This window comes from Sinohyriopsis cumingii, chromosome 4 (genome assembly GCF_028554795.1).
Source record: "Sinohyriopsis cumingii isolate HCF-2022 chromosome 4, ASM2855479v2, whole genome shotgun sequence".
Taxonomy (NCBI): Eukaryota; Metazoa; Mollusca; class Bivalvia; order Unionida; family Unionidae; genus Sinohyriopsis; species Sinohyriopsis cumingii.
This window is the reverse complement of record NC_142964.1, coordinates 128,218,656-128,279,603: the sequence shown is the minus strand read 5'-3', so window position 1 is coordinate 128,279,603 and position 60,948 is coordinate 128,218,656. Positions and strand designations below refer to the sequence as shown.

The 60,948-nt window shown below is 36.2% G+C and overlaps 1 protein-coding gene across 2 annotated transcripts; it reads left to right on the top strand.

The window, feature by feature from the left end:
• Positions 1-4,007: 4,007 nt before the first annotated feature.
• Positions 4,008-36,252, top strand: LOC149802079 (m7GpppN-mRNA hydrolase-like). Of its 2 annotated transcripts, XM_089956475.1 has the most exons (10): positions 4,008-4,145; positions 9,656-9,807; positions 10,076-10,203; positions 15,175-15,273; positions 17,927-18,079; positions 19,371-19,483; positions 24,661-24,976; positions 32,323-32,383; positions 34,762-34,896; positions 34,954-36,252. In XM_089956475.1, exons 1-9 carry the CDS (start codon positions 4,060-4,062, stop codon positions 34,890-34,892), a joined length of 1,239 nt encoding a protein of 412 aa, XP_089812601.1. In that variant the 5' UTR covers positions 4,008-4,059; the 3' UTR covers positions 34,893-34,896; positions 34,954-36,252. The 2 variants fall into 2 exon arrangements, with proteins under 2 accessions (XP_089812601.1, XP_089812600.1); XM_089956474.1 differs by having other exon boundaries at positions 34,762-36,252.
• The last annotated feature ends 24,696 nt before the right edge of the window (positions 36,253-60,948 follow it).

Below are 60,948 nucleotides of genomic sequence, written 5' to 3'. Positions count from 1 at the left end.
AAGAGATCGTCTTCTTTGGCTTGACATTGTCGCTTGAGTGCGGTGAGCAAAGAATCCCACATCTCGGTGATAAACCCTTCTGCTTTCTCCAATGGTACGTCGGCCTTGAAATCTTTAAACTTCACCGTGTAGGTGTAAGCCGTGGTTCTAAATTTTCTAGAGGAGCGCTTTTCCGTCTCTCGAATGGAATAGCATTTTTCAGGGTTGACTAAGGGTGGTGAACTTGGTTTAGAGGTTTCAAATTCTGGTTCACTCATGTCCTCTTCACAATCACTGGCATGAATTTGTGCCAAGATTTGAGCCCTGGTACGAGGCGATAAATCACGTTTCTGCCTCTTACTTTCTTCTTCTTCTTTCTTCTCGAATGAATAGGATCGTTTCATCTTGAGTGTAAAACGTCAAATGACTCAAATTTAAACACGATAGACTAATTTATAGTCATGGCAGACCAGCGTATATAAAAGGGTGTGTGTCTTGTCGTTTCACTATTCATTTCACTCTCAAGCCGAGCACAAGGATGGAAGAGACTAACCAAATCGAACGTTTCGTCAGAGCTTTGCGAGGGGTCATTAGAAAATTCTCTTCAGACCAGCCCACGGACGACTCTCCTTCCTTTCGAGATAAAAGTCAAGATACTTGCTATATCTGTCAGAAGAAAGGGCATTGGTCTTCAGAGTGTCCAGACCGTCAAAGAAGAACAAAAACAGGGGCTAAAAAAGACAAAAGTCAAGATACCTGTTATTATTGTAAAGAAAAAGGACATTGGTCTCCAGATTGCCCAAAAAAGAAACAAGAGGAGTCAGAAGAAAAAAGGAATTCTTCAGAAGAAGAGAGGGATTCTTCGGAAGAAGAGAGGGATTTTTCAGAGGAAGAAAGCAGACAGGTGAAGAAAAAGAAACAGGAGAAGAAAAGAAGAAGGGAAGAAAGTGAGGAGGAAGAAGAGGAAAAGAGTGTGACGGTGAAGAAATTGAAAAAACAGAGAGACTAAATAAGGAGACAGAAGAAGTCAATGAACTTTTAATTAAAGTGTTGTGTTGTGAATTGTGAATTGGATTGTAAGAATGGATAAAAGAATAAATTAATGATATAAGGTAAGTGTCTGAGTTATGATTTTAAAATAAGAACGTACACTCACGCACTCATACACAGACACGTACTATAGGGGTAAATTTTTTTTTTTTTTTTTTTTTTTTTTTTTTTGAGTTATTGGCAAATTGAAATTGTATTTTTTTTCGAGAAATGTGGGTGGCCCTGAAAAGGGCCTTTTTTATTTTGGTGTAAGGGGTGAGTTTAAGCAATCAACTTTAACTGCCTTAAGCCTTTGCCACGGCCAAGGCCTACTTCTGGACTGCGTAATGTTGATGATGATGATGATTGGGTTGAAATCACTAAGGGTGGTACGATAGGCTTAGTCACAGGGTTAACGTGTTTAGCTCGGGAAGGTCGTATTCTCTTCGGTCGTAATAAAGAAGTCTGATACATTTGTTTCAGACTTCTTAACTCCGCTGAAATGTCCAACAGTACCGTGACGGTTTGATTTTCACCCTCTTGTTTCTTTGCTGCAACTTCTTCTTGCTGTTGCTGCTGTTGTTTTTTTCTTACCTCTTCTTCTTGCTGCTGTTGCTGTAGGAGAAAAGCTTGTTCCGCTTCCTTTTGTCGTTGTATAAATTTCTCCAATTCTTCTTTCTGTCTCTGTCTAAAATTCTCCACTTGCGGTAATGAAGAAGGTAACGAAGGTTCCGGAACAAATTCTTGCGAGGAGAGAAAATCCACAAAATCCCAATTCACCTCTTCTGAAAGTAAGTCCGGGTTCCCTTGGGCAGTCTCCCCTGCTAGTGCACCCCGATGGATCGTTTTCTGAGTTTCCGTCATGTTGAATCACTGTCGCATAGATTGACTGCACACAAGCGCTAACGAATCTATATAGACCACGTGACGTCACAGACTGTTCTCTTCGGATTGGATGCGAGCTGACTGAATTTTGTAACGCGTGTTCGGATTGGTGAACGAACTCAATCCGTTTCAATCCTACCTCTACCTATAAATAAGCGCAGTTCACTGCATTGATTCACCTGTTCTCGTCGCTTCAAGATGTGGACCACAGTTGAGTCATCCACCCTTGTGTCTTCCATGATGTTTAGGACGGACATGCTCATGTATGTCCGATCCAAGTGGACCGTTGTCCACAGGACAAACACCAGTCTGTGGATACGTAGGATCTACGTTGAAAGACAAGGATGCCTGAAAAGAGTGCTGATTTACGGACCAACAGTGAGACGCAGCCTAAGAACAAGAAGAAGACCAATGCGGTGCCCTTTATGTTAATGAATACATTAACATAAACCCAAAGGCTCTTTTCAGGGCCAGCCATATTTCTCGAAAAGAGAATGACTTTTCAATTGCCTACCCTTTTTTCAATTTTTAAAAAAAAAAAAAAAAAAGAAATCCCATGTTCAATTCCCCTTGTCCCTAGACAAGCCCAAACTCCATTCCCCATGTTAAATTCCCATTGTCCCTAGACAAGCCCAAACTCTGTGTTAAATTCCCTTTGTCCCTAAAGTGACCCAGCGTTTTTCTCCATGTTAAATTTCCATTGTCCCCAGAGTGACCCAGGGGGGTCTGTAATGCTAATTCCCATTGTCCCTAGGGTGCCCCACTTTACTACTCATGGCTATTTTGGTTATATTACAGCATACAGTACCAAGGCCAGACACCAGCGTAACCGGATTATGATATAGCAGTGCTCTGTTGGGGTGGTTTGTCAATATGAAGCAAGGATTTGTTTAAGTTACAATAAATTCCAATGCATTTTTATATCCAAGTTTGCGGGGACCGGTCATGGTGCCTTTGAATTTCTTCACTCCAAAGTCAAGACTGTATATACAGTTTTTATCAGACAAAAATGTTGCCACCAAAAATATCTCCAGATGGAATATTTTGTCGCTAAATAGGAAATAAAATTGCAATTTGTAGACACATAAATATTGCATGCGACCTCGAAATCAAGACACGTCGAGACTTGGACAAAATGCCGCGTGCAAATTTGGATAATTATTTTTTGGGTTAAACAGAAAACTGATAAAGATTTTAATGAGATTCAGAATTCTGCTAAAATTGCTAAAACTGATAGTTCGGATGGGACAGCAGCCAAGTGTAAGAAAGTGCGTGATGCCTGACTTATTGTTTGGAATAAAAACTTTCCTTAGATTGACAAAATTTATTCTGACTGACAAACAAGAGCTATGTGCCAGTGGTGTAAAGAATGTGGAAAATTAAACTCAATGGCAACTACTGGTTCTACTAATCTGCAAAGTTCCATATATTCTAGGCATGAGACATCTCGAGACCACCTACTTGTTAGGTAGTCATACATTTATTGAACTGCACACTGACAGAAGCCTGTACAACTCTACTTCAAGAGTACAGAGATTTCCAGACTCTGCAGTCCTAGCTGTGATTGTGTTCGTGTCACCAGTGACATACATGACATGCAAGAGAGGCTTCAGTGTGCAGAACAAAATCAAGACTAAATGAAGGTCCAGATTAAAACATGTGTCCTTAACACAAATGATGCGAGTTAAAGAAGAACCTAGTGTGGAGGAATACAATCCAAAACCACGCGTCAGAAAATTTTGTGAAATGTGACAGAGACAAAAGTTCCTTATATTGAAATAAAGAATATGATATTTGTACATGATATCAATTTTAATACATATTTTTTTTAGAATAATAAGTGATTACAAATAAATAAAACTGACAAAGTTCTATCTGTTTATTCCAGGCATATTAATGGACATTTAGCCACTTCAACTTGTTTCTTGGAGGGGACTGCAACTTTGCTGGTGGAACTCCGACTTTTACCAAGTTAGAAGTCCTGGACTCTTAGTTTTCAAATCCTAACGAGACCTCTGCGACTGCTGAAAGACCGTAAAATTTTGCTTCGTGTTTGCATACTTCCGGATCTGTTATCATGCTGTCTATTGGTCTGTTATTTGGTGTGAAAACTATTACTTCCGTTACAGGTGAGCGCGAACAGGACAACTTAACAACAGAAGAAAAATGGACACACAAAACCAAAACCTTATCACTGCGGCTTGTACGCCACATTTTCAAATTCCTGATTATGTGCTTGACGACCTTTGCAGGTATTAGTTTATAATAATGATTTTATTGTTGAAAGACAGCCCTTTATGGAAGACATCGACTTTGATATTTATGTTTTGGGGGCCTAAGTCTTTCTTAGCACTAGCTGGACATGGGTAGCAACAGGGGATGATTTTTTTCAGAATCTTAGAATGAATACAAATGGAATGTTTTCAGCATCTAAAAATATGATCAACTTCATGATATCTTCTCAGATAAATGTATAGGAAGCATTCAAACACGTGCACCGTCCACCATTTTTAATATTTTTTTTGGTCGCCTTTTGCAAATTCTCGACTCGGTTATTTAAAGATGACATTTGCGTATTTTTTACACTTGGTTATATATAAATGTTGGGTGAACATTCAGCCATAAGAATAAATAGACTTTTCATATGTTCCAGGTACTTAGGAAGCCATTCTTTGCTTTTTTATCGAGGCCACACACCCCAACATATTTGTATGAGATATTCTATTCTTGTGTCATACACATGTTGAAATTATATGTTACTCTTAAAATTTAATGTTTTATGCATAATTTGTGTGTGCAGAATTAAAACTTGAACAAATCTTTATGATACTGTTTCAAATAAATTCACAGCATGCATCAAAACATGCATCGTCACCATTCTGATATTGGTCTTTGGTCACTTTTTGCAAAATCTTGACATCATTGTTATTTCAGGCTAAAATTTATATATTTCTTACATATGGTAATATAGAAATTTTTTTGGACATTCAGTTGTAATAATAAATTTACTTTTGCATTGTTTCCATTACTTTTTCATTGTTTCGGTTAGTTCTGAAGTCTTTTTGCACCTTGTTTAAGTGCAGTCCCCCAATCATTTTTTCATAAAATACTATAATGATGAGTCATACACAAGTTAAAATTATATCTTACTCTTAAAATAGTGCATAATCGTTACAATATTCTTGCATAGCTGCCAACCTTCCAGGCTCACAATTAATGAAAATAGGGATAAAAAGTTGTGAATTTGGACATGAATTAGTCAAAAATACCATGACAATAACTCCATCCACTCTGACCACTGACCGTCAGTACTATACTATATCAAGTTCGCAATATAAAACTAAAACACTACATATATGCAGAAATATTTATTTATCAAGACTTGAACTTCCTCAACTGCTTAATCATAAATATGTTTTCTAAACAGTTCAGACTTCTTAACTGCTGGTTGATCTTGGTGACTAAAATTGCTGACAAATTTTCTGCAGCTAAGGAGGCCCTAAATCTGTCTTTTTTTTCCTCACTAGAGAAAATACTCTTTCACTGTCACTGTTGCCATGAGGAATGCACATGAGCTGCAGCACTTTTGGTTCTATAACAGGAAAATTTGAAAGCAATTTTTGAGTCCGGGAACATTTGTCAGAACAAATGTTTGGCATGGTCTCCAGCTGATAAAGGTAGATTTCGTTCGACAAGAAAACTCACAAATAATGCTTCAGCAGATCAAGAGCTGAAATATGCGAATTCTTAATTTTCCCAACTTCTACATGTTTTTTTGCAACCGACGTGCTTCCTCGCATCATCTCTGCGATGGCACACTGGGTGCAAAAATCATGATGAATATCAGTGTTTAATGGCAGATTGCACGGCCAGTTTTTGATATATTCCAAATTAAACTTCACTTTTTGAGTAATAGATTTTTTCCTTGGTGGTGAAGACATTTTCAAGATCTTACATGGGATGCTGAATGGTGACTCAAATCAGTGTTGGTGACGCATGCACGAAGCAAAATTCCAGTTAGGCCCCAGTTTCTCTCAAAAGCATTTGTAAAACTACTCTTATACATATATATTTAAATAGGTTAAAATGCTTGCTACTGGGCCAACTGTACTTATCGGCTGTAGATCTACTAATATCGCGACCAGCAGTACCAGACCGTTTCGGCAACTGCGAATATCACGAGTAGCACTTAATGGGAAATCTGTTATTTTATTAAAGATTTAAAATAATTGATGATTGGAGAATTCGTGATTTTTTGGCTTGCAGCGTGAATCGCTGAAAAAGTCATGAAGTTCACGCCACATTCGAGAAGGTTGTCAGCTATGTTCTTGTATGTATATATGTTGTTCTGGAATCACAATTTGGTAAACAATTGCCACTTTAGAATTAAATTATGATAAGTTTTTTTGGTAAATTTTCATATCTATATAATTAATGACAAAAGATTCAACAAACAGAAAAATAACTTACATTGAATACTTCCAGTTTTATAAAGGATGTCAGTCACACAAAATTCTTGAGAATTTCTTCATTTTGAGAATATGTAAATATTGATCGCAGACACCCTCTAGCATTGTCCCCGGCTGGTTAGCTATGCTTAAAGTATTTTAACTTTTTTGATTTAATTACACATATGACCTCCCCATACACCCAAATGCATTATGCTAGGAAATAACAAAAGGTTGAAAATAAAAAAATAGCATGAAGTAAAAATGTCAGACATTTGGAGGTAAGTTCTGTTGTCTGCAAGGTAGAATTTGCAAACATCAAAATTCAAAACTGTTTTATATAGTATTTTAAAGTATAGTATTAGCACATGCTCAGATCTGTTTGTAACACCCACCCAACCCTATTTTAAAAAGTAAAAGCATCAAGAATATAAACAAATGCATAAAACTTAGTCCTTGGTTTATAGTTTCTAATGTGATTGTCGCTAAGGGGTCCCCAACAGTGCCAAATTACTGTCCTTTCAATGCAACCAGGCTTGCGAATGTAACAAGCAAACAGACTGCTCGCTCTCCATTTCTGGTTTCTAGAGTATATTTCAGTAAAAACTTGTCTTTGCCCAATATTTGCAGTGTCAAGTTTTAATATTTTTAAAAGAAATTGAGAAAAACAAATAAGAATAACTCTTGTTTACATGTGTTCCAAGAGATGTAAATCTAACATTTATGGAATTATTGAGAACTACATCAATCAAACACTTATAATTCTTTTTTGAATATAATATAATTAAAGTACCTTAAATTACCATACATTCAAAAATGTAATCAACGATAGAATGACATCCAAGCAAAATAAATACTTGATGGAATAAAATTCTGGTTCACATATACGTTTTATTAATGAGAAGATTGTTTCAAAGTTTGTAGTTAACTTGTAATTCATGAATAGTCACTCGTGGATTTCCTCACAGCTGAGAAGTTTCACTGTTAATTGTAATGAAATAATGGTATCATTATTGTGCTAATAGAACAATACAAAAAAGAGACTTTGAAGGATGTTTCATAAACTAAATGTTTTAACATAAAAATGAATAACTTTGATAGATAAAGAACTTTTACTGATAATTATTCCCAGTATGATTTTAAAACGAGTATTCAGCCATTAACCCGTTACCTCATGCAAGTGTCTTTGGATGCCTCTACTCCATTCACATGGAAGTGCCTTTTGACGCCTCTACAAGATTCGCATGGAAGCGCCTTTTGACGCCTGCTGTAAACATCAGCCATTTTGAGCTGTTTTCGTAGTGTCACGTTCGGGGAAAACCTCTTATTAGATACTACATTCATTTCTGCAAATGACAATTATGTCAGATCACGTGGTTGCTATTTATGCACTGGTCGATATCTGCTATTTAAAGTAATGGGTTGTAATCTCTACTCTCCAAAATGGCGGTCGCGGATTTCATTCAGTACGTACAAAGTTTTCACAATTAGAATCACAACCATGAAAGATTCAATAACTTAGGTAAAGGCTCTGATATTGATGTAGGCAGTAATTAGTTTTTATAAATTATCAAATTCAGATGACTTTGTGATGTAGACACACACGAAAACCTTGTAAATTTTAAGTATGGGAAATGGCAGCTACGGTTGGTCATGTGGCCTCACTGACATGATGGTGAACAAGTTCTCTCTCGATTTTAAAGCACATAAAAAATTCTTCCGTGAAAAATAATTACACAGCTATAACAATCGGACTTTACTCTTAAATTTTTCAACATATAGGTGTGTACCAAAAATGTAAAATGGTTAAAATTGCTGTTAAACGTAACATACACTACATTGCTACAGTTCACAGGCAGGCTTATGCGTATGCTGTTGACTAGGTAACAGGTGTTCTGTTTATAGCGTGCTGCACTATGCTTTATGAGGTAAAGGGTTAAACAGACCATTTTGCTCCCCCCCCCCCCACGCTGTTTTCTCATTGTCCATCGAGGATGGCATCGTTTCATGTTGTTATTGAGTTCCCTCGATATCTGTTGCCCTCGCTCATAGTGTGATCTATGTTTTTGGACCCTGTTGTGTATAGGTTATTGAGGAAAGAGGTATATTGTGTATCAAATTCACTTACTGTTTTTTTTTATATTATTCAAACAAGTACAAGTCAGTATCCATGTGCACAGTGATATATACACTGTATTGTTCTGGTAATTTGATTTTAGTTCAGCTAGTTCGTTTTGTTTTGTTGTGGTGAATCTATAGTCTGTTAATTTGTTTTTATAAGTCTATAGGTTGTCCTTAATGATAACAGTTATGAAAGGAGCAGCCCAGATGTTTTTCCTCTTAACACATTAACCCCTAGCAATGACATTACGGGGCAGGAGGTAGTAGCTTACTGTTGAGCGCTGTAGTGTCATGGTCATGCATGATACACTAAAGTGGGTGGTATTATAGAAAGGTAGACAGATGTAGCTCTACAATGATACCAAATAATCTGGAATATCTAGTTGCACTACAAAATACAGATAGAAAAACCTCATATTTTGGACCTGACTTTTTTTAACCCAGAATTCACCCGTGGTCGGAGTCCAATTTTGTGTCTGGATTTAAGACTTTTTGGTCTCAGATCTGTTGCAAACTGGTATGAACTGCAAACAGACAGATGAGCCTTTGCAAAAAGTAGGATAAGATGGGCATTTGGAATAAAGAGTGGTCTCCATACACAAATAATGGCTCCGTTTAGCTAAAAAAAAAAGAGAAAAAAAAGTCCAACTTTTACCCTTCTGCTCATGTGTGAGTCAAATAGCCAACGTAAAACAATGTTTCTAACACAACTAGGCAGTATGTTATTGAAAGATGACCGGGGATTTGGTGTTTTTGAGTCTATTCGGAAATAGCTTTCAAAATGTGTTTCCTACTCGATTTTCAGGCAAAAATGACAAAAAGCTCCAGGGGTTAATGTGTTAAGCTGGTGATCAGACCTATTAAAATTATATATTTGGTGATTGAAAAGTTATGAAACTGATATATGGTGTGCTGAATTTTGTCCAGAAAGTTTACTTACATTTGCAGTATAACATTTTCTACCCTGACATACTACATCCACAATGTTGGCAGTATATCTTCCATTTTGGATTACAAGACTGATGAAAAGGTTCCAGTAATTAAGTGAAATTGTGCCATAGAGTTCAGCACCAATCATGAATAAACTAGTGTTTGTATTTTTAAAGGTAGAAACGTTATCTTTTTCATGTCTAGTCAAAGTTTCATATATTTCTTTGCCTTGGCACCAATTAAGTTCCTTTTATCCATTTCAGTCGATTTGTCATCAACATACCAGAAGAAGAAAGACTAGATTTGATACGTATCTTCTTCCAAATAGAACTAGCCCATTGGTTCTACCTAGATTTTTACTGTGCGGAGAGTCCAGAATTGAAAACCTGTGGGATCAAAGATTTCTCAGGACAAAATATCCTTTTTGCATTGTGCGCTGTATTTAGACAGAAATTTCTTACATCGGGTGGAGGTAGTTGTTAGGGATGTCTCTTGCTTTATAGACAATTTTTTAGTGAGAAGGTGATTTTGTTTCAAGTTGCAATATCAGCATATTTTTATTTTAAAAAAAGGTTGCTTATTTTCTTCACCACTTGTAATTTTATCAAATAGACTAATAATCATATCACTTAATAACAACAGTATTACATGACAGATTTTTATCATTTTCTTGACTTCTGTACTCTTCAAACACTGTCCGTCTTTGAGTGGGCATGCTCAAGAGGTGGAAAAGATTATGGGGAACTGGAAGTCATACAAAATGAGTGTACCCACATATGGTGCCATCATGCTGGACCCAGACATGAAATATGTAAGTACATTCTATAAGCGATTTAATTGATTTATGCACTTGTATGTGCATTTAAACTTCATGGATTTTGTATTTTAAAAGTCTTTATACTCAGATATTTGTGTGAGGTGGTCCTTTCATCGGAGGACAGTGAAGATACTGGAGGAGACCATTATTGTGAGTTTGGCAACTGCATATGTAAAGTAAAATTTTATACAATTGTGAAATTGACTGCATGTTTGCATTCACTGAAGGAAGCATATGCATGTATCAATTGTCCATCTATCATGTCACATCCATCACAGACTGCGTTTCTTACCAAATAGATTTTGAGGCATTTCATGGTTGGTATGAGGCTTTGTATAAAGTAGAATTAGCTCGCATTTAACGTTCACTGACATAATTTGATTCAGTATTGGCCCCTGCTTAAACATTAACAATGCATATATAACCAAATGTTATTAATTTGCACCATATTGCCTTGGGCACTCATGCCATTTGAACATATTTCTGGGTTTTTGCTTTTCTTTTTTCAAAAAGGTTTTAAGATTCTGGTGTAAGCAAAGTGCAGAAGTTACTAGCTTAGTAAAGATGGTAAGAGAATTTCTTACATGTGGTACCATCATTAATAACACTATATACTAGAAGAACCTGTTGTCCAGCTGTATGTTTGCACAAATGTATTATTGTTTAGTTGACTTGAATATTCAATATGTCCATCCAACAACATCTTGAAAATATTGTTATGGGGGGGGGCCCGAGTGGTCTAAAGCGCTCTCCGTTATGGATCACTGCCATCTCATCACTGTCTGCGTGGGTTCGAGTCTAGGATTCGGCCAATGTGGGTATGTGAGAAAGCTTGCCAGTAGCTTCTCGTGGGTCGGTGGTTTTTCCTTCACCATTAATACTGGCTGCCATGCATAGCCTATTGTGTGCTGAAAAATGGCACTAAACCCAACAACAACAACAACAACATCGTTATTGAGACTCGCCTAGAATGGATGGTGGAGATTTTGCTAAAAGATGTCTTATGATTATCTGATTGGTCCTTAATGAAAATGGAGTTGACCAGTCATCCAGAATTGCCGCCATAATGAAATTTTTGTTATTGCTACTATGGAAGAATGAGATGTCAACTTGACATAGTATATTTGTCAGAAAACGTTTATGTCTAGCTGGTCAAAAATGAAAGTGGCGCTGATCTGGCCTCCAATATGGCCACTATTATTGTCATCTTGAAATCTTACTTTTGCTGCTTATTAATGAATGGCCATATAAACATGAGGTTGGTGAAAATGAACATGATGTGTATCTGGCATCCATTAACGTCATGGTGGTAGCCATCTTGAATTTTTTTAAAATCACTACTTCCAACACACACCCCATATCACGTCAGCATGGTATTTTTACATGAAGACTATCTACTTGGTCCTAGTGAAAGTTGTACCAGTCTGATTACACTATGACTATCATAGTGGCCATTGTGAAAATCTTGTAATGCTACTTCTTAATGGATGGGCATATCGACATGGGTTTTTCACCAAAAGACTGATACTACCTAGGTGGTTCTAAATGAAAATAGTGTCTATCTCATATCCAATATTGCTGCTATGATGACCCTCTTCAAAATCTCATCATTATTTCTCCTGAAAGATTGGTCATATTTTCAAGATGTATTAACCAGAAGACTTCTAATAAAGTCTAGTTGGTCCTAAATGGTGCTGATCTTGGTTCCATCGCAAAAGACAGTTTGAAATTCTTGTTATTGCTCAAGAACACCAGAACTGGTTTCAGCACTAAGCAGTTTTGAAAAAAATAGGCTATAATGGAAATTCTTTGGGCCAGTACATCCAGCAGTCAGTTGAGGGGCTTTTGTTCAGTTCCCATATTTGTCCACTTTAATGAATATTATCAGTGAGTAATGCTTGGTTGGGGAGCAAAACTCTTCTTACATATAAGGACATACATAAATTTACAACAGGATGGACAAGTCTGCTAAAATGTATCCACATATAGATCTTTACTAAATATCCATTCATGTTTCAGATGAAAATGATAAACCATGCACATTTGATAATAATACATTATGGGAACATTGTTTCTATTTAACCCGTTTAGTGTGGGAGCCATATATTTATGGTCAACTGTTGCCTAGCTCTATGTGCGGATGACATATTCTTTTATGGTACAGGACTGTGACATCTATGGATGTCCAATCTAGTCCAATCATTAATCATGTGCTAATAATAGGCACAGAGATAGCACATGTAATAGAGAAGATCACAACTTTTCATTATTGTAACAGAATAACATTGAAACTTACCAAAACAAACTTATTTGCCCAGGAAAGTTTGTTGTCAACCGTGGATGTTGATGTAAACAATATGGTGGCTGTTAAGTAGTTGCAGTCTCTCAGCTGCCTCATAGCCAGTTGCCTCTTTTTACCTTATGTATAGGATAGTCCAAATTAGAATAAAGTTTGTTAGGGCTTTGTGTGAAAGTGTAGATGTATAAATAGCAATACACAATTTTCCAAATTTGAGAATTAATTTTCTGCAGGAATAGAACTATGCTAGCTTGGAAGGTACAAACTGTTCATTTTTTGGGGGGGATCAGGTTTTTGACTCCGAGGTATTCCTTCAATGCCTATCATTTAAAAAAAAAAGCATAATCAATACTCTGCTTCTATCCCTTTCTCTCTCTCTCTCAATAATCATTTTGAAAAGGAAATGGACAAGAGAATGAGACCTACTTCTTAAATAACCCACTCTTACGACTGCAGTGTGAAATGTATGTGACTTTGGAATCTAATAATCAAGAACTTCATTCAATATGTGAACTTTTGACCTGGTGGAAATCTTTTTTTTTTCTCATCAGTTTGTTTTGTTTCATTTTAACAGATAGTTACTGAGGTAGGCAGATGAATATGTAAAACTTGATATTTTGTGATTTATTTTCCTCAAACGTTTGACAACATAGAAGTTATAATATACCAAGATTGTTGCTGAGAAGTCTAGTTTATTTCAATTATTTTTGGCAGGTTGCAATTAATAGTTATCATTGAAAACTCTTGCACTATAATTCATAATCAGTGAGAAATAATTATGTTAATTTTCGGTTATAATGACTTTGAGGCCTCACAAATTTACAGCTCTACTCAAAACTGACAACCAATGTCACTATCATATATATGTACTAGACAGATGAGCTCCTGATCCAGCCAGTGTTGCAAACTAACATCTCATTGTTCATACTGTTGTTAATTTCTGGCTCACTTTGCAGTAAAGATCAAAGAGCTCACATGACTTGATAGCACTGACATTTTTCAGCTGATGTTTTGTTACTGTATATAACCGAAAAAATAGTACACTATATTGTGTCGAGGGAAGACCCAAACTAATGGCTGTGCCAATATTGTTCTACCTGTTATAACATTAAAATCATTCATATGTAGAATATTGCCGAATTAAATATGTGTATTTGGTAGGCCATTGACAGTTGTACTTAAACTATCTGAACATTAGAAGATGTATAAAAAAAAAATGATTTTTAAACAACTTGAATTGTAAAAAAGGTTTTTCTAAAACTATATGTGCTATCATGTATTAAAGAACTCATTAATCATTAAAGCTCTAATGTATCTCATAGTATTGGTATGCATTCAGTTGTGCATCTTTATAGATAGTAAACAAAACTTAAGACATACACAATGTTTAGTAATGAAGCAGGCAAAAATAAAAGTTTATGTAGTACGAATCTAAAAATAGCCCAGAAAGTTGTTCTCTTCACCATAAAACATGACCAATATAATTGTTCTACATTATAACAATTAGTATTTTACATCCATAATTAAAACAGCTTGGTAACAATGACTTCTTTGAAAATGAATGCTGTATTTAGCTGGATAAAATAATCTGCAAACAGTATTATTTTAAAAAGTCTTTTAAACCTTTCAAAAACTAACATTACTTTTTGGTTGCAATGGCAACCAAATTAAATCTATAATTATTTATTGTCAGTATGATTAATTATGGTTTCTTATTGGTGAACTAAAATTAAATAGAATTATATTTTATATAGACAAAATTTGTGAATAATAACTACATAAATACTGCCTCATCTATATATTGTAACAATCTGAAAGTAAAGTTATAATTATCTAGCACATGCCTAAAAGTAATGAACTGAGGATATTTAGAAAAAAACTTAAGATGTACCGATTAATCGGCCATTCTCATAATCGGGCTGATTATTGGAACAATCAGTATAATCGGTATTGGCAGAAATAATGTGCCGATGTAAACAAATTTTTTTATCATAACATTCATCTTGACATGGCTTGAATTTTAAATCAGAATTAAATTAAAGTTACCTCTTTACTGTATTTATTAATTTATAAGCAGACATGTACTCCATGAAAACTAGAGGAAATGCTTGAAAATTTTATGAATGAAACACCTTTCTACCATAATTTGAGTGATAAATTTATTACTTGAAAATTAAATTATGTTAATTGCATGAAATAATAATAATAATAATAATAATAATAAAGAAATAAATAATAATATTGATGCAAGTATTCAGTGCTTGTTATTTGTTAAGTACCAAGTTTGATGCATGAACCTGCATTCAGTGTTCACTTGTGTATAAAAGTCACTTGGGCCTATTCACATAGTACCTGTATAATATGGTCATACTGTATGAAATATCGACAGAGCAAAAACTTGAAATCTGCAAATATAACTAAAATCACCAGCATTTTTACTGATGAATAAATCCTTTGAATAGGAAATTAAGCATATTTCAGGGGAAAAATCACAAAAAAATGTTATTGTCACATGTAGATCAGGAAATTGTCAAGACATATCTAGTAATGCACGTTGAACTCCATACTGGTACATGTACTGGAATCATGAACTTTTATGGATGTTTTCTCTCTGATCTAAATAATGTTGTTTTTAATTTTCTTTCATTTAAAAAAAAAAATTTCAGTGTCTTCTTGTACAAGGGTTCTGGACGAAGGCTAGTTGGGGGTTTCCAAAGGGAAAAATTAATGCAGAGGAGAATCCAGAAGATTGTGCAGCTAGAGAGGTACATTAAAGGGAAAAGATAAAGAAACTTGTTGCTTAATGGTTTCCTTTTTTGTCTCCAAAGATTAAGCATCCTTAATTTTTTCTACATTTAGTAGTACTAACATATAGAAAGTGCAAGACCAGAACTGCAAAAATGTATTTTTGTTGACTCATAATGTATTTGACCTTTTTGAGTACTTATCTTTAGTAAATTCTGACATCTTATCAAATGCAGTAACCTGTTTTATGTGACAGTTTCTATAAGTATTGAAAATGATCTATTTTAAAGTTAACAAGAATTGAACGAATTTTTTTCAGTAAAATTCACTTTTGAGATGATTAATACCAGTGTTACAATGCAATAAGTGAGTTTTAGTGTTTAGCTTCTGAAATATTTATTATAAATCCTATAAAAAGAAACACTGGGTGGAAGATTTTCATACTAACAAAATTACAGACCAGACAGCCATCTGCTACCTTGACATTTCACTGTACAAACATCTATACAGAATGAAATGATGGAGGGGATAAAGGGTACACTTCTTTTAGAGAATTACTACCATGAAGTTCATTCATATTAAACTTCTCACAGATTGCTATCTCTTTAAATTGCTTTGCTGAATCTAATTGTTTGAATATGCAGACTCAGCATTAAAGCTTTTCTGTCTTAGCACCTAAAACTTGTGACTTAGAGGTCACCTGTATCAAGCAGTCACTGTCTTCAACAGCTGCTTTTTCAAGGTCCTGTAAACCACTTTAGAAATAATACCTCAGTTTAGCATCCACTCATATGCCCGTCATGTTATGACATCAGTCTGTCTGTTTGGTTGCATTTTGGGTTCTACATTCTGGCTATAGTTACTCAATTCTTGTGGAAGGCTTGTTTTTGGGGCAAGTAAGAATCCTATTGATTTTGAGTTCAAAGATCAAGGTCACTGACAGAACAAAAATGGTTTTTATATGACTATAATCATCAACAGCAACCAGGAAGACATGCTCTGTGGTTAGGACCTTTTGAACTTTGGGAAAAAAGTAATTCAAAGGTCAAGATCACTGCAACTGAAAGAAAAATATGTTTTCCACATAATAACTTGAATTCTCTATCGTCTGCATTTACCAAAGTTTATGGAAGGCTTACCCTTGAATTAAGAAAGAACGCAATTAATTTTGGGGTCAAAAAATGAATGCTCAGGGTCACTGAAAGAAGAAATAGCTTTTACATAATTACATTAGATCTATATCACATACCTGGACCAAACGTTTAGGGTATCTTGTACCTGAGATAAGGAGAGGCCTGTCAGTTTTGGGATCAAAGGTCAAGGGCACTGTAATTGAAAACAAAAAATGGTGTCTTCACAGTGACTAAAATCCTCCATTATCTTCAGTTACAAAACTTTATGGATAGCTGACATATTTGGTTGGAAAGAACTAAATCAGTTTGGGGGCCAAACGGTCAAAAATCAAGGTAATTTTGACTGAAAGATGAAAAATGTTATCTGTACAATAACATTAGTTCTATATTACAGACCAAGTTTTTTTATGGGCAAGGAGTTGCTTTGAAACAGAATGACAGTAAGCTCTTGCCTTCACTTTAGACTCTGCTTACAGGGTGCATAAGAATACATCTGGTGTTCTTACCTTGTCAACCAAACCTCTGTTTGAAAGAAACAACAATTGGTCATGTAACAGGGCTTCAGTTGGCTTGATTTGGCATTTTATAGTACAGCAACACATGTAGCCTAGGCAGTTAGAGTAAAGTGCACTGTCCAAGGAGACTCCATTGTAGCTGATCTGATGGCAGGATTCAGATCGATACAGACCTTTCAGTCTGGCATGCCTATGTCACAAATCATCAACAAATAAATACCATTAAGCTATATACTTCAAGGGAAATTATTTTTCCAGTCATATTTGTTTTTTGGTTCATAGACTATCTTAAGAATAAATGACTGGTATGTTGACCTGCACCGTGTTTCATCAAATAAGGTATGCCTATAAATGACTGGTATTTTGACCTGCACCCTGTTTCACCAAATAAGGTATGCCAATAAATGACTGGTATTTTGACCTGCACTCTGTTTCACCAAATAAGGTATGCCAATAATTGTGCAAGTAGTTTTATAAGTATATTTATGAGTATTGTACCTTATGTGTAAAAGTTACAAGCATTTTATTTTTTCTACAGAAAAATCATATTGTTTGGTAAAATAGGGGAAATGTGGCTTGGTACGGAGACATTTGGAGAGAACTTGATGAAATTCACCAGTACAAGTTTGACCACAAACTCTAACAAGCATTCACACAATCATGAATTATATCATTAAACAAGCTGACCACAAAACTCTAACAAGCATTCACGCAATCATGAATTATATCATTAAACAAGCTGACCACAAATTGAATTATATCATTAAACAAGCTGAATATCTTTTAAATGACATTTCATATATGAAGAAACGTTGGCTTCTTTTCATTTATAAAGATCATAATCGCAAAAAGGATGAACTTTCAAAAGGAAATTAGACCAGTTGTGAAAGTTTATACAATTTATCCTAGACAGGATGAATCAATGAAAGTTTGGGTCTTGATGTTTATATAAACCAAAAATTTAGATGACTGAGTTAGAATGGAAACAGTTTTAAAATGCCAATCATCTATTTCCTTTACTCTAGGTTTTGGAAGAGACTGGTTTTGATGTCAAGGAGCTTCTTAAGCCAGATGATTACCTGGAAAATCAGAGGAATGACCAGCTTACTCGGCTGTACATTATTGAAGGTGTCCCACTCAGCACAAAGTTTCAGCCACGCACAAGAAAGGAGATAAAGGTATTATTTAATAAGTTTTGAACTTTTTGTCTTGTGTGTGTTAGTATTTATTGTCTATGTCAAAGTTTTAACAAGTTAAATACAGTAGGGGGGTATATCAAAGGACAAATTTTCCCCGTAAATCACACATTTTTGCATAGTTTTCTGTACATAAACATTCACATGGAAACTGGTTCACTTTGCCTGTATCCTCTTTTAATGGTGAACCAGGCTTGACTGTTTACAAAGTCACCATAAATCATCAGCTTAAGATGTAAATGAACTTGGCAAACTAATCGTTACAATTTTATGTTTGTTAAAATAAAGTGACGAAAATACATAAACAATAGAAAGGCTGACATCTTTCCTAATAGTCAGTACTGAACATACCTAACAGGAAATAGATAGTGATAGCCATCATTTAATAAGCAGAGTTTCTACTGAAGATGTGATACTAGTAAGTAAACATACAGACTCTGGATTCTGCTTAAATTAAATTCATTGATGTTTTGTCTACAGTTTCATGTCCGCTTCATTGCTTGATTTACATTGGTTCATGATTTGTTTGATTTGAGTATAACAAGACGACTTCAGTTTTCCATGTTGACAAAGCATATCATGGAGCATATATGACTTTTCATACTAAGTGATAAGCTGCCATCAAAACTAACTGTATTTTTTTCCATGGGAAATTCGCTAATATGTTAAAATTAAAGATTCTCTACAGTTTTATGATGCTAAAATATATAGTATTATGTTGGAGCCGAATGACATTTAAGTAATTTCGTGACCAGTTGGCAGAGGCAACAGCTTTTAAGGATTTTGATTTCAGTAGGACTCCAACACAGTTTAGCTGGAAGAAAGATATATGGATATTGAAGTGATAGGTAAATAGTGAACTGTGGACATTTTCCCCTCTATCCTTGTATTCTGCTGCCCCTTATTTTTGTAACAAGTGGGAGACCCATCCCTCCCACCATTAAATAACATCCAGGCAGCAAATCTGATGTGAGAGCACTGGAGTCGCAGCTGGAAATAAAGTATAGAAGGTAAAGTGCAATGGTTAACATCTGGGTCAGGTTACAATGACTTTTTTAATGAATATCATTTTCCTTTCATATTTCATTACATTTATTTCTGTATTGTTTTGTATTTGTTTCTTGTATTTAAATTAGTAACTGAAGCAAAACACTTGATGCCATGAGTAGTCATTGAAAACTGAAAAATAGTCATCAAAAACTTGTTGAATTTCAGTTTTCCTGGTCTGTATGAACCCTGACTGGAGAAAATAATACCTACATGTCTGTTTCAGAGCCTGCAGTGGTTTCCTATTGATGCCTTGCCAGCCCACAAAAGAGACCTCAGTAGCAAGATGCAGCTGAACATGAACCCAAATAGCTTCTTTATGGTCATTCCATTTGTCAAGTCAGTAAAACTGTTCTTACAAGTAGTCATATATTTTCTGGGTTTGTTAATAATGATTTTCTGCAGGGTTTTGGTAAAAATGTGCAGTTTATTGACAAATTTAGGGCTAATTACCTTTGTAAAGTTAAGTAATCTTCTGTAGTGTATTTGACTTTACTCAAATAAACTAAATTCAAGTACATATAGAAAGTTGGTTTTGAAGTTTGCATCATCAATGTTTATCTTTGAGTTGGAGCTTTAATATAAATGTATTTTGCATTTTACTGATTGATTCTGTTGCATACAAAATAAAAGTAGTCCATTTTACTGATCGATTCTGTTGCATACAAAATAAAAGTAGTCCATTTTACTGATTGATTCTGTTGAATACAAAATAAAAGTAGTCCATTTTACTGATTGATTCTGTTGCATACAAAATAAAAGTAGTCCATTTTACTGATCGATTCTGTTGCATACAAAATAAAAGTAGTCCATTTTACTGATTGATTCTGTTGCATACAAAATAAAAGTAGTCCATTTTACTGATTGATTCTGTTGCATACAAAATAAAAGTAGTCCATTTTACTGATTGATTCTGTTGCATACAAAATAAAAGTAGTCCATTTTACTGATTGATTCTGTTGCATACAAAATAAAAGTAGTCCATTTTACTGATTGATTCTGTTGCATACAAAATAAAAGTAGTCCATTTTACTGATCGATTCTGTTGCATACAAAATAAAAGTAGTCCATTTTACTGATTGATTCTGTTGAATACAAAATAAAAGTAGTCCATTTTACTGATTGATTCTGTTGCATACAAAATAAAAGTAGTCCATTTTACTGATCGATTCTGTTGCATACAAAATAAAAGTAGTCCATTTTACTGATTGATTCTGTTGCATACAAAATAAAAGTAGTCCATTTTACTGATTGATTCTGTTGCATACAAAATAAAAGTAGTCCATTTTACTGATTGATTCTGTTGCATACAAAATAAAAGTAGTCCATTTTACTGATCGATTCTGTTGCATACAAAATAAAAGTAGTCCATTTTACTGATTGATTCTGTTGCATACAAAATAAAAGTAGTCCATTTTACTGATTGATTCTGTTGCATACAAAATAAAAGTAGTCCATTTTACTGATTGATTCTGTTGCATACAAAATAAAAGTAGTCCATTTTACTGATTGATTCTGTTGCATACAAAATAAAAGTAGTCCATTTTACTGATTGATTCTGTTGCATACAAAATAAAAGTAGTCCATTTTACTGATTGATTCTGTTGCATACAAAATAAAAGTAGTCCATTTTACTGATTGATTCTGTTGCATACAAAATAAAAGTAGTCCATTTTACTGATCGATTCTGTTGCATACAAAATAAAAGTAGTCCATTTTACTGATTGATTCTGTTGAATACAAAATAAAAGTAGTCCATTTTACTGATTGATTCTGTTGCATACAAAATAAAAGTAGTCCATTTTACTGATCGATTCTGTTGCATACAAAATAAAAGTAGTCCATTTTACTGATTGATTCTGTTGAATACAAAATAAAAGTAGTCCATTTTACTGATTGATTCTGTTGCATACAAAATAAAAGTAGTCCATTTTACTGATCGATTCTGTTGCATACAAAATAAAAGTAGTCCATTTTACTGATTGATTCTGTTGCATACAAAATAAAAGTAGTCCATTTTACTGATTGATTCTGTTGCATACAAAATAAAAGTAGTCCATTTTACTGATTGATTCTGTTGCATACAAAATAAAAGTAGTCCATTTTACTGATTGATTCTGTTGCATACAAAATAAAAGTAGTCCATTTTACTGATTGATTCTGTTGCATACAAAATAAAAGTAGTCCATTTTACTGATCGATTCTGTTGCATACAAAATAAAAGTAGTCCATTTTACTGATTGATTCTGTTGAATACAAAATAAAAGTAGTCCATTTTACTGATTGATTCTGTTGCATACAAAATAAAAGTAGTCCATTTTACTGATTGATTCTGTTGCATACAAAATAAAAGTAGTCCATTTTACTGATTGATTCTGTTGCATACAAAATAAAAGTAGTCCATTTTACTGATTGATTCTGTTGCATACAAAATAAAAGTAGTCCATTTTACTGATTGATTCTGTTGCATACAAAATAAAAGTAGTCCATTTTACTGATTGATTCTGTTGCATACAAAATAAAAGTAGTCCATTTTACTGATCGATCCATTTTACTGATCGATTGCATACAAAATAAAAGTAGTCCATTTTACTATTATATCTGCATTTCATTAATAAAGACAATTAAAATGCGCTAGATGTTTAAAAACATAAAATATATAAAGCAGAGTTTTCATCTTTTGTATAATACAAAGTATTAATTAGGAAATTTTGCTGTCATCTTACAAGTTCTAACTTTCTGCTACAAGCTGTTAGTCAGTCATTATATAATTGTATCTGTAGTAAAATATGGAGTGTTAGACGTCTCAGAAATGCTTAATCAAGCGTATATTTTTTTGGAATGCAGAAAATTGTATGGGAGTTCTCAGTGCTCACAATTGCTGGGCAGCCAATTCAAAAGCTTGCCAGTCCTGCTTCAACCATCTGCTGAGTGGCAAAATGTGTTGGTCATTAATTGATCATTTTATCAGTACTGATTTTTTACAATGATAGTATTCATTTGATGTGCATGTTATTATTTTAATAGTACATCAAAATAACATGATGCAGTAGCTGGGTGGCAAGTTCAAAGACTTAGACTAGCTGCTTGGTGGGAAAATGTGATAATATTTACAATGACTTCAGGGGCCAAAAGACCCAGAGATGTGCATGTGATTATTTTAACAGTAAATCATATGAACAACTTTAGCTTTCATTGTTGTGTTTGTTGCAGAGTGTAGCCGAATAAGTAGTGCATGTGACCTCACAATTAAGACATGTTGAGACTTGGACAGATTTCATTTGCAAATTTGGATAAGTAATTTGGGGTTAAATTGCAAATTGTTGAAGATTGCAATGAGATTCAGATGAATGTTAAATTTGCTAAAACTGATAGTTTGGATGGGACAGTAGCCAGGTGTAAGAAAATGTGTGATGCCTGGCTTAGTGTTTGTAATAAGACCTTTCCTTGGATTGACAAAATTCAGTCTCATTTGATGGACAAACAAGTGCTATTTGTTAGAGGTGTCAGCAGTGTGGAAAAATTAAACTCGATGGCAACCATTGGTTATTCTGATCTGGGAATTTAGCCACTTCATGCATGCCCAACATGCTTGACGAAGGAGACTACTTTTGCTGCAGGACTGCTAGAATAGGAGTCCCAGTCTCCTTGTTTTAAAATCTTAGCAAGAGCTCTGAGCATTCTTGATGTTGTATTCTTATTGGTTAGACATTAATGTTGTTTATGAGTAACAACATGAACTTCCACTTGTCATTGTACGTAATAGTTTTGGTCCAGTTTTGGAAAAATATTATATATAAACTTGAAATTTCTGTTTAATTTTGTGGTAGTAATTTGTAAAGAAAATCAAGAAAAAATCTCACTGCTGTTGAATAGACATAATTATACCCTGCCCAGTGTTAGCAGGGAATATAAAAATGAGTCCCATTAATCTTTCCATCTGTCTATCTATCGGGGCCCCGAGTAGCCGAGTGGTCCGTTACGGATCACTGCCATCTCACCTCTGTCTGCGTGAGTTCGAGTCTCGGATTCAGCTAATGTGGATATGTGAGAAAGCTTGCTGGTAGCTTCTCGTGGGTCGGTGGTTTTTTCCGGGTTCTTCCTCCACCATTAATACTGGCCGCCATGTATAGCCTATCTTGTGCTGAAAAATGGCGTTAAACCCTACAACAACAACAACAACTGTCTATCTATCACACTTTTGTTTCTAGAGCATAACTCTAAAACAGTCAAGATGTCCAATACAAAACTTTGTATACATATTGGACTGTTGGTCCAGGTTTGTCTTTTGCTGTTCACATTTCATTTATTGCACTATTTTCAGTGTTTTGTTCCATTTACCTGTACATCTTTTGTCTTCACTTTTATTTTTGGGACAACACTACAATACCACTTAAGCTATCTTCATGAAATTTGACATACTTACTAAACTAGTAGTGGAAATTAACAGTTTGCTATTTCAGTTCTCCATTTTCAATATATTAATGTTTTGTTTGTTCATCAATACATTTATCACTTACACTTTTATTTCTGAATCATCACCCCCAAACTGGTTAGGGTATCAAGACATTTCTCTGAATCATGGTAAACTTGTTAGTTTTTTTATTTGTTTATTTTGCTAAATGCAATTCTTCAATATTTTTTATATTTTTGTACATTCATCGATCCTTCCATCATTCACACATTGGATGTTTTCAGAGGTCAATTTCTAAACCATATTTGATGTCTTCATGAAGCTTAGTAAACATTTTAGACCAGTAACCCAGATGTCCCCTGTGCTATTCAGAGTTCTTCCTTTTAATTATTTTTAATGATTTCATCCTTTTGTATCTCCACATGTTATATATATTTCTGTTTCCAGAGCAAAACTCATCATGCATCTCTATTACCTTCATGAATACTTTGTAAATATGGATGCCAATTTCTTTGACAGATATTTCTGTCTCCCATTGTAAATTTGGTGTGTGGAATATTCAGAGGACTCCATCTTCTATCTCCCAATGAAAATATGGCGTGTGGAAGATATAGAGGACTCCATCTTCTATTTCCCAATGAAAATTTGGTGTGTGGAAGATACAGAAGACTCCATATTCTGTCTCCCAATGTAAATTTGGTGGGTGGAAGATACAAAGGACTCCTTCTTCTATCTTCCAATGGAAATTTGGTGGGTGGAAGATACAGAGGACTCCATCTTGTAATCTTACAGATGGCAATTTATCAATTTTGGTATAATAACAAAATTTTGAAAAGTTCCTGACATATACAACACATTGAATTTTATGGGGGAAAATATAGTGTATGAATTATAGAAATGGGGTTTAAAAAAATCATTATCACAAGCAAATTTGGCAGCTGCCAGATTTTAACAAGAACCTTGCCAATCTGACCCTGATCAGTTTAGTTGTATTAAATATAACTAAAATTGATAAGTTCTGATGAGATTGTCATGATTGCAGTTATCAAATTTAAGTGTCGTTCATTTTCTTCATCGCAGTCTCTACTTTTTTCCTTACTAGATCTTTAAGAAAATGGATATATAACAAGAATAATCCACAGGAGGCACAGAGACCTAAAAGTGCCAATAGCACTACATATAAAGCTAAGATCCGAGAGGGCCAGGAACAGATGGGATCAAGGTCACGACTCAAACAACAGCAATATTTTACACTTCAAAATCAGACAGAGTTTCAGGAATTTTTGCAGTACAAGGAACAGGTGACGAGAAGTCATGATGAGCATGCCAGGTCTACATCTCCAAGAAAAGGACGAAGTGACCCCAGTCTGGGATACTCTCCTAATCCCAAACAGGAGAAGAAAAAATACCAAATATTGGTAAGATAGTAATTTTAGTACACATTAATACAGTGGTCCCTTATAATCAAGTCTCTCAGGATACTACTGGCCTTTTAAATGTGAATTTGGAAAATGGATCCTATTAAATTGGGTCCTTTTAAATTGGGTCCATTTGGTCATATATCCTATTAAATTTGGTCAGTTGGGTCATGGATCCTTTTAAATTGGGTCATATATCCTATTAAATTGAGTCATTTGGGTCATGGATCCAATTAAGTTGGATCAGTTTGGTCATGGATCCAATTAAATAGGGTCAATTTGGTCATGGACCCTATTAACCTGGGTCAATTTTTGTTTCATTATACCTTCTTAATTTATTGCACATGATTTTAGCTCTTGGGGAATGAAAATGAAATACTTTCTTCTCATTGTTGTTGCGAAGTTTAACGCCATTTTTCAGCACATGAAAATACATGGCGGCCAGTATTAATGGTGGAGGAAGAACCCGGAAAAATCCCGGAAAGAGCCACTGACCCACAAGAAGCTACTGGCAAGCTTTCTCACATACCCACATTAGCCGAATCTGAGACTCGAACCCATGCAGACAGAGGTGAGACGGCATTGATCCGTAACGGAGAGCGCTTTAGGCCACTCGGGGCCCCAAAATGAAACGCAGTTGTAATATGGTATTACACCATTAAATACAGACTCAGAAATGATTACAAAACCAGTATGCTAATGGAATGTAGATGAAATAACATGCAGAGGCACACAACCAAATTGATGGAAGCATTTTGAAGACAATATAAATCACATATGCACAACACCAAATGATAAATGAAAACAGAAAGGTGAATACATCTTAGAATGGATTTGCAAATGAACCATTTTCAAGCTATTGCTAAATTATATCGGTTGATAATCAGATTCTTTACACTGACTTTTTCATATCTTTATAGCCATGACATAAAGAACAACCACCATTAATGTTATAGCTGCTTTACCAGAGGTTATGTCCATACAGTCATTATTTGAACAAATCATGGGTCTCGGGGTAGTCAGGTGATCTAAGGAGCCTGCATTCACAAATTGCATTTCACCACTTTCTTGCTTGAGTCTGAATCATGGCAATCAAGCATGGGTATGTGGGAAAGCTTGCAAGTAGCTTCCCATGGGTCATTATATTTTCTCCAGGATCTTCCATCACCAAATATACTGGCTGCCTTGTATGGCTTATCTGATGCTAACAATGGAATTAAACCCCAATAGCACAAATCATTGAAGAAATCAAAATAAGAAGTAAAACTTGCTGACATGTGCTCAGCAACTATGTTTGTACACTTACTTCAGTTGCTGTTAAATTTTAATTTATTGTAAATTTAAAGCTATCTATTTTTTAATTTGTTTTTTCGTTAAAGCACATTTCCTTAAAACTAGGTATAAACATGAGAGTTTGCTTCCTTAAGTATGTTTGAAAATGGAAGAATGGATGAAAGCAATAAACACAAAATCAGAGACCATGAACTAATAACAATGAGACTGTGAAATGCAAGACTGAATGGAATGTAAATGAAATGTATATTTGGTAAAATTATATTCAAATTATGCACCTTGTTTCCAGTTTTTGTTTAAATGGCATTTTAATGTTGGGCACTCATTACTTCCTCACTTTTAACAGGTCACTCTTACGATTCACTTGCTTTTAAGAAGTCACTTACGGCTGAGTTATTTTAACAGGTCATTCTTACGACTCACTCACTTTTAACATGTCACTTATGGCTCATTAATTTTTAACAGGTCAGTCTTATGGCTCACTCACATTAAACACCTAACTGACAGCATTATTCACCCTTATGGCTGCATCACTTTTAACAAGCTACTCTTATGGTTGCTTCACTAATAACAATGGTCACTTGTGTGGCTTCCTCACTTTTAACAGATTACTCTTATGGCTTCATTACTAATATGCTGCTCACTCATGGCTTCCTCACTTATAGCTTCCATACAATCAAGGGGTCCTTATGTCTCTCAACTGCTCTGGTGTCTTATTGGTTAGAGCATTCACTTTGGATGCGGGAGGTCGTGGGTTCAACTCCCTACTAAGTCATACCAAAGAAATATAAAAATGGTACTAACAGCTGCTTCGCTTGGTGCACAGCATTGAGAGGTTAGTGTTAGGATTGGTCAGCCTGGTGTTGGGATAATCTGACTGTGTGGGACATCATGCTGCATGTCTGCGGAATGATGCCTCAGTACTAGACATCACTATAAACTGCCACACTGCAGACATTGTAGCAATATGACTGACAAATTGTTAAAGCTACGTTAAAAATTCAAATCACACACACACATTCTTATGTCTCCGTCATTTCTTGCTCAGGTCTCCCTTAAGCCTTCCTCACTAACAACATTGGTCACTCTGATGGCATCCTTATAGTATTGGTCACTCTTATGACTCCTTCACTTAGAGCACCGGTCACTTGTGGCTTCTCCACTTATAAAATTGGTCACTCTTATGCCTTTGCTTTTTTTCACTACCCCCTTTTATGGTTTTCTCATAGTATCGGTCACTCTTATGACTCCTTCACTTAGAGCACTGGTCACTCTTCTGGCTTCTCCACTTATAACATTGGTCACTCTTATGGCGTCTTCGATTTTATCACTACTCACTTTTATTGCTTTCTCACATATACTACTGGTCACTCTTATGACTCCTTCACTTAGAGCACTGGTCACTCTTATGACTTCCTGACATATAACTCTGGTCTAGGGCTTGCACTGGGTTTCGCCAATATCGCAAATTGCAGTTTTTTCCCCTTATTGGCGACAAAATATACCATCTGCTGATCTTTTTGGCAACAACATTTTTTCACTGTTAAAAATTATATTTACATTCTTGGGTTTACAGTTCAGAAATTCAAAGGCAACATGACAGGAAGCTGCAAACTTGGATATAAAATTGCTCTGGAATCTATTGTTACATAAACAAAGCCTTTGTTCATATTGATAAACCACCCTGACATGGCATTGTTATATCATAATCTGCTTATGCTGATGACTGGCCTTAGTACTGTATGACATGCTACCTGACTAGTTCCAATTGACGGCCTCTGAAGGCGGGCATGACTAGAATTGACCAGACGCTGGCAGTATTGTTTTCTATTTGAAAAAGTACCAGAAAAAATAGTTTTGCTGAAACTTCAAAGACACTGATTACCTTTGAAGCACAATTGGTTCTGTATATAAGCTAAGCAAATGAAAACAAAATTCTTTCTCAGTCAATGTTCTACAATTATTTGATTTTGCTGCAGCAATAACAAATGGACATTTGTTTGGTCCTTCAAAGAGGTCCTTTAGCAGCATCTTCAGTAACACGCATAGCTGCCAACCCTCATGAATTTGGCGTGAATTTCATGACTTTTTCAGCGATTCACGGATTCACGCCGTAAGCCAAAAATTCACGAATTCTTCAATTCTCAATTATTTTAAATCTTTAATAAAATAACCGATTTCTCATTAAGTGCTAGTCATGATATTCACAGTTGCCGAAACGGTCTGGTACTGCTGGTCGCGATATTTAGTAGATCTACAGCCGATTAGTACGGTTGGCCCTGTAGCAAGCATTTTAGCCTATTTTAATCTATATGTATAAGAGTAGTTTTACAAATGCTTTTGAGAGAAACTGGGGCCTAACTGGAATTTTGCTCCACGCATGCGTCACCAACACTGATTTGAGTTACTGTTCAGCATCGCATGTAAGATCTTGAAAATGTCTTCACCACCAAGGAAAAAGAAATGTATTGCTCAAAAATTGAAGTTTAATTTGGAATATATCACAAATTGGCTGTGCATTCTGCCGTTAAACATTGATATTCATCATGCTTTTTGCACTCAGTGTGCCATTGCAGAGACGATGTGAGGAAGCATATCGGTTGCAAGAAACATGTAGAAGTTGGGGAAAATTAAGAATTCGCAAATTTCAGTGCTGGAATATTTTAAGCCATCGGTGGAAGACCTGCAAGCTACCAATGCTGAAGCATTATTTGTGAGTTTTCTTGTCGAACACAATCTACCTTTATCAGCTGGAGACCATGCTAAACATTTGTTCCGAAAAATGTTCCCGGACTCGAAAATCGCTTCCAAATTTTCCTGTGGAAGAACCAAAATTGCTGCAGCTCCTGTTCATTCCTCACAGCAACAGTGCCAGTGAAAGAGTATTTTCTCTAGTGAGGAAAAATAAGAGACTTTAGGGCCCCCTTAGCTGCAGAAAATTTGTCAGCAATTTTAGTCACCAAGATCAACCAGCAGGCAAGAAGTCTGAACTGTTTAGAAAACAAATTTACGATCAAGCAGTTGAGGAAGTTCAAGTCTGCAACAGTATCATGTCTTGATAAATAAATATTTCTGTATATTTGTAGCGTTTTAGTTTTATATTGCGATCTTGATATAGTGTAGTATTGACGGTCAGAGTGGATGGAGTTATTGTCGTGGAATTTTTGGTTTCGTATTTTTCACTAATTCATGTCCAACTTCACGACTTTTTATCCCTATTTTCACTAACTGTGAGCCTGGAAGGTTGGCAGCTATGAACACGTGCACCTTGATCAAAACAAGCAGAAGACGTGGTATCAAAGAAAGTTAGCAACAAACTTAAATAAAAGCATTGTTTCATTTTTCTTGGTGATTGGAACATATTTATTGTGCCGCGAAAGTTTCCTGTTTGCAGCAAAAATGTTTATGCTTAAGGTCGCTACCAATGGTGGTGTAACACCCAAATTAAAGTTCAAGTATTTTGATATAGATATCTGGCTGTCAGGTTAAATGAAGGTGGGACATCTCACAAGAATGTTGATTTGTTTTAATTTTAATTTGTTCACATGTTTTCATTTTCCCTATGAATAGCCTCTTCTCCTTGATAGCCTCGCCATCATGGTAGTTGTCTCTGGCTGACCAAAATCTTGGCCAATTTAAGTACATGATGATATCTGCTTCCAGCTGACCAAAATCTAGGCCAATTTAAGTACATGTACATGTAGCATATAAACAACTATGCAGCCAGGTTCTACTAGGATAATGAATATCAGTGAATTGTTTTATGAAACATGTTTGTTAACAATGGGACATAGATTGAACAAGGACTATCATTTTTTTAATATATATATACGTGTAAGTTGTATTTTCTGACAGGATTTACTGATATATGAATTTTCTTACATGATTTAATATTCAAATTCAAGGATTTTTCATATAATGTACATTATTTAACACATTGCGTAGTGTACTACACGATTGTAAGTTGTCAATACACAAGTCCGTTTCAGACTAGTTGTCTTCATTTAACCAAAATTTCCAATTGGTTTCTCTCTGCGGATCCTAGTACTTGACGTGTTACCTCAAAAATTTCACTTCTATGCAAAATTTCAATTTATTTTCATCCCCCCCCCCCCCCCCCCGCATCTAAACGTCTGCTTATGTTGACAATATTACCTTGTTTGTGGTGGTGTTAAGATAAACTTATAGTACTACATTATGATAATGACAAATTTAAAAAAAAATTGGCAACAAAATATTGAGGTTGGCAGTTTTTCTGGCGACAACTATTTTAAAACCAGTGCCAGCCCTGATGGTCATTATTATGGCTACCTAACTTTTAACACTTGTCAGTTTTATGACTCCCTTACTTGTAACACTGGTCATTTTTATGGCTCCCTAACTTATATCACAGGTCACTCATGGCTTGCTATCTTGCTTCACTGGTCACTCTTATGACTCCCTAACTTACATTACTGGTCACTCTTACGACTCCTTAACTAATACCATGGGTCACTCATATGGCTTCCTTAGTTGTAACTGGCCATTTTTATGGCTCCCTGACTTATATCACTGGTCACTTATGACTCCCAAACATAGATTACTGGTCACTTACGACTCCCAAACTTAGATCACTGGTCATTATGACTCCCTAACTTTGATCACTGGTCACTTATGACTCCCTAACTTAGGTCACTGGTCACTCTTATGGCTAGCTAGCTGGCATCACTGGTCACTGTTATGTCTTCTTTATTTATAACATATACTTTTACATATCCAGTTTTTCTGTGTACATGATTGGCCCCATGAGAAGGCATCTTTATTAAATTTAAATTTTGATAGATATTCAGTGTGTTTTTCATGAATGATCTGTGATTAATAAAACAATTAGGGTTTAATCTTTGTACTCCATGATTAAGTAAAGCATCTATTCTGTGAAGCCCCCATGAGGAATTGGCATATTTAAACTGTAGGTTATGACTCTCTAGTGAATTTCTATCCCCACAATGAATTTGGTAGGGCATTTTTGGTTCCTAAAGAAAATTGCATTTCTTTTGTAAACTTGGTAATAAAAGTTTTGGGCATTAAAACATTAATCGGTCATTAAATATAGATATATGTGTAAGCTTGGTATTAAAAGTTTTGAACATTAAAACAGTAATTGGTCAATAAATATAGATATATGTGTAAGCTTGGTATTAAAAGTTTTGAACATTAAAACAGTAATTGGTCATTAAATATAGATTTATGTGTAAGCTTGGTATTAAAAGTTTTGAACATTAAAACAGTAATTGGTCATTAAATATAGATATATGTGTAAGCTTGGTATTAAAAGTTTTGAACATTAAAACAGTAATTGGTCATTAAAATATAGATTTATGTGTAAGCTTGGTATTAAAAGTTTTGAACATTAAAACAGTAACTGGTCATTAAATATAGATTTATGTGTAAGCTTGGTATTAAAAGTTTTGAACATTAAAACAGTAATTGGTCATTAAATATAGATTTATGTGTAAGCTTGGTATTAAAAGTTTTGAACATTAAAACAGTAATTGGTCATTAAATATAGATATATGTGTAAGCTTGGTATTAAAAGTTTTGAACATTAAAACAGTAATTGGTCATTAAATATAGATTTATGTGTAAGCTTGGTATTAAAAGTTTTGAACATTAAAACAGTAATTGGTCATTAAATATAGATTTATGTGTAAGCTTGGTATTAAAAGTTTTGAACATTAAAACAGTAATTGGTCATTAAATATAGATACATGTGTAAGATTGGTATTAAAAGTTTTGGGCATTAAAACATTTTTCAGTCATTAAATATAGATATATGTGTAAGCTTGGTATTAAAAGTTTTGAACATTAAAACAGTAATTGGTCATTAAATATAGATTTATGTGTAAGCTTGGTATTAAAAGTTTTGAACATTAAAACAGTAATTGGTCATTAAATGTAGATTTATGTGTAAGCTTGGTATTAAAAGTTTTGAACATTAAAACAGTAATCAGTCATTAAATATAGATTTATGTGTAAACTTGGTATTAAAGCATTAATATGTGGTTACTTTTCAGAATCGGAATGGAACTTTAACCGGAAAACCCAGAAGAAGTCTTGCAACACAGTTTGATAGAGGTACACAAGTTTTCAAAAGTCTTTAAGTTTCAGAGCAGACATATTGTACTTTCAGAAAGTGAATTTTTTAATTCATGTTCAGTTCACATTCATTTATGGGCAGTCATTTTTTGCATGCAGGAGAATCAGTACTTGATAAAGTGTTTTTGAGGAATTTATCAGGGATGACAACTCAAACAACCTTTATTAATTATGTCTTATTGATGTGTGGTCTAATAAAAGTTTTGCAACATCAGAAACTCTTTGTTTAAAAAAACTGATATAGTCTAATGCAGCAAACTTAAACAATAATGAAGGCAAACCATTCCATTTTTTTATTTTATTGTTGAACCATCATTAGTGGGTAAGTGAGACATGTCATTTTTCCACCACTGTAGTAGTGTAATTGTCATCAACAGTTTAAGGAATTCAGTAACAGGATTTGTTCGTACTTGGTTTAAATCATTGTGAAACTAAGAAACTTCTTTTAGCAGCCTGCTGGCTTGCCCCCTTGGACCTTGCAATCATGGTTACCTCATAGAAAATTTGTTAAAGTTTTGGTTAAAATTATTCTACTTGCTTATATTCCTAAGTCCTCTAGTGGATTTAGTTCACACTTGAGATGATTCCTTATGAAGCTGTGGCAGGGTGGCTTATACTTTTGATATTCGGTTCAAGGTCATAGTCTTTGAAAATTTTCATTAACGTTTTTGTTAAAGTTTTTTCATTTGCATTAATTTGCATTGAAGGATTGTTTTATACTTTGTATAAATCATGAATTGAAGACAATTCATTCTGCAACATCAGTGCTCAACCTGTTGACCTGGGGTCAAGGTCACACAATTTTCATTAATACTCTTATCGTAAGGTCAATATGCAGGCCTCACATGCCTAGAATGCTTAATTTAGCACACTAAATACATTTCTAATGTTTGAAATAAAAATTCTTCAAATCTTTTTTTTTTGTCTTGAAAAATTTAATTATAAATGGTTATGGTGTATATCTTGTTATTTTGTTCTACTTTCATTATATTAATCTAGTGTTTATAGTTTTGCTTGTACTTTTCTTTTTTATGAGAGAAATATTACAACAGGTTTTGTTTTAAAGAAAATGCCTAGTAAGAGCTGTCTTAAAACTTTTCTTTCTATTAATTAAGTATAAATTCCCCTTAATATAGAATCATGATGTTATAGGTTGATATTTCTGTAAATTTTTTGAGTATAAATTTCCCTTAATATAGAATCATCATGTTATTGGGTGATATTCCTGTAATTTTGCTAAGTATAAATTTCCCTTAATATAGAATCATGTTAAGGGGTGATAATCCGGTAATTTTGATAAGAATAGATTTCCCTTGATATTTTTGTTCTTTTGTTAAATTGCCCTAAGTATAGAATCATCATGTTATAGGCTGATATTCCTGTCATTTTGATAGGATAAATTCCCCTTGAAATAGATTTATCATGTTCTAGGTTGATATTGCTGTCATATTGATAAGTTTAAATTCCCCTTAAAATTGAATTATGTTATAGGTTGATATTCTTGTCATTTTGATAAGTATAAATTCCCCTTAAAATAGAATTTTCATATTATAGGTTGATATTCCTGTAATTTTGATAAGTATAAATTCCCCTTAAAATAGAATTTTCATATTATAGGTTGATATTCCTGTAATTTTGATAAGTATAAATTCCCATTAAAATAGAATTTTCATGTTATAGGTTGATATTCCTGTCATTTTGATAAGTATAAATTCCCCTTAAAATAGAATTTTCATATTATAGGTTGATATTCCTGTCATTTTGATAAGTATAAATTCCCCTTAAAATAGAATTTTCATGTTATAGGTTGATATTCCTGTAATTTTGATAAGTATAAATTCCCCTTAAAATAGAATTTTCATGTTATAGGTTGATATTCCTGTCATTTTGATAAGTATAAATTCCTCTTAAAATAGAATTTTAATATTATAGGTTGATATTCCTGTCATTTTGATAAGTTTAAATTCCCCTTAAAATAGAATTTTCATATTATAGGTTGATATTCCTGTCATTTTGATAAGGATAAATTCCCCTTAAAATAGAACTTTCATGTTATAGGTTGATATTCTTGTCATTTTGATAAGTTTAAATTCCTCTTAAAATAGAATTATAATATTATAGGTTGATATTCCTGTCATTTTGAATTTGATAAGTATAAATTCCCTTAAAATAGAATCATCAAGTTCATGCCTTTTGTCTTTCATGACCTCACTGATCCACATGTATGCTAATTTTTTTTTCTATGAAATGTATGCATTTAAACATGTTTGCATTGTGTATGTTTTCAGTTATGACCCAGCTCAGCTGACATTGCATATTTATCAGTAGCTCATATTGATTTACTGGCTCTTTTCCAGGTGGTCAAGAGCAGTGGACGAGTAAGTCCAGTGAAAGTGGTGGATTTTGTCCTGATGCATGGAAGAACTTTAAATTTGATATGGAATCCATCTTGGCTTGTCTCCCTTCAGATAGAAGATCATTATTATGAACTGAAGCAAATGTCCAGTTGCTGTATGATTAATTCAGTTAGATTCATGATCTCTCAATTGGAGCATGTGAAGTGATAATGGTATAGCCATTGTTTTTGTCACCGGTCAGCTTCTTGTTAATGGTGGATTGCTTGTCCAGGACACACATGCATAGGCAGCAAGACCTAAGTGTTTAGTCGGCTAAGCCATTCCACTGAAAGGTTAAACCACCAGTCATTCTGGTTGACTTCCATCAGAAAGTAGAAGATGACATGTATTATGGCAATGTTGATAGTCAGTTATCACTTGAAAATGTTGCTAGATTAATGTCATTAGTTTCTGGACAGAGTACCTGTATGTTCAGATGAAAGAGATCAGATTACTGTTTAGGACAAAAGTAAGCAAATTCGTTTTACTGCTGTTGGAAAAATAATCTTGGGATGTGTGATATCAGAGCCTGAGGTTGCAAAATGAGCAACCTGTTAGGTTTATTTAGCATTCTTTCTTATTTTAAATATGAACCATGAGAAATCTATAAAAACTGCTTGCATACATCTTCACTGTGACAGAAGAAGCTTCAAGATAGGAATTAAAAATGATGAAACTGGTTATCACTATGCTATTAACATAGCTTTGCAGTCTTTTCATACCCTCAGTCTGTGAGTACTTTTGTTGATCACTCTGTCTTGTCTGAAAACTAACACACTGTATTGAAATTAGATAAACTTGGTAGTATAAAATGATTTCCAAAAGAGTTATTTTAATATTAGTAATACATCACCTGTCACAGTTATTAAGCTTTACCTTTCCACAATTGAAAAACATTGTCTATTCTACATGCAACATCCCCATGTTCTATAAGTTATTTCATCATCAGTCTGTGCACAGTAATGCATCCTAATTCTTTTCTGGATGACATTTTCAGTCACACTTTGAAAAATTGGAGGACAAATTACAAGTGATGGTTTCACTAAATATCAGGACTTGATATTCATGTTCTGTCAGTACAAACTTATCCCTCAGTTTGTAATTATCATTTTGATAAGTACAAGTGTTAATTTAATTAGTGTGTTTCACACGACAACCCACCTGTGCCTTTCCTACTCATAAAAAAAGGTATGGGAATTACCTGTAGTAATAGATATATTTTATTAATGGTTTGTCAGATTATCCATTCAGTGTTTACATTAATTGTTTACATGTCGTATGTGGGTTTGTGCAGTATTGTTATTGAGGCTGCTTCTGTTAGTAACGACAATAAATCTACCAACACTATTTAGCAGAAGTTAACATGTTCCTCCAATTATTTCATTAATGTTATGTTTATTATTTGTTGTTTTTGTTAATAAATAATATAGAATAACAACAAGACTGATGCAACCCTTTTGTTTTTATCTTTTATCAGTTTTTGTTTATCGTACAAAAATTTCTTGTTTCAGACCTCTTAGTTTTAGATCTCTCAAAGTGTGGGTAATTATGGGCACAAGAAAAACCCATGGGGTACTTTCACTACATGTCTTCTGTGCACAAAATGTACATGAATGGACAAATGACTATTTTGTTGTTTGCAACCAGACAACACCATGGACCTTAAGAAAAGTATGTAAAGATATAGGGAGAGGAAAGAATGATGTTTTTCCTGTCCATCAGATCAGTTAGATCTATCTGTCTTCATAATATTTGGAAGTGATTGTGTCTCCTCGAATAAGAGCTAAAGATACAGCATCCTCCATGAGGGAACTACTACTGCCACCTGTGAGGAGGTTGCTGATTTTTAGAAGATTGAGTGTGCTCACCTTAATAAGGAGGAGCTGCACCTTCCTTGAGAAAGATAGTGGGTCTTCTAAAATGAAGGCTACATCTGTCATTGAGGGCTTTAAGCTTGCTGCAATCAAGTGCATTCCCCACCCCCAAATAAAGGTATTGAGGGGAAGCACTTTATAAAGTATTTCCTGAAGGGGATATTACAGAGCATGATTGCTGTTCACATAACCCTAAATTAAATAACTAGATAAAATTGATTTGAAGCAATTTACAATTTCAACACAGTGATTGGAGATCTGCCAACCCTCACAATTTTGGCATGAATTTCACAACTAGAGATAGTGATTCATGGATTTACATGCAAAATTATCATGAATTCTCAATCGGCTTAAATCATGAATAAAATAAATTTTATCCCGTTAAGTGCAAGTCAGAATAGCATCAGTGGTCATTCATACCCATGACGGTCCTGTATTACTAGTTGTGATGTTAGTAAAACTAGATTCATTTGTTACAGTTTGCCCTGTAGCAAGCATTGTAAAGTATATAATCTATATTTAGAACAGAAGTTTTACAAATACTCATGAAGAAAACCATGGCCCAACAATTTTTTTAGAAAGTGGGACATGTAAATACTCGTAGCAACATTTTTATTTTAAAACAAACACCAAAATGAAGATGGCTTTAGTTTATATTTTTCCGCTCATGTGCCAACACCACTAATTGTTAATCGATCGACGTTTCATCTTATGGATTAATACCATTTTGTAATTAAGCTATACAACAATTAAAATGTTTTCACCTCCACGGAAAAAAAATGTATTTCACAAAAAGTGAAATATAGATTGGAGTACACCAAAAATTGGCCTTGCATTCAGCCATCAAACATCGATGTACATTATGCTTTTCACACAGTAGTATGCAGCAAATTTTAGAACTGGGAGTATGCGCAGAGCCTCATATCATTGCTTACAGTTTACTTGTCATGCATGTACTATGCAGTGTTATTATATAGTACATGTATGACAGATAACTTGTAAGCAACTATACGAGACCCTGTGGGCATTTGGCAGATTGATGTGAAAAAGCACATTGCTTGCAAAAGGCACAAAAATATTGCAAAAATTAAGAGCACCTATCAGATTTCAGCTGTATATTACTTTAAGCCACCTACTCAAGTTCTGCAGGCTACCAATGCTGAAGCATAGTTTGTGAGTTTTCTTGTTGAACTTAACCTGCCTTTCTCAGTTGAAGATCAGCAACAGTGACAGTGAAAGAGTTATTTCCCATTGTAAGGAAAAGTAAGAAATTTCAATGCATTGTTAGGTGCTGAAAATTTGCAACAATATTAGTCACCAAGATTAAACAGAAGGCAAGAAGCCTGAGCTGTATTTAAACCAATTTACCATTGCCCAGTTGAGGAAGTTCAAGTTTGCCACAGCATCATATAGCAAATAGCGAGAAGTTTGTGTATATCAATAAATTTGTACTTGTAATCAGTGTAAATTATGTTTTAATTTTATTTCCGGATTTTCATATAATGCAGTACTGAACATAAAAGTGGATGGAGCTAGTGTCATGGCATAATTTTTCACTAATTGTGTTCAAAATTCACTAATTTTGATCCTGCTTTTCACTAATTTGGAGTCTGGAAGGCTGGCAGCTCTGCATACAATCTACGTATTAGGTGCAAAGGTTCAAACAAAACATGTTAAAATAGTCTGTTTTTAGACAGTATCAGACAATGTTAAAAAAGTAATGGACCTATTAATTTTAGGATAGCAAGGTTTCAACTCGGATGAAGACTTTATGGCCAGATTGAAGGACTTGATATAAAATAAATGAAAATCAGAAGTGAACCTGGATGATGCTGTAGCATTGTGGTGTTAGTATATATTTTTGTTACCGAGTGATATGGTTTGATTATGAATATGGATGGTGTCATCAGATAGTACAACAATGTACCAAAATCCTTGTCTTGTATATGCCTAGATTAAATCTGGCAATTAATACTGGTGTAAAAAAGGAAGAGTGTTCCCAAGTTTGATAAACTGTAAAAGACCGACAAGAAATTCTGGAGGAATGAAAGTATGACAGTGAGTAAAAACAATTGAAAAATGATTATGATGATGTAAACTGAACTGTCACATTTGCCAATGCATTCTCACATATTTAGATGATACAAGATATTTAGAAACACCCAAAAAGCGATCTTTATCATGCATTTTTATTGATTCTGATATTTGCAGGAGTAATTGTTTACTTTTTAAAATGGTCTAGAAATGTTTTGTTTACTTCCATGTGATGCTGCTGCTGCTGCTTTATTTATTAACTCAGACAAATTCTACCTTTTCTCACAATATATCTTATATAGTTTTGGTTTGTGTTTATCTTTTAAATCTTAAGCATTTCATGGATATTTTCAGTTAGGAGCTCTGGGTGACCAAATGGTCTAAAGAACTCGCCTTTACCCATCACTGCCATCATACCTTCATCAGTGTGGGTTCAAGTCTTGGGCACAGCCAATGTGTGTACTTGAGAAAACTTGCCTGTAGCTTCTGTTGTGTTGGTGGTTCTTCCAGGGTTTTCCTTTATTCTACCAGTTGTACAGACCACCATGTATGATCTATCATGTGCTGAAATCTGGCATAAAGCCCTAAATAACATATTTTAAAATATCTATGGGTTTACATAACCCTTAAATTCTCTCTGTTCTTATACAATGAATAATCTTTTCTACTACAGGTATAAGCTGTCAACTTTCATCTCCTCCGTGGTATTCATTTATCAAAGTCTCTACTTTATTGGTTACCTTTTGTACAATGGTGGGTTCTAATGGATATTTTTATCCAGCTCTATGTTTAATGCCCGTCTGTTTTATCCAGTAACCAGCAACTCCTTTCCTTGAAATTGGAACTATCTTGCAGCATGGTTTTACATGATAGAGTGCTTCGATTTGTGTTTTATGGGTTTTTATTTTCTTCCAAGATTGTATTTCATTCATGCAAAGGTTTTCCTTTCTCTTCTCCATCTTGATATATTGGTGTTAAAGTCTAGACTGCTCAGTAGTGTGACACCATCAAAATACACTTTACTTTGCTCCACAAAAACCACCAGTAGATTTGCAGTATCATCATCAGGCTACGTAAAGTTTGAAGTGCAAATTGATTTTTAATTTCTAGTCTTATTCCAAGTTATATCTGATATAATGGCTTGTCTTCAGCCTTGCAAAATTCTATTTTTTTATTCTGTAAATTAAGTTGAGTGTTTAATTGCTATTGTATTTTTGTTACCTGTACTCCTCTGCACATGATCCATATTTTCTTCACTACAATGTACTTTTCGTATTCTTCTTCCATGTGATCCTTGAAGATTATCTACAATAGTGTTGACAAATTTAGTTGTGTCCTTCTATTCCTAGCAATCTGATCAGACCTTATCCATTATTTTCCAAATTAAATTTCAAATTAACTTTTGTTAATCACCTAAAAAGTAACCGTTGCTCTAACTCAAATTTTCATGGTGGCCGATTGGTCTAAAGTGCTCTCTGTCACGGATCACTGTCATCTCGCCTCTATCTGCATAGGTTCGAGTCTTGGACTCGGCCAATGTGGATATGTGAGAAAGCTTGCCGTTAGCTTCTCGTGGGTCGGTGGTTCTTTCCGGGGTTTTCCCGGGTGAACAAGACAAAAACATGATGAATCGAAGCTTTAAAAAACCTGGAAATTTTCCTTCTCAACACCTGCAAGTTCACATAAAGTTGAAATTAGTAGACAACATAATAAAATGGTCAAATGAAAGATCATGAAACAACTGTTATATACTGGAAAACATTATTAAATGAAAGAAATGATTCAATTATTATTTTTCAAATAAAATAGATTCAGGCCTGGCCATTGGATGTGCAGGGCCGAAAGCAGCAAGTGATGAGCAGGACCCCTCACCACAGTAAAAAAAAATGTATAGCCAGCAGCGCGGGGCCCAGGGTGGTTGCCTCATTCACCTTGCCCTAGGGTCAGGCCTGAATATATTACTTGATAGCTGGTAATATATGTATAACTGTTTTTGGCAGAATGCATTTGGTCCAAATGTCAAGTTTTTCATTCTGTATTCTTTGTAACATAATCATAAACAGCAAGTTGGATTTATTGGTGAATAGTCCACCAATGCGCAGCAACAAGATACAACGTCAAAGTTAAGGCATATATATATATATATATATTGATTGCAAACTCATGGAGATGCTTTAGATTTTCAGGTAATAGATGCAAATACCTACAAACCAATGTAGACAGACAGAAACAAATACATAGCTTTGTTTATCTTACAGCATCAAGCTTTCAGAGTTGCATGCAGTATGCTTTTGAAGACGTTTAAGATGCAGTTAGTCCCACCGTCGAGCAAAGACATTGGAAAAATATCAAAATCAATTATACCATTTTCACTTAGTTCACAAGCGAGAACCTGATGCCATATGGCATTTTACACTTAATAATTCTTGACACTACAGGCAAACATAAAATCAAACTTGCATTGGTAGATACATTAAAACTTGTGGCATATAAATAACTTAAATAGTATAACTTTTGCCAGCAGACAAAATGTTGACTAAACCATAAACATTTATCAATACACTTTGATACCATGTTTCGCTTTGATCTTCCATTGTGCTTAAAAAATCTAATGCTTCCCTTGTGCTTAAAAAATCTTAAGAAAATAAGAAAATATTTTTTTTTAAATTGAAGTTAAATGTGCTTTTGGTTAATATGCAAAAGCATTGCTTTCAGTGTGCTTTTGGGGAATACAAAAGCATTGCCTTCAGTGTGCTTTTGGGGAATACAAAAGCATTGCATTCAGTGTGCTTTGGGGCATATGCAAAAGCATTCTTCAGTGTATTATTTGGGCATTTGCAAAAGTATTGCCTTCAATGTGGTTCTTTGGGGCATATGCCTAAGCGTTGCCTTCGATGTGGTTCTTTGTGGCATAAACAAAGGCATTGTATTCAGTGTACTATTTGGGCATGTGGAAAAGCATTGCCTTCAATGTGGTTCTTTGGGGCATATGCCAAAGCATTGCCTTCGATCTGGTTCTTTGAGGTATATGCAAAAGCATTGCTTTCAATGTGCTTTTGGGGAATACAAAAGCATTGCCTTCATTGTGTTATTTGGGCATGTGTAAAAACCATTGCTTTCAATGTAGTTCTTTGGGGCATATGCAAAAGCATTGCCTTCCATGTGGTTCTTTGGGGCATATGCAAAAGCATTGCCTTCAATGTGCTTTTTGGGGCATAAACAAAAGCATTGTCTTCAATGTATTATTTGGGGCATATGCAAAAGCATTGCCTTCAATGTGGCTTTTTGGGGCATAAGCAAAAGCATTGTCTTCAATGTATTATTTGGGGCATATGCAAAAGCATTGCCTTCAATGTGGCTTTTTGGGGCATAAGCAAAAGCATTGTCTTCAATGTATTATTTGGGGCATATGCAAAAGCATTGTCATCAATGTGGCTTTTTGGGGCATAAGCAAAAGCATTGTCTTCAATTTGTTATTTGGGGATGTGCAAAAGCGTTGCCTTCAATGTGGTTCTTTGGGGCATATGCAAAAGCATTGCCTTCAGTGTGGTTCTTTGAGGCATATGCAAAATCAATGCTTTCAATGTGGTTCTTTGGGGCATATTCAAAAGCATTGCTTTCAATGTGGTTCTTTGGGGCATATTCAAAAGCATTGCCTTCGATCTGGTTCTTTGGGGCATATGCAAAATCAATGCTTTCAATGTGGTTCTTTGGGGCATATTCAAAAGAATTGCCTTCGATCTGGTTCTTTGGGGCATATGCAAAATCAATGCTTTCAATGTGGTTCTTTGGGGCATATTCAAAAGAATTGCCTTCGATCTGGTTCTTTGAGGCATATGCAAAAGCATTGCTTTCAATGTGGTTCTTTGGGGCATATTCAAAAGCATTGCCTTCGATCTGGTTCTTTGGGGCATATTCAAAAGCATTGCCTTCGATCTGGTTCTTTGGGGCATATTCAAAAGCATTGCCTTCGATCTGGTTCTTTGGGGCATATTCAAAATCAATGCTTTCAATGTGGTTCTTTGGGGCATATTCAAAATCAATGCTTTCAATGTGGTTCTTTGGGGCATATTCAAAAGCATTGCCTTCGATCTGGTTCTTTGGGGCATATTCAAAAGCATTGCCTTCGATCTGGTTCTTTGGGGCATATTCAAAAGCATTGCCTTCGATCTGGTTCTTTGGAGCATATTCAAAAGCATTGCCTTCGATCTGGTTCTTTGGGGCATATTCAAAAGCATTGCCTTCGATCTGGTTCTTTGGGGCATATTCAAAAGCATTGCCTTCGATCTGGTTCTTTGGGGCATATTCAAAAGCATTGCCTTCGATCTGGTTCTTTGGGGCATATTCAAAAGCATTGCCTTCGATGTATTTTTTGTGGGTTATAAATGGTAGCAGCAGGATTAATTACTGGAGGAGTGATATTGTTCTAGCATTTGCAGGAAGCAGGTGATTTAACATACATGTATTTAATCTGGATGGAGTTCAGAAAGACGAGTTACAGAGAAAACTGCAGTGTTAACTTAAAACAGATCAATTTAAGACATTGAATTTCGTTTTTGCAAGAATGAAACGACAAGGTTTGGTGACTCAGACATTAAGCAACCCAGATGATGTTTTTCACTCTATATGCATCAACTGTGTGTGTCATACATAGGTACCAGATCAGAAAATAAGGCAAACTTGAAGAACCTAAACTTAATGACTTCGGCATATCTACTTACGGTGGCATTGTGTTTTTTGCTTACAAGTTTGGTATCTTATAAAACAGAAAAGACTGTAAACAAATCAATTCTCACAACCAGAAAATAATATCACAAAGATATAAATACCAATTTAGGACATCATTGTATCATACGAACGTGGAGCAAAATTAAGCCCTAGCAAATTTTACAGGAAGAAATATTAAATTTTTGTCTAAGGGGCGCTCTACAGATATGAAATTCTGTGAGAGTGACAGATGTAAAGTGAAGTTGTTTTCATTTGCAACACGCACAGTGGAGAGAATGTTAGCATACCTCTTTAGTTTCAAGTACTGTGGCTGAAATTTATTTGGAAATTATACATGATATAAGCTCACGGCTAACCAAAATGACTTCCGATTTGTCAAAATATCAGCCTGGATTAGTCTAAATTATACTATTTTTTGCAGTTATTAAAATCAGAAAAACAAATTTTGCCAAACAAGAAAATATCAACTTTTGAAAGTGCAATGAATCAGTTACCGAAAATACAAAATTAATTTTTTTTATCAGCTTTTTTTAAAAACAAAATTGCCGCTGAAATCCAGGAAGTAAAAATGACAGAGCACAGCTAGCAATTGTTCAATGGGTACACATCTGACGGAAGACCTAGCTAAATACTCTATAACCAATATTAACACCCATCAATCATATTCCGTCATAAATTGAATTAAAAGTTCTTTCAAAAGTACCTAATATATACAAGGGCTTTTTTTTAAATAGTGTAACTAGCGAAGAAAACAGGAAATTTTTTTTCTTTAAAAAATTTAATGCAAAAAATAAAATGCAATATACGAACCTGTAGAGCGCCACCTAAATACATTGATTGTACCAGGTCGCCTATTTGTGGTATTTGATATACATGTAATGGGGATACTATGAAAGGGAACACAAATTGGGGTGAATACTTCTGAAATAATCACTTTAACTTATGGAATCGATGATCTCTTGTTAGATGAATCACTGCAAGGTTTTCAAGATGATCACGTTTATGGATGCCTACTTCGGTAACAAGAAATAGGATTGAACAAGGCATTAAGAATTATAAACTAAAATTTCATTCAAGGACGGGTAATGCACACAATACTGGTACTACAGATACAAAGTTTGCCAAAAAGAACATTGGTTTAGAATACAATTGAACTTTCAGACACTAGGTGATAATTGTCGACTGTATCATCGTGCTCTTTCCCAGCATTTCAGATTATCATAATGTGCAAAAGCCTCTGATCGAGAGCGGTAGCCGAGATTGTGAACTGGAAATCATTTGTTACACGTATGATATGATTCCTTCAGAATCAATTGTGCAATAAGTTAATGGCAAATAAGGTAGTTATTTGATGAACAACAAAAGCATGCATGCATTAGTAATGTTAGTGTTACACTGATAACTATTGTACCTGAAGTTACTAATGTCCCTGAGAAGAACACGCGATAGTAGATTCGATAATGCTAGCTAGCTGATGTGCAACAATGTATCAGCATACAAATCAAAAGAAAAATATATACGGTCACAAAGTTATGTTGTGCCTGATAGGGTAGACACTGAAAACCGTCATGATTTTTGCCCTCATTACCGATCGTCACTAATCGTAGCAACTTTAAGCACTATGAATGTAATATAAATATCTTTATAACGTAATACTCGGTGGAGTGACTAGTTGTTGACATATAATGAATGTACTAGAAATATCTTTATAACGTGATACTCGGAGGAGTGACTAGTTGTTGAAATATAATGAATGTAATAGAAATATCTTTATAATATGATACTCGGTGGAGTGACTAGTTATTGAAACACTCTGCACTGGATCTATGAAATACAGAATAAAAATAGATTGTTCTGATCTCACTGTTATTATTGTTCCAACTGTTTTGACCAAAAAGAATTGCCAAAGAAAGTGATCACTCAAAGGTGAGAAGTGATCCTGATAGGTCCTGATAAATTAGATAAATCTATGTTTTTTTTTAGTTGTTATACGGAAAATATTTCACCAGTGACAAAACAAAATGTTTCCACTTCACAAGTGACATAATTTCTTATATTAACTAAACGCATGTAAATTTTCTTCTCATTCTATATCTTTTATGGCAATAACCTTTGATTTTCATGGACTTTACTCAGTGCAAATACGGTTTAACAGCTGCATTATTACTACATCGATAAGACAATGTTTCTAAATTGTACAATCATTTTTAAATCACCTTGTACATAAGCTTCAAATCAAACGTTTCTATTTTTGTTAACATATTTCATGCGTGGATTGATAATGTTAATTGTGGAGTAATGCAGAAACGTAAAAGAGTGGTTGTACCTGACAAACTTAAAAGCCTAAGTTCCTTAAACAACAGATTTTAATGATTGTGAGTTTACTTTTCAAGGATTTTCGTCCTTTATTTTGATTATTTCTGCATTCTAACGTTAATTTATGTGTGGCCTTGGCACAATTGCAGCATTGTTCTGTAGCAGACACTGTATGTCAATTAATTTCAACTCGAATCAACGCGCGATTTATCCATCGTTTTAAAATACAGGTGTGCTGCAATCCTTTTAAAGCTGATAAACAACCATAAAATAAATATGAATTAAATAAGATAAACGTAACACTTCCCCTCATAAAGAAAAAGAAAGATTTATATGATAAAACCTTCTTTTTGCCATAAATTAATTATGTATGAGGTTAAAGAGAAACATAATAAGAACTCTTAAGAATTATACACAGTGTACATGAAATGTTACATTTCTACACACGGGGAAGTGCATCTGCTATTAAATTATCTATTTCCTTGATTGCTTGATGTCTAGATCATATTCCTGTAACAACAAAATCTACCTTAGTTGTCTTTGATTTGTATTTTTCTTCTTGCCGATGAAAGTAAGGGGTTGTGGTCACTTCAGTATCAGTAGAATCCGAAGATATTACTTCACTTAAATCTTCACTGAGTGGTAAAATTAAACTAATTGCATGTATAACTTGGCTATCTCTTTCAATATGCTGGTTTTCCTATAATTTATTTAGATCCAAGGAGCACTAATGTTATAATTTAACTTATTTATTTTCTTTTTAGCTTTGTAAAAGACCGTAATATATAATTTGAAGAATGAGCAAGAGAGACGGAACTCCATTATTACTAAACTCAAAAGTTCTCTCCATCATAGTTCTGTCAAACCGTATTTTCACTTTGACTTGAATTGCTGGATGCCGAATTCAAGCATAACAGACCTAAAAGTTGACCCTTCACCTGATTGGACAAATTTGGAATGGCCAAATTGAGTTAAACACTTTATCAAAGTTTTAATATTCCTCAAAACAATTGCGTCTGGAAACCTTGTTGACGCACACACAATGATCAACAGGTATTGGTTACCGGACTTGGTCTTAGGTAAGGGACCAACACATTCTACCATAATTATACTAAATGGTTCGTCAAACGAAGGAAAAGGTTGTAGATGATCCTTAGGTCTTTTCTGATTTGGTTTTCCTACCATTTGACAGGTACGACAAGATCTACAGTACTTACTAACATCACGTTTGATTTTTGGCCAATAGAAGTGAGTCAAGATCTTGTGATAAGTCTTATTAATCCCTAAATTACCAGCCAAATAAGTTTCATGGGCCAGACTAAGTATTTCTTGTCTGTAAGGTTTTGGAACTACAGTTTGATAGTTCGCTGACCACTCATCACCAACAGGTACCTCGGGATGTCTCCATTTTCTTATAAGAATTAAATTTTTAATGAAATAACAGACAGGAACTTCAGAGGGTTCAGATTCACTAATGGCCATTTGAAACAAAGAGGAGATCTCAGGATCTTTTTCCTGTTCGACAAGTGATTGTCGTTTGTAACCCTCTTTAGAAAAGAGGATCACTGTGATCAATACCCTTTGATTGATCCAAACAAGGAGTGAATGTGACCTCATCAAAAGCCTGACCAATACATGAGTCAGCTCAAGGAATACTTTCTTCATCAACATCATTCTCATTGTCTCCAGCTAGGTCGTTGCCAAGTAATAAATGAATGTCCTCAACTGGTAAAACAGATACTGTGCCGACTGTCACGGGTCCTGAGACTAAGTCTGATGACAAATTTACACAATGGCGAGGAACATTAACAAAGCCGCACTCTATTCCCTGAATAAGAACACTCATTAGAAGAGGATTCTCAGGAAAAGACAAAGTACTTGGCATTAAAAGACTCTGAGAAACTCCCGTGTCCCTTAAAATTTTAATAAGGATAGGATTGGCCGAATCACCCAAAAGTGATATAGAACCCTTAGATAAAAATGGTTCATAATTCTCCATAATAAAATCAGACTGGGGTTTATTAGATCCAACAAATGTATTGCTTTCAATACAAGACCGTGACTTGACCTCTTAGAAATAAGAGCATTTGGAATAGGTCTGTCTTGATTCTGATGTCTATTTTTCAATTTGTAGCAATCAGAAATAACGTGTCCTTTCTTCTTGTAATAGATACACGTAGGAACAGATAAGGATTTTGTATCAAGCTTATCAGAAGCTTGATTTTTAGAAGTTGTGCCAGTTTAAGTTTCAGAAGGGCTTGCATTAAGCTGAAGTACTTTTCTGCCAGAAGACTGTTGAGTAGAAGTCTTATTTACAAAAGAAACGTTATGAGCAAAAGGATTATTCTCAGCGGCACGAGCATAATTTGCATGGTTTCGATCTTATGCTCGTCAAGATGAACCCTAATGCCCTGATGGCTGTACGCTCTGGCCCTAATGGTTGTTACACCGAAACTGCACCAATTACAACACCCACTGTGATGCACAGTTTTTTTTTACGTTTTTTCTTGCTTGTTTTTGTGGATTTTTTTTTCATTTGACTTTCTAGCGATCGTATTGCGTGCACATAGCAAATATGTCACATGGGCATTCAGCATAATGAAAATATCATTTTTTCAGTTGGTGGGAAATTGGGGGTTGGGCATGCCTTATGCGAACATTTTAAACCTTTTCTAACAGCGGAATGTATATTTTATTTATATTTTGGGTTACGTATTTGATCTCTGTAATGTATAAATGTATGGTTCAGAACTATATAGAAAAAGTGTTCACATCTAGTAATAACCGAACTGCAAACCTTTTAATGTTATCACGCGCTACAAGCGTAGACCAAGGAGTCTCATTTACTAAACGTAAAATAAAATTATATAAGGTTTCGTATAGTCTGACATTCAGATAGAACGATTGCACGGTCTCATTCTATTTGTATTTACAAAGAAAAAAATATTCTGTAGGCGTGTAATGAGTTACCGCAACGCAAATAAAATGCTGTAACTGATTCTAAGGGCAGTGAATATTGATTTTTGATCAAAACCTACACTTGAGTCTTAGTGCCATCAGATATTGATTGTTGAAATTACTTTTGTTTTCGGTTGATGTTTAGTACTTGGACTTATACATTGTGCCTATGACGCACTTTCCGTACTGTCATTCTTATTGGTCCCTTTAATTTAGTACTTGGAATTGTACATTGTGCCTATGACGCACTTTCGGTACGGTCATTCATATTGGTCCCTTTATTTTAGTACTTGGAAATGTATATTGTGCCTATGACGCACTTTCGGTATGGTCATTCGTATTTGTCCCTTTATTTTAGTACTTGGAATTGTACATTTTGCCTATGACACACTTTTGGTATGGTCATTCTTATTGGTCCCTTTATTTTAGTACTTGGAATTGTACATTGTGCCTATGACGCACTTTCGGTATGGTCATTCGTATTGGTCCCTTTATTTTAGTACTTGGAAATGTATATTGTGCCTATGACGCACTTTCGGTATGGTCATTCATATTGGTCCCTTTATTTTAGTACTTGGAATTGTACATTGTGCCTATGACGCACTTTCGGTATGGTCATTCGTATTTGTCCCTTTATTTTAGTACTTGGAAATGTACATTTTGCCTATGACGCACTTTCGGTATGGTCATTCTTATTGGTCTTTTTATTTTTGTGTAAAGATTTCAAACAATATGAAATAATGCCTTGAATAGTGCACAAGGTCACAGTAATGGACTTTAAACTTCTCGAAATTTCTCAAAATTTATTGACATCAAATTGTACTATTTTTCGTCACTATGGTCCAGTGTTTACACAAATATATGACTGGTCTAATAATTCTTAATGATTTTCAAAAGATCACTGAGTCTTGCTGGTCATTTAAGTTTTTCATTCGATTGTTATTGTGATTATTTCTGTATCTTAATATTTAATGTAGAAAGAATTAACACGAGTGCTCAAGCTTCCGTATACATTTAATACTAGCGTGTTATTAGTTTAGGAATAATTAGGGTCTTGCTATTTGCGAAAAGTATAAAGATTTTCCCAGAAAGATCGTTATGTTTCAAATATGACACTACAAAAAGTCAAATTGCTGTTATTAGGAAACTGATAATTGCTCTACCCTCAAGTCTAATACTTGGGACGCATACTAATATCTATCATTATTCAAGCAAGAAAATGGCGAGGCGGTATATTTTTGTTTTTGGTTTAGTAAAATTATATATGATAGTAGTATATGGGGATACATTACGGACAATGGGAATTAGCATTAAAAACACCCCTGGGTCAGATTACGGACAATGGAAATTTAACATGGCGAAAAATCGTGGGTCAGATTACGGACAAGGGGAATTAACATGGCAAAAAATCGTGGGTCACTTTACGGACAAGGGGAATTTAACATGGCAATAAATCGTGGGACACTCTACGGACAAGGGGAATTTAACATGGGATTTTTTTTTTTTAAAAAAAATTTTTTTAAAAAAAGGGGTAGGCAATTCAAAGACTATCTCTTTTCGAGAAATATGGGGGCCCTGAAAAGGGCCTTTGGGTTTTCTTCTTCTTCTTCTAATTTCTTCTTTTCCTCCACCAAGTTCTTATTTTATCTCCTACACTCTTCTTCTCTTTCTTTTTTTTCTTCTCCTCTTCTTTTTTCTTCTCTTCCTCCTCTTCTTTCTTCCTCTTTTCATTTTCTTCTTCTTTTTCAATTTTTTCATTCCATTCTCTCATCCTTATCCTTTCCTCTTCATCCTCCTTTTCCTCCTTTATTTCTTTCAACAGATCACTAATGATTACCTTCATTTTTCGTAAATTGTTTATCTCCATCTTCACTCTATGGGGACTATATGAGTAGTGATCCTCGTTTAGGTTAACCAACATTTGCTCAAACATTCCTAAATTGTCCATGACGTTTTGCAATTTTTCCATTTTGTTAAGGTGGTTTGAAGCCATCTTCTTTTTTTATTCTTTGCAGAATGGTTTGAACCACGAATACTGTGGGTTCTTATACAAAAAGCGCGGACGTGATGGAAAACATCCCCTAAAACATAAAATGGATCTTACCTAGATGATGACCCAACAACGCGCGAACGTGAAGGAAAACATCCCCACTTTTCTCATTTCATATAATCAAGCCCAAACTATACTCTCCACATACTCTAAGAAACAATAAAGAAACCCATAATCTACTATTCACACAAACTTACTTCATCATTTACAAACACAAACACAAACACACAAACAAACAAACACATACCCTCACATTTTTTAAAAGAGTTAGTGTTTATTTTCACACTACTCTACCTACACACATTGGCAAATCGATAGTTATTTCTTTTCTAGAGTATTGGATAGCCCTGAAAAGGGCTGTTTTTTTTTGAACTCCAGATGCACCTATCTAATGGTTGCACCTTCCAGGCCTGGCGCCACACACGCATCTTTGACTCCAGTCTCTTTTTACTCTTTGTCTTGAGAGTGCAGAGGCGGGATGATTCGCTTCATCACCCCAATCCTCTGTCTCGGGAATATTGAACGACATCCTCTCTTCTCTTTTCTTTTCCTCCTCTTCCCTCTGTCTTCTCTCCTCCTCTTCCTTCTTTATTCTTTCTTCTTCTATTATAGCCTCCGCAGCCAGTTCATTGACCAGGCGCCTTACATATTCCAGATGTATCTGGAGTTCAAGAAGTTTGCTTATTCTGCTACTATTCATTCTTGTGTTGATCAATCAACAAGGGTAGCTAGACTGCCCAGCGAGTTTCAATTTATATTGAAAGCGCGGACGTGATGGAAAACATCCCCCTAAAAACATAAAATTGATCTTACCTAGATCATGACCAAAAACAACAACAACGCGCGGACCTAAAAGAAACACTCACTCACTTTTTATGCTACCCATCACTATTTTAAAATTTTTTCATAAATCACTTCAATAGACTATTTACATATGCAAAGCAATCCAATCTAACCCCAAATATACACCTCAAACACCAAAAAAAACCATGATTTTAATCTACTATCCACACCAACTTACTTGAGCACTTACAAACACACACAAACACATACACTCTCACTATCAATAAAGAGTTAGTGTTTATATACACACTACTCTACCTACACACATTGGCAAATGGATCGTTATTTCTTTTCTAGAGTATTGGGTAGCCCTGAAAAGGGCTGTTTTTTTTTTTGTTTTGCTATGGCATTCTTTTTTTAGTTTCTAAGAATGCGATGTCCTCTGAGGATAGACTTTCTGGCAATAGGTCTGCTTCTTCGGAAAGAGAAGAAGAATTCTTTGGTGTCGATACGACAATCGACAAAGCCTCTGTCAGCTTCAGGTTGCTGCTGCTGTTGCTGTTGTTGCTGCTGTTGCTGCTGTCTCTGAAGTCTGTACTTCTCTGTCCATTCTTCTTTTTCCCTGTTCATTTCTTCTCTGAAGAGCTCTTCTATCAGGTCTTCAGTGATTTTTAACATTCTCACGTTCTCTATTTCTTCTGGTTTCGGTATCAGACTGTGTCTGACCCTATGCAGATTCACGTAGGCTTCGTTGAGCTTAGCTAGTTTGGAGCACATCTTCTTAGGAGGATGAGTCGACAATGGATGGCTAGACTGGGAACAACCCTGTTCTTAAAGTTAAAGCGCGGACGTGAAGGAAAACATCCCCACACGGTTTTTGAGCCGCAACGTTCATGAGAGGGATAGTAAGAAATGAAAGAGCATCAATCCAACATTCTTCTAGCTAAACAAAAGACAAAGGCATTTTTTCTAAACACAACATTTTTATTCAAAAATCACTTAACACTAAACAACAACAACATTTTTAACAATAATCCAAAACTATAACATCAAACAATTTTTTTCAAATCACAAACATTTTTTTCTTCAAATACTAACTACTTTGAACAGGGCTGACAACGTTGTGAATGAAATTGTGATTTCCACTGTTGGAAATCATTAGGCCATTGATGGACACTACGTTTCCTAGCTTGAGACAAAAGATAAGCATAATGGTCACAAAACCATCGATCTACTTTCACATCGTTTCTAGCAGAAGAACGAGGATCGAAATGAGTCACTAAATGTTCTAAGGAATAGCCCAGGCTGCGATGATGCAGAAAATACACACAGTACTGTCCACACACCAAGGAATCTGTGCCTTGTAATTTCACATTATTGAATCGGGTGGTTTGAGCATTTCTTCTCATAAAGTCGATGATATCGTCTTCCAAAGGGGGCAATCCGTACGAATCGAAATATTCCACACATCCTTCTTGAGGAAAGTAGACGGCTACCCAGTGGGTTCCTGGGAGATGACTGTCGTCCGTGTTGATCACGTAAGCTTGATGGTCTTTAGGTTTGCGATGAGGGAGTTCATCTTTAGCACAGACGACAGGATTCCAAGAAGCTGTATACGAACTGTGGTTCAAAAGGTAATAAAGTTCCCAGGTATCCATTGTTTTGTGTTTTTTCTTCTTCTTCACCACAGGTAATAATAAGTCGTCAATTCAATCCTGACTTTTTGCTTGAAAATGTCTGACGAATAAACGGTTATTCGTTCTGTTTCCTCACTCTGATTCAGGAGAGTTTCGATACGATGGATCTCTTGAGTGGTTAATGGTGGACAAGAATGTTCACGCAAGTCTTTATACCACTGGTGCAACACGTCTTTGTTCGAGATGAGACTCCAAGCTTCGTCCAGATACTCGTCCAATTTTTCTTCTTGACTTAACATTAGGCATTTATCGTGTTGAATTTGACTGGGATGATCGTTTTGACATCCATAGCAATTTTTCTTGATCAATTCTGTTATTTTGTCGACCAAGTGTTTGGCAAAACAGGAGACTAAATGGGCTTCTTGTTCTGGCCATCTCGACTTCATCATGATATCTTCTTCTCCTTCCACGGTCTCCTTACATTCCATCTCCAAAGTTTCTTCACTAGGTAAAGAGGGACAACAGTCTTCCATGGCTTTCTAGTAATCTAGGATGACTTCTCTCAAACTGTTGATTTCTATGGTATTATCGAATTCTGCATACAGGATGACGTTCACCGTTACATCAGGGTCTCGGTTTGCAAACTGAATTTCCACACGAATCTGGCCTGATTTTATAGGGTGGAAATGTCCCTCGTCGCTGCCTTGGTCTGGAGTGAAATCGAAAGCCCACAAAGCATAGCCTCCTACATAATCCTCGTACGTAATACCGTGACTGGTGTTGGTTCCTAACTGACCGGTGGCTTCGTACAGGGACAAGTACGATCTCAAGTAATTCTTCTTCTCAAAGTCAGGCTCAAAGGGTCGGGTACACAAGGTCTTGCCATCGCGACTGACTTCGATCTTGGACACGCCAAAGTGTTGAAAGTAGAAAGGATTTTTAGCCAAAGCTCCGTTGAAGGCTTCATTTTCGACGATACCAACGATCAAACGCTTGGGTAGCTGTCCTTGGAACAGATGATCTTCGATCATGGATCGTTGTCCCTTGGGAATGGTGAAGGTTTTCACTTCCACGCGTCGTATGGGATACTTGGCTGTCGTTCTGCTCAACGTTTGACTGATGTCGTTACCCACTTTAGGTAACACTTCCACACGACGTACGTAGAGCCTGGCTTCCTCGATGACAGTTTTGCAAACAGTATTACCTATCAAATGGAAAGCGGCACTGCTCCGATTCAGTCTCAGGCGGACATTGACCCCGTTTAGTAAATATTTCTCTTGCAACCACATGTCCAGATGTAAACGATCCATCAGTTCTAAACTCTGTCCATCTTTGATTCTCTTTCTTCGTTCTATAAATCCGTCATTGTTTTCTTTCTTTTCATCAGTTTCTAAATTTTCAAACTTTTCAGCTTCGTCAGCTTCCCATACCACACAGGCATTGAGATGAGTGTTCTTGGCGTCTATTCCGTACGTCAAGAGATTTTCCAGGTACGCTCGATAAGGGTAAGTATCCATGCTGCTGCTGACCAGTTTGTTGTTCAAGTACAAGTCCACTCCGCTAAACAAGGAATGCATGAAATTGTTGACGGGAGCTATTACCTCATCGCCATCTAGGGTCGAATTGTCCTCATCGACAAGTTTGACTTTCAAGTACAAGTAACTGCTATTCAGATCGATGTAATCTTCGGGCTGTCCTTTGATTTCAAACTCGATGGGAGCTGAGGCTGTCAATGAGGAGACGGGGTGAAATTCCACCCATTGGGATTCTTGCATGGTCATCATGGTGGGGGGCATGGCAAACAGATCCAATTCCGTCTTGGAACAGGCGGAAGATTCTCGGTGCATCATTTTTTGTCTCTTTTCTCAATAATCGAAAACGTCTAAGTCTAGTACGGTTCTTCTTTTCTTGGCCTTTCTCGCTTGAAGTCTGGTGAAGGGGTGTTTTCTTCTTCGTCTCTTTCTGCCTTGTCCTTGCTGAATGCTTGACTCGGTATCGTGCAGGGCATTTATAGGTGTGTCTCGTCGGCCCAAAATGTCTTTACCCGTTTGCAGCAAGACATTTTTGCCTGCCCTCATGAAGGCTTCTTTAGGGTTTTGTTTGTCGATGATGACATTTTGGAGAAATTCTTTGCCTTGCGTCAGTGCCGCATCTTTCAAGGCGTGCAATCCGCGTGTCACCATCGGTTTCAACACCGGGGCCACCGAACGAAAGGCCGATTTTAACATGTCTCCTAAACCGTGTCCTCGCTGTCGAGCCACCCCTCGGTACACTGGATACATGACTTACTTACGAATCGTGAGAGAACCGTTTTCGAAAATGGAGTTTCACCGTGACTTTTCCTTTGGTGAATGGAATATTTTGTCCCAAATCTCCTTTTATAGTAATGTTGACCGTGTCCAAATACGACTTGCTGACCGGCAAATAGTGAGGATGGACAAATTCGCGGTGGACGTGGTAAGTGTTTCCACCTTCCTCGTCAGCGTTTGCGGCAGAATCCACTTTGAAAGGAATGACACGCAGTAACGGTACGGAGGTGTGTCCCACCACGTTGTATTCCACCACATCGGAGTACACGAACATCAAATTCAGTCCTTGGTTCAGTTCTACCGGGGTACGAAAATACTTGGCAAAAGTATCGTTGTCAGAAATGACTAGTAATTCGCCTTTTTGTTGTTCTACTTTCTTCTTCATCTCCATGTCCCCGCCCAACATGTCAAACAATTCAGGACAAAATAAGAAAGACATGATTTTGGGCCCCTCAGGAAATTTTATCAGGAAGCGACGAGCTGTTTTGTGGTACTCCAGGGTGACACTTTTTTTGACACTTTCCAAAGCTTTCAGAAACACACCATTAAACCTGGTGGCTATGGTGCTGACCAAATGTTGACCACTAAAATAATAGCCTGGGGGAATGAACAAGTGATAGGTGGTCCACTTTGGATTTTGTGTGTTACGGGTTTTCTTGTCATATTTGCCATGGGTATCCAAGTACTGTTGCATTTGTTCGTCATGAACTTCCACATCAAATTTATTTTGATTGGGAAGGACATTGAGGACTTGGGTCGGGTGAATCATTTCTACTAAAGCCACTTCCCAATGGGCTTCGTGATCTAAGGGGATGGCTTGAGGTAATTTGGCCGTGTAACAGCACAACGTGTTGTTGGGAAACACCTCCATGGAACTGTCACTGGGTAAGGTTAAGTAAAATTGGTTTTGGTGACTCATAATTCCAGAGTTCTGTGGCTGTCCGAGGGAATATTAGTGGATGTCAGAGGTGTGTCTCCGCCCAAAATGGGGTTCTGATTGTGGTTGGAGTGGTGACTGGCACTGGCACTGGACACAACGTTCCCGTTCGAGGAGAATTTCAGGGAGGGATTGGGAAGTAGGTAACCGATGCAACTGCTCAATAAAATGGTCCACAATTGTTTGTCTCCTTGTTGCAAACTCAAATTGGCGATGGCTGCCCCGATGATACAATACACCACGAAGATTTGGCAGAAAAAGACGATTTGCGTTTTAGGCACACGTTCTCCACACCACACCCACAAGGGTTGTTTTTGTAAATCTTGCACAGAAGAACTAGGGGAAGAAGGACTGGTCGACGTAGCTGCGTCTGCTGCTGTGTGAAAGGGCATGATGGTCACTTCTTCTTTTTATAGTCGATGACTTGCGAAGCGTCGATCCAAGAATCGAAACTGGGTGGATATCCTTTCCAACGTACTTTGACTTCTTTGACACGTCGTTTGCCCACTTTACGGGTTCTGCGTTCCAGAATGCTTTCGATGTCGTACACGTCGTCTTCTTTTTTGGTGACACGTTGTAACTCGGGCAAATAAAACGTTCCTTTGAGTACTTCTCCGTTCATGTCTTCCAATTTATAGACGGCAGGATGACGGCCATGCACTCGTCCAGTGACGCGAAACAATTCGGTCGTCCAGTTAGGTAAGTAACCTTTGTCGAAAGTGCGTTTGGTTTTGCCAATGCGCACCCAATCTCCTACGGTCAACTCTCCACTTTTCTTGGGGACAGCCCTCGTCGGGGACGTACCAAACAGGCGCTCAAACACCAGCACTTCGTTCTCGGGAGTCACGTCTTGCGGGGCACGTCCGATGCTTCGATGGTAAGATTGGTTGTACGCTTGCACCAGGTGAGGTAAGATGTCGATGTACTTCAGAGTGTGGTGATGCGTAAAATATTTCCACATGCGTTCTTTCAAAGTGCGTTGAAAACGTTCCACGATGCTGGCTTTGGTTTCGGGATTCTCGGTGGTAAAAAAATGAATGTCACGTTTCTTTAATTCTTTTTGGAAAGCCTGGTTCAGAAATTCGGTGCCTTTGTCCGTTTGCCATCGAAGAGGGTGACGGCCGCTTTGTTTCAACACCCGTTGCAGGGCTCGCACTAACTCGCTGCTGGATTTGGAAGTCAAGGGCACGACCCAGGCAAATTTGGAAAAGACGTCGATGACACAAAACAAATATTTGTAGCCACGATTGTAGCTGGCTAAATGAGAGACATCGGCTAAATCGGCTTGCCATTGATGATCGATGCCTTCCACTCGGGTGCGACTTCTGGCAAACTTGCGTCGAATGGGTTTGTGTAAAGTGTAGGTAGCTTGTTCTTGTAACCATCGTTGCACTTGAGGTAAACGGAGACTTTTCAGTCGCGTTTTGGCAGCACGATACAATTTTTGAACTCCTGCGTAACCTGCAGGATGGGAGGGATCGTAGTAAATGCTGGCTAAGACTTTTTCCATTTTTTTGTGTTTGTGTGTTAATAAGGCACCCACTCTTGGAAGAGGCTACTCTTTTTCTCTGGGGGTATTTTCTTGGATTGCAAGGCTTTGCGTGTGCGACCGGCAATAGGTGTCGAAGAGGAGGAGGATGTCTGAGCGGGGGATATAGGTTCTTGTTTCACTTCTGTCTTCACTTCTGTCTTCACTTTCTTTTTCTCTTGTGAGGAAGAAAGGGTGGCCATCATCTTTTTAATCCATCCAATTCTGGAGGTAGGTGGTGTTGTTAACTTGCGTACTTTTTCTGGTGGAGTTTGAAACCCTTCTTCTTCTTCTTTTCCTTTTTCTGTCTTGGTCACGGGTACTGGTGGTACTGGTACTGGTACTGGTACTGGTGATGGTGCTGGACTTTTCATCAAGGTCTTAAAATCTTTCAGAGTGGGTAAAGCTGTTTCGTCTAAAGCTTTCTGGTGAAAGAGTTGCAGTCGTTGCAAGAGTTGACCATACTTTTGCGATTTTTCTGTTTCGGACAAATCTTGGCGATCCATCAAGGATTGCAATTCGTGTTGTAACTGGGACATCTCGCTCAAATTGGGATTGGGAGGTAAATGCGGGGTGCGTTGTTCTTGCCACCGATGGTATTCCATCCATCGTTTGTAAGGCACTAAAGCTAGTTTTCGTCCTTCCATGGGGTTGTCAGGGGTGAATTCTGAGATCTTGGGACTTCCGATGGCCTTTTTATCTTGCTCCCATCAGTCCTCCCAACATGGTTCCCAAGACTCCTTTCAGTATGGGGCCTAACAAGAGAGGTAAAATACCTCCACGTTGCACTAACATCTTCTTTTTTTGACGAATGGGAATTTTCTTTCGAACCATTTGGCGAAGAACGTGACGATGTTTGCTCAAGCATTGTTTCTGGTGTTTGGACAAAGGGATCGTGCCTTTCAAGACGTTCAAACAACATTCGCACACGGTATCGATGACCTCTTTGGAGGCCGTTTGAATGAGTTTTTTTCGTAGGGGTGGAGAAGCTTTGGACAGGACAGATAACAGGTCCCCATGTTTGGCTAAACGTGGTGGCAGTCCTTTCCTTTTCTTTCCTTGGGGTTTTCTGGAGGGTGACATCTTTGAGTCTTTAGGAGCACCTAAAAAACACTGATACCCTACTCGGTCACAGGCCTTTTTTATACTGGAACGCGTCGCCACTGATTGTCTTTACGTTTTATCAGTTTGAGGACAGGCATGACACGTCGTGCAGGGGTACGCAACGGACTAAATCGAGCCAGTTCTTGCTTGGACAAATCCAGTAAACTTTGTAACATGCCCGATCTTTCTTGAACTTTGATTTTGGGAGAAGGTACTTTGGGAGCAGCAGCCACTGCCACTAAATTGGAAGGTCCTGCCACTGGGGAAGTTCTTTTGGGGGTCATCAACGGAGAAGTTCTTGGTGTGATCAACGTCTCCAAGTACTCTTCAGTTCCTGGTGACATCAACGGAGAAGTGGACAAACGTGAGGCTGCCGGAGACGTTGTGGCAGGTCGTGGCTTGCGAGTGTAAGGTTGCGTCCTGGCCGAAGTGCCTCTCTTGCGACTAGTTTTCTTCTGTGGACTTTTCTTTTTTTGAGGACTTTTTCTCTGTTTCTTTTTCTTGGGGCTTCTTTTCTTTTTCCGGGGTGATGGTGGTGGTGTCTGGTAAGAGGAGGGTCCTGCCACTGGAGAAGTTCTTCTTGGGGACTTGGTCTTTTTCTTTTTCTTCTTGGGGCTTCGTTGGACTTTTGTCTTAGGGATAACTTTGGGGGCATTAGGATCCCATCTTAAGAGTGAGCGAATGATGACCCCTCCTAGAGTACCGCTCCCTCCAGGTTTCAAAATGATTTGTTTTTTGGTTTGAGTGTCGATGCGGGGATCGGCCAGTTGGACCAAAGCGACTTTGTTTCGATCGAAAAAGCGTTGGGTTTGATGAGGAATCTGAATGATTCCTTGGAGTAATTGACGTGCCGTCACCGTGAACCATCGTAAGACTTCTTTGAGACTAGCTTCTAAGACACGGGCTCGTGTTTGTGGATCTTTTTCTCGACTGATGCCATACAAGGCACGAATCAATTTGACGGGAAGATGCGACTGAAGGGACGTCATGTTCACACTGTGTGAGACAGACGAAAAAGGGTCTGAGGTTTTTATAGATTTTTTTCATGGGAGGAGTGAAATGAAGTCGAGGACGGAGACGTGTACAGGACAGGCCCTCCGTCTTGGCACCAGTGGTGAAACAAGTGGGTACGAAATCGCAAATCCTCGGGGGTCGTAGGTTTCAAATCGACGAGTAAATAGGCGTGTGGCGTTTGAGTGGCATCGTCGTACGCCTGAGTCAGCCAAGGCGTTCCTAACTGTTTGGCTAAGACTTGCACTTGCGATTTATCTCGAGGGCTTTTAAACAAGACCACGTAATGCGCATTGAGACTGATGGTGCGATGGGCTTTACTTTGTTGAAACAAATTTTGGGTGATGTAAACGACACTGGCATTACGGTGATGCCCTTTGCGCGTGAACCACAGTTTAATTTCTTCCTCGTCTTCTCCTAACATGTCGTCGAAAATGACCAAATGGGTTAGACGGGAGTCAGAGACGATGCCATCGTCTTCTTTAGGAATGCCTTCCACAAACACGATGGAATCGCCTTGACTTTCTCGCAAGAGGCTGTACGCCGATTGCCACTCTTTGTAACACCACACGATCCGTTGAGGGGGCCGATCGATCAAATGATGTTTATGTTCGATCAAACGTTTGACGAATTCGGTTTTGCCTGAACCGCTAGGTCCAGCAATGAGCATGTTAAAGGGATGGCGAAGATACAAAGCCTCCCAACTGGCACGATCTAAGTGTTCGTCGATGACTTTGACAGTAGAGGAAGAGGGAGCAGAGACAGCAGAGGTAGCCATGGTGTGAGAAATGTCACTTGTGACACGAAAACAAACAAGACAAGAGTTTATATACTTTTTCAGAACACGTTTATTGAATGTTTTTTTTCAAACATGAATAC

What these genes read in the sequence shown, in the direction of transcription:
- LOC149802079 (XM_089956475.1), top strand. Translation starts at nt 4,060, where the DNA reads ATGGACACACAAAACCAAAACCTTATCACTGCGGCTTGTACGCCACAT. An exon ending in GTGCTTGACGACCTTTGCAG is followed by an intron (nt 4,146 to 9,655) that starts GTATTAGTTTAT and finishes TATCCATTTCAG; the next exon opens with TCGATTTGTCATCAACATAC. An exon ending in AAGATTGTGCAGCTAGAGAG is followed by an intron (nt 15,274 to 17,926) that starts GTACATTAAAGG and finishes CCTTTACTCTAG; the next exon opens with GTTTTGGAAGAGACTGGTTT.